Here is a 61,674-nt window from a genome sequence, read left to right as displayed (position 1 = left end):
GAGGCAATGGTGAGCCCGTAAATTGCTCATACAGAGCAATTTTTGCAGAATGGCTCACTACTGTTTTATGGTCAAAAATGTACTTTCTGCAGCTGCTCTCAGTCAATGCTTCTGAAAGCTTTAACAGGGTAGAGTCTAGTGTCTGACTATTGCCACATTGACATATTGACAGATTAATCAGGCCCTGTCTCCCCTGTTTTTTGTTCTGAAGTCCTTAAATATATTTTAGTTTTACTTTGGGGAAATCTGTTCTTGAGTTCGGTTTTTTGTTTCTTTTTGTTTCATTTTGTATCATTGAGCACTATTGAAATAATTCTTTCCCATGTTGTTCCTGTGCACTGTGCTTTTTAAATTCCATGTAGCTTCATATTTGTTCAAGCAGAAATGCTTAAAATCCCTGGCATGGGGTGGTGTTGTCAGGGGTAATCACCTCCCTGCAGAGATGAGAAGTGCAAGGTGTAAATGAGTACCTCTGCTCCCAGAGGCAGTGTCAGCCAGCAACAGCCACGCTCCAGGATGCGTCTTAGAGGAATTGTGGAATGTCTTGTTTTTCCACATAAATCATTTAAATAAATTATCATGGCTGGAAACTGCTGGCTGATACTAAAATGTCTCAAATGAAGACAGAAAGATAGATCTTTTAAGCACCTACCCTCGTGACATGTTCCATTAGTCCATTATTTAATTACCGGCAAGGGGCAGTGTCAGGGAGGGAAGCAGGGGGGTTGTGAAAGGATTTTCTCCTTTAGAAGGAGGGCAGCCAGGGCAAGCTGATTGATTGAGGGGCAAGGTGAAGTCAGTACTGTTTCAAAAGAGTGAAGCTTCCTGGCATGCCAGCCCTGTTGTGTAGGGGTACCTGAGCTGGCTTTAATTAGCCTGCTGGGGCAAGCTTGTCACCATGCAGGTTCCTGTGCAAGCCAGACTTGCTGCTGCTTTGCCAGCTCCTAGTGTCACTGTCACAGGAGATCTTCTAGCCTTGTTCCCCCTTCAGATCACAGAGAAGGTGTCAGCCCCATCTGCATGGATAAGATTTCATCTGGATCTGTCCCCTGAAGAGCACAATGACTTAAGTCTATCTAGGTCTGAGATGCAGTTTTATTTTTTGTACTTTTAAACTTTTACTTAATTTTTACTCAATTTTTTATTTAATGTACAGAAAAATAGCACTTCTCATCCTTCATTTTTGTGATGGGCAAAAGGCTGTTGAAAGGCATTGGGAAGGTTGGATACCACTAGCTCAGAAAGAGAATGGGGCACATGTAGGGAAGGAGATCTGCTGTGCTTTAGACAAACTCTTCAAGCAGGTTGCCAAGGGCAAAAGACCAAGTTATGGACAATATGGCTTAAAGACTCTGCTCAAAATGTTCCAAAGCCTGGGCCTTTCAGGTGTGGATCCTGTCTAGGGACTAGCACAGAACTCAATACTTGGCACACCTGGTTGTGACTTGTCATTTACAGCTGATAAAATCCCATGGGAAGACCTATTGTGCAATTCACATATGGGCTGCATGCACTGTACTCACTTTCACAAATCAGCCAAGGTGGTACACGAACAGAAGTGGTCTCAATGACAGCTGTGAACATGGGCTCTGCTGACACTGCTCCAGAGCCTCCTCTTCCATCCACAATCCCCTGCACAGGAGAAGGTGGTACTGTCAGCTCTCCATCACTCACAACTACTTTATCTGCAGTGAGCTGGACCTGCTGGACCTGCTGAGGTACCTCTGGCACAGTCTTCAGCAAGCTTTCCCCCTTTTCCCCAGCCTGTTTGGTCATCAGGGTCTCTGGATTAATCCCTTGAATACTTCTCACTGCACCAAACTTTGCATCCTGAGGTGTCACTCCTGCAGTGAGTTCATTGAAATAGTTTTTGTTCCCTTGTAATGGCAGTGTGAACAGGGATTGATCCCAGCTACCTTCCTGTTTGATGTGCAAAACAAAACAGGAGAGTTCAGGATTACGAACTTAAAAATGGCGTCTCCATGTATTTAAATGAAGTAGGGTGCATGAATTCATTATGATCTGAAAGCTCTTCAAACACTGCCAAAGTAGGTACAACAGCTTCAGATGAGCCTTAGGACTATTGATAATGCATATACTTGAAAAAGTTTTCTTGGTGTTTTTATCCCATGTCTACACTCAGCTGCGGAGCTCCAGCTTGAAAAGAGCATTCCTGCAAAAGGAGGTACACTAAATGAAGCCAAAAGCTGCAAAAATATCATCAAGCTAATTTACTTCTCAGTTGTACCTCTGCAGTTCTTGGGACTTCCCTTCTATGTAGAGAGGAAACAAACTCTGCCTTGGTTTAGGCATTACTAGTGATAAAATGAAAATAATAAGGCTTAGGAGACATTTTTGTATTGCACAGAAAATAATATCCTTTCTATGGTATCATAATTTTAAATCTTAAAAGGTTCACTATGATCACAAGATTGCTATGATCGTCTTCTCTGAATCCTTGCTACTATTTATTTTTATATTTTTTCAACCATTTAATAGAGAATCGTATCTTGCTGTAATTTTGATAAGCCTGCAAGCAACAATCCTTGCTATTTCCTGCAAGGAACTGGAATCAGACCCGCAGTTATATCTGTCAGATAGTTGTTTCTATTCAGATATGTAGGAAATTAAGAAAGAGCCCTGTAGCTGTGATTAAAACTCCATCTTCTTGTGGGTGTTTTAATCAACAACCCTCTTGCTCATTTGTACATGTTGTCTTTATAGGTCTGTGCAGGGAGATAGCTTATATCCTTAATTAATTTTTCATCCCTGCTAAGGAAGCATTTTCACTGCACCTCACACAGGGGTTCCTCATCTTGCTGTACCAATTGCAAAAGTTTGGTGGATCTACAAAACACGGTTTAAGTCTTCCAAACCTCGTGACCACTCAGGGGGTTTCAAATCCATTAGCAGGACAAGCTGCTGGCAGCACTAGCTCTCAAACCCTGTCAATGAGTGAGACAATTCCCACCACAAAATGACAGTACAAGACACACAGGAGGGTCAACAAGCTACATATTACTGTAATCTGGCTGGCATTGGGGCAGGTCCTGTCCTGTGTCCTGTGGTGGGACCTGCACTTGGGCTCTGGCATGTCTCCTGCAGCCAGCCAGCCCTACTGCCATCAGCAGCCTGAGATGCAGGATGCCCTGGCACTGGTCACAGCTGAGCAAGATGGAAAGTGAAACTGCTTACCCCTGATCCCCCGTGTAACTTCTTACTCTGAATGATGAACCCCCCAACTCATTTCCCTTTGCAGGACCAAGACCCTGGGAAGTGAAGTCCTTTCAAGTCCTGTTTTCAAGGGCAGGTAAGTTCACTGTATATCCCAAGATGCAGGCAGAGCATATTTTAAAGACAGTCCTTTACTTCTGAGATAAAAAGATCATGAATATCAGTCACTCTCAAATTCAAAAGGCTGCTTCATTCTAAGCAGGGAGGTGAAATGTCACAGGCTGTTCTCTGCAGCCAGTTCTTTGTTCTGAGAGTGTCAGAAATGCTCACAGTTATCACAGATTCCCCTACAATTAGTAGCTGAACAACAACCCCCACTACCTGGGATCAGGGCTCTTCCTGTAGGTTCTGCAGAGCTGGACATTAAACAAAGGTGTGCTCACGTCCACAGTGCAGTGCAGTGGAGTTGAAAGATCAAGAGATGGGGGAATATGGGACATACATCAGGCCCTGTCCCTACCTACAATGTGAACAGGAAATCCCTGCTGCCATGCTGGCAGGAGCTGAGCTGTCTCACTGGAGCAATACCAAGAAAGTGACAAAGAGACAGAGACAACTGACAAGGACACCAAGAGGGCCGAAGACTCTGCTTCCTTCCCGAACAGGCATGGTGACGCAGGCTGTACCTGGAGCCAGTCCCCACGGCGTGTGAGCAGCAGGAAGGGGCAGTAGTGCTGCTGGGACCTGGGCAAGGCTGGCAGCTCAGATACGTACAGTGTGTATGTACAGGGATGCAGATGCAAGCAGCATGGGCCGTGTTCTGCTTTCATTACTGTCCAGGAGCATCCTTGAGGTAACACTATTTCCCTGCACACCCCGAAACTTGAGAGACATGAGGATCCTGCTGCCCTGCTCCCCTGGGTGGTCCACAGTCCCAGGATGGACTGCACCATATCTATGACGCAGGAATAGGTAAGGATTGAAAATGGACCCTTGGGTCAGGGGCACAGAGGCATGAGGAAGAGATAAAGGTGCTCTAACAACTGTCCTCTGATGCTGACAGGTACTCCAAAATTGCAGCCACACACCAGTATGACTGCTGAGCACAACCAGGTAACTCAGCAGCTGGAGGGCTCTGGCAGAGGATTTTAAGAAGACAACTTCAGTCATGTCCTCAAGATGATCTTCACTGACCTTCAGTTTTATTTGTTATGAATTTTGGTTCCAAATCTGCACAGAAATAATCAATTTCTTCCCTTCATCTGGGAACAGGGAAGAAGTGAATCACAAGCCAGCAAATGTGGTCTTTCTAAACAGAGATTTTTGTTCTAGTTAAGCTTTGCAGCATCTTCAATGAAATGTTCTTGAACATGCATTTTCCAGGCATTTAAAGGCACCATGAATTACAATATAATTGAAAAATGGGCCTGTTTTTTAGAAATGAAGTGTAACCAATAGCCCCTGTCTGCTGACTTAATAGAGAAGCTTAACGTTATTATAACCATTTTAATAACAAGGCCAGCTAGCCATTAGCAAGAGGAGTTCATTCATTGCAGCTCTCTGACACTTTCCAGCTTGCTTTTTCATGGTAAATGAGTGTTGCTTGTGCTCATTTTCTACTCAGATAATTCCCAGTAGCAAGATAAACATATGGGTGTGATCCTACTTTTCTCTACATCTAAGAAAGAGCTGTTAGCAAAATGATGATGGAAATAATTTGAATCTATGATGGAAGAAAATACTAAGAGGAGAAGCTGAAGCTCAGCCTGGACAGAAGACTAAAGCAAAGGAAAATGAAGTCCTGTCATGTTAAGGTTTCTGTGTAGTACAGTTGCTGAAATAATGCTGAATGGTTGATGGGCATGCTTGTGCATTAAAATACAAAAACAGGTTTAGGAAAAAAACGTTCTGAATCAGTTCAGTTTTCAATTTTAACTTTGTTCTATTTGATTTTTTTTTTACTGTGGTTTTCTTTATTTTTGCTCCTCCCGCTTTTTTTTTTTTTTTTTTTTTTTTTTTTTTTTTTTTTTTTTTTTTTTTTTTTTTTTTTTTTTTTGTAACAGCTATCCTAGGAAGTGCATTCAGATAACAAAACCAGACTCAGTCTAGTGGTGACAACAGGCATTTAAAAGGTTTTAGAAAGTCACTGTTAAAAAAATCCAAACAAGCAGATGATACTGCTGATTATTTTGTAGGGCCAGTTAACTTATTTTCTTACAAAAAGTTTGTAAAAAGGAGATGTTTCATTCAAAGCACTGGGACCAGGTCTGCCATGACATTTTCAAACTCCACTTATTCTCTGTGCAGCTGACATTCTGCATTCACCCTGTGCTGGCTGGCTGCACTGGCCTGGATGTAATCATTTGGCCAGTCACACACAAACCTAAGAATGACTCTACTGTATGGACAAGCTATTCCTTACTTGTTCATTCCTTATATCCCATTTCAAAGGTTTAATTCACCCAATCAAGAAAGATGGCATGATGTGACACAGCTGAACTGACATAAAATGAATTAACCCATTAGATGAAACATGGGTAACCCAAATGGTCTAGGAAATAATGAATGGATAATTAATCATTAATTCTTGTTAAAAAAAAAAAAAAAAAAAAAAAAAAAAAAGCTTTATTTTTGTCCCGAGGAGTTTCTGACCAATGTGTTTCCATAAATATGAACTAAAGTAATAGCAAGAAGAGAAGAAAGAGCTAATGCATCTGCATCAAGCCAATGAGGCCACCATGCCAGAAACCCTTGTGGTATTGAACCAAACCTATCCTAAAATTGGCAAACAGAAATTAAACAAAACACATGTTTAGGGATAGTGCAGTTCCTAGATGTTGTGGGATCACATTGGGCCAGTTCAGCTCATATAAAAAGCCTTGCCAGTCTCTTGATAGACCAATTCTTCCTCAAAACACATTTACCAGCACCTCCGGTTTGGTGCTCCAAGTGCTTGTACTGACAGAGACGCTATGTAGAGAATAGGGTGTGGTCCAGGGTACGGCACAGTGGATGACCCCTATTTGAAGCAATCCTACCTGATGACAGAGAACACTCATGATTCTGTGCAGCTTTTCTTAGCTAGTGTCTGGATGCAAGGGCACAAAACACCAGGTGTGTTCAAAACCTTGGAACAGTCTTCCCTCTCAAAGGAAGTCTTTGGTCAGCTTTGCCTGTAGAGCGACATTACAGAATGACATGTTGATTCCTAAAACAAACCAGATTAATAATAGCAAATCCATATAAACTAGAAGTTAATCAAATTCCTGAAGATCATGAGCTATTCCATGGAAAATAAAGATTCTTCTGAAAGAATATTTCCACCTGCAGGCTGCTTTTTCCAAGCCATGGCGACTTATGCTAGTGAACAACTCTGGGCTCTTCTCAACACTTCCATGGCTGGAGGAATGGTTAATAAAATTCTCTTTGTCCTGATAGAGTTCTCCAAATTTTAAATTGTACAAAGAAATACACACTGTTTTCATTGATAGTATGTATTTCTACTTACTTTCTTTTCAGCAAAAGTTGCATAGCCATTTAACTGTCTTGAAACAATTGTTCTAGGACTGTTCCAAAGTCCAGCTGCAGAAAAAAATAAGTTTGTGAGAGAGGATGTGTATTTGGAAGGACATCTGACAGCTTGTGAGTTATTCAGGCTTAAGAAGTCGACAATTGGGTTCTAATATCTGAAATTAATATTGCTGGTTTAGTAACCAAGTACGTCTTTGGAAACATTCTGGGAACTGATGGGGTACTTTCTTTGGACACTATTCCTCCTGCTTTCCCTGCCTTTCTTTCTTTATACCTGCCTGATACTGCAACCATGATGTTATTGGTATTCATTTATTAGAAAACAGGAAAAGTTACTTTTCATAAAAGCTTTTTCAGCCTGCATAAGGTAGAGTGCAAAATGACTGCTTTTTGGCTGGGGAAAAGAAGAAAAAATTCTCTTTTGCCACAAATCACTGTCTGCATTTTACGATACTATATCTCTCTGAGCAGCTGCAGTCTAGTGTAGGGATTGCCCTCCTTCAGCAATACGTGTCCTTAAACAGCTGGAGATGAGCACATTCGGAGCCTTACTGAGAACACACCACCGCATTTCCATTGGTAATGAGCGAAACATCTGCAGCACTTTCCATCTGAAATGAGCTTTACTGTAAGCTAAAAATACCAGCAACCAAGAAAAAAATACCATGTCAGGTGGGCAGCAACCTCCTGAAAGCATGGTGCCTCTTGCCCTTACACATTAGTAATAAAAGTCATCCCTGTGATACTCCAATAAACACAAATGCTTACTTGTATCTACAAGGGATGTTTTTTCTCATTCTTAGAGTTACAACAGAGGCGATTTTGAAACAAAGAAAGGGGCAAGACTATAAACAGCAGGGGTACTACATGATAAGAAGATGTAAGAGTTAAACAGTTGCAGATACCTCTATGTTTATTTTTTCCTCTCCCATGCTCAGGCTGTGGTTCCTGTGTTTACATGGTACCTGCCAAGGACTACATGAGACAACATGCTGTGCAGCATGAGCACAAGCTGCCTTTGATGTTTTGGGGAAGGTTCATGGCAGAGCCTGGATCTGAACATTTCCCCAGATCAGTGGCTTTCTGAGCTGCTCCCTCAGGTCACGTACAGGCTCCTGTGGGCAGCTGTGTCATTGCTCAGGCTCGCAGAGCTCCTGCTTCGGGCACAGAGAGAAGAGCCCCCTCAGCCACAGCTGGGCTGTCAGCATGAATGAGGAAGGCTGGGTTTGAGCCTCCAGGGACAGAGAAAGGACCTCATCCTCACCTGCCCCAACTCTACCCTTTAAGCAGGAGTAAAGAAAAAGATGACTTAGCTGTTGTGGTGCTCTCCGTTTCCTGGGCCATTTTGCCATGAAAAGCTATTTAATTGGCTTGCTTCACACTGGCTATGGCAACATAGCAGCTGCCAAAAAGCCTGCTGAGCAAAAAATGATGGCTCTGAGCTGTTCCTTGCTCTGACAACCTCCCATGTGGAAACAGGGCTGGCTGGCTGCAGTAACAGCAACATTGCTGAGTCAAGACCCCGAAGTTATCCTTACTAAAGGATTTCTAACATGAGGACATCTATGATTTTCCGTGCTGAAGCGATATAAAACCACCCTCCACTCAGTCCCTTTTGTACATGTACCTGTTATGTTTGACTTACCAAGACAGATAAAGGGACATTACAGTCAAATTTTGGTGACCTTACAGTCAAATTTTGGGCTACACAACCAGTTCTCACAAACATTATTGGACATTTTTCCTTCGAGAGAGCTGCAGCACTGGGGCTGGGCTGGACTAACTATGGTCTTGGGGCTTTTCAGGTGAGATGATATAGGAATATGCACCATCAACTTCCTTCCTCAACAATAAAGTTCCCTATTGTCTCCATATGGGATCAGCCTCCAGAGGGGTGTGCAACAGGGGGAGTTGAAATGAGGAGTCTGGCTGAAGTCTGAGTTAAATTGTCCCTGGTGCCCCACTGCCCCAGGGTCTCCAGAGGCAGAGAGGCACCACACAGTGGAGATGAGGCAGGTTAATAGCACATTTTGTATTTGTGACTGTGTGAGTGAGGTATGTGGGAGGTAAAAAAGCTCTGTCTGGATTTATATGAACAAGACACCCATTGAAATGCTTTAGCATTTTCAAAAAATCCTGATTAAAAAGTTGGCTTCACTTCTAGCTCCAAGCAGGCAAGGACTGCAAATAAGACATCGCCTCTCTCCTCTCACTCTTCTATTGGGAGAATTTTGCATAAATTAAAATTAATGCATTTTTTCAACTAGGTCAGTGGAATGTAAATGTTCAGTTCCAGGGAGGATTATACATGTAACTCAGTTAAGGGATGCACAGCACAGATCAATCCTGCTGCATTTATCAAAGCAGAGCTGTTTGGAAGAGAAAGCAACCAAAGTTTTTCTACCAAACACTTCATTGCAGTATCTGAAGGCTCATGAGGCTGAGGATGGGTATTTGTCTCACTCTTGGGAAATCTTAAAGTCTTTGGCTTTTTTCTACGTGTCAAATATGTCTTCAAATGTGGTCATGAAATCTGTGTGATAAAGTGGGACAGCAGAAACAGCTCCATCCCAGTAGTTTTAGCTCCATCGGGAACATGCCTCCTGTGTTTGCAGACCAGGCGGTGCAACGTGAGACTCAGCAGCAAGTTGAACAAAATTGAATTTGTGCTGCCCCAGGAGCTTGTCTGTTCCTGCTGTCAGGCTGGCTGCTGGCAACTGTGTGGTGCCCTCAACAACGGCCTACTTTATGTCTTAGACCCCATATTCAGTCTGGATGCAGATACTGTGCTACTGAACTAGTGCATCTAAACCCCTGATGGGGCCTTCAAACAAGCAAATAAGAATGTAATTTTGTCTCTCTCTCTCTCTGGCTTGGATTTTCTCCGGTGCCACAAATCTGCAAGCACACACACACTCAAGTGTATGGAAATGAATGGCCATCCTGACTTCCAGCTGTGCTGGAGAAAGGCTTCAGAGGTAAGCAGGATGTTGCTGCTTTCAGAACTGGACTGGGTCTTTTGTTTTGATGGGCTTAGTACTGTATATTCTGGTGTAAGGAAAGATGCTGTGACTGAGAACATAATACAACAACAACTGAAACAAAATCTTCACAATTTTTTTTTTTTCATAATAGATGACACTTTGAATTATGTTAGCTCCCCTTAGAACAACCTAATCTTCTAAAGAAATAATAACTAAACCTTTCTGAGTTGCAGATGTCCTTTCATCAGGATTAAAAAAAAAAAAAAAAAAAACTGCAATCAATGCAGAATTTTCTCAAACAAACTTTTAAATAGTAGGTGGAGAGAAATGGAACCTTGTTTTTCATATGGTTCCAGTATACCGTTTCCTTGCCTCTCACTTCATAATATAACCAGGGTGTATTTTCCCATTCCTTCAAATGAAAATGGTCTAGTGATTGTGATTAAAGGTCTCTGTAGTCCAGAACCTGACCTCAGATGCCAGCACATGTGGATATTTAAGGAACTGCACAAGGACATGGGCAGTACACAGTGGTCTGTACTGTTCTGGCTTTTGATGACTGATAGTTTCAGGAGTCTCTGAGCTATAGGTTGAAAATGGATATTTCATCTTGATTATGGTCCTATCTAACATAATTTCGTCTAATATGTTTCTTTTAAAAACATATTCGTGCAAGTTGCTGTTTTGGCAACGTCCCATGGTTTAATGCATCATGTGAAAAATTCCTTCCTTATGGTTTAGATCTACTGTAGGATAATTCAATTTGTTACCCCTAATTCTTGCCTTGGAGAAACACAAATAAACCTTGTCCTGTTTACCTTCTCCATGCCATTGGTGATTTTATGCACTTACATCAAGTCCCCTTATGCAGGCTTCTTTCTAAGCTGAAAAGCCTTAATTTAGTCTTTCCTGAAAAATACACTGTTAACAAAACTCTGGCAATCCTTGCTACCTGTTCTATATCTTTTTGGAAGTTATTAGATCAGTGCTGTAATACTACTCTCTGTTCTACTTTATTGTATACCCTCATTCAGCAACTCCTACCATCCGATTTGCCTTTTGACTGTTGCGGGGCAATAACTGATGTTCTCAAAAACCTCATACCTTAATTTCAGTCACCCAAGATCTTTCTTAAGTGTTGCTATCTAGAGACTGTCACTGCATTTGTATAAGTAGAGTTATTTTTTCCCTAAGTGCCTTACTTTGTACTTGTCAATATTGGATTTCATCTGGCACTTCACTGTCAGTTGGTTTTATAAGCTCCTTCTGCAACAGTCAGCTTTAGCTTTGATTATTTTGAATAATTTTGTATCATCTGCAAACTTTGCCAGTATTCACACACTTCGACATGCCACACACAGAGGTGGTGAACAGCACCGATCCCAACATAAGCCCTTGGACGCTCCTTTGGTAAATTTCCCACCAGTCTAGAGAAAATGTTGCTTTATTTATTCTGTCACTCATACAACTAGCTATCACATTACTCACTTTTGTTCCTTGAGATGGTGATTGGTTTAAGGTCTGCTTTGGTAGCTCAGCAATTTCATATTTGAGCTCTTTTAGCACACTTAGTTGAATGGCATTTTGTCCTCACTGTTTGGTGCGGGTCGATTTATCCCAGAGAGTCTGCTTTACAGAGAGCTGTCATTCTCTGTGTCCACAGTTGCTCCACCTCATCATCAAAGCTTCAGCTCTGGGAACAATGCAGGTATATTACTTGTTTATCAGAAATGTCAACCTCTTGCATTTTCCAGCAAAGCTAAACCTTAAAAGAAGGATCCTGTACACCTAGATTGAGCTGTTAGACTGAGGGTGATTTCTCTACCAGCTCAGGCCTGGGGACTCCTTCAGTACCCAAGAATTAGCATTCTGTTGAGCGTGGGACTGCAGTGGAGTAGTCTTTTGTATTGTACCAAAGAAATGGGTTAGGGAGAACTGACTGCTGCTAATCAAAGGCTCATTTATTAGAGTCCACATGAAAAGTCTGTTTTGACATCTGTATAGTGCACAAGATCTGTGCTCATGTGTTCCCTTGAACTGGGATCTGAAGCAACATGCATAATATGCTTATACCTCCTCTTGTAAATGAGAAGGAGACTTCTAGCAGGACAGCAAGTTGCATTTTCACTCTTCCTTTTCCTATTTATTTTCAGTGCAGGCAGCTCTACAGTCTACAGGTGTTTCTGTGACACACAGGTGCAGAACTTGGCTTCAGTCAGGCTGGAAAACTGGTGAGTCTCTTCTAGTTTACTTTGTGTCATCCCTCTGTGCTAGAACAGACAGCAGACACTAAGCAGTGGATGGCCAAAGCTGTTGCTTATATCACTCCCTGTTGTCCTTGAGTGCAGCTCTCCAATATGCTTTCATGAAGAAAACAATACAAATTCTGGTAAGTATTTTAAGTATAAAAGCCTCCTCAGATATAAAAGCTTCATCAGATATAAAAGTCTATTACATTAAATTTTCAAGGTGCAAACCACACTGCAAGTAATAGACATTTAAGCTACTCTCAGAAACAGCTACAAATCTTTTCATTCACTGTGAGCTACTGATTATAGAATTTTGTGAGTGAAGCACTGCTTAAAAGCATCATCCACCTAGACTAATTTCCCTGGTCCCCACGGTGGATCAGACCAGGACCCCCAATATCACTGTCTCTCATGTGAAGCTCTGCTCATGCCTGGCAGTTGCATGCACAGACCTAGCTTGTGCAACAGTGACAGACTTCACTATGTACCAGGTTCATTGAGGGCAGAAAGAAAAAAGAAAAATAACAGACTTGAAAAAAAAAGATTTTAGACAATGTATTCTTGTTATTTGTCATAAAAAATGAAATACTTTTTTGTTGTTGTTGTTATTAGCATTGTCTCTGCAAAAGATGGTTGAAAAAATTATGTTAAGGTCAGTAAAAATAATTATTTTTTTGTTTTGGTGGTTTTAGTTTTTTTACTTGACCATATTAGTGTTCTAAGCCCTTTATGTTCTACGGAAGTACATATCAAACCCTGCTGCCACCCACCAACACCCACTATATGGTGGGATCCCAGTGGATGTAAACACTGTTATATCCCAGAAAAGCAGAGTGCTTATCTGCTCCAAGTACCCAGCCCTTTTCTTTTTAATGGAAAACTCATGATGGAACTTAATTTGGTACATGTAAAAATCCATTCTCATTTAAAATTCGGCTTCAGTGGTAGTAATGAGCCCAGAACACCTGGAGCAAATACTAATCTCCAGCTGAGACTGATTCTGATCACCAATATTTGATTAATATTGGCTTTGTGATTTGCTCAATTTCTTCAGCGCAATATGTTCTGCAGACCACGTACTCCTCTGACAATCTTCCTGATACTTTGTGCAGATTGGTTCCGAACAACTGGACTCAAGCACCTGGAAAGTGCCCAGGCACCATTGAATTGAGGGCGTTCTGAGGAGTCTGAGGCAAAGTCCAGGATTTTGCTCGACGTCTTTGGACCTTCTGCCCGACAAGAGACTCAAAAAGCTCGGACACAAAAGCTCGTTTGTTCGCCGCGGTGGCTTCTCCTACTTCCCTGGTGCATTTTAGCAGCAGCACCGTGCGAGGAGAGAACAACGCCCGACCGCACCCCGCATCGCCGTGTGAAAGGGGAGGAGAAGAGGGGAGGGGATTGGTTATAAATAACAGTTAGCCCCTGATACTGGCTTTTCTGGCCAGAGTAAAGGCTGCCGCTACCCAGGCCGAGACCAGCAGTGGGATGGAGGCAGGCAGGGAGGGAGGGGAGGAGGGAGAGAAGAAAGGAGGGAAGGAGGCAGGCAGGGAAGGAGAGAGGCAGGGAAGGAAGGAGGGAGGCAGGCAGGGAAGGAGGGAGGGAGGGAGGGAAGGAGGAAAGGAGGGAGAGAGGGAGGGAAGGAAGGAAGGAGGCCCTCGACGCGGGGCAGGAGCAGCGCGCACACTCGCGGCTGCGCGGCCGGGCCCAGCCGGGCTCCCGGAGCGCCCCCTCGCGGCAGCGCCGCCGCACGGCCCCGCCGGGGCTCTCGCGGCGCTGCCCGGACCGGGCACACGGGCGGGCGGTCCCCGCAGCAAAGGCGTGCGGCCGAGCGGCCTTTCCCCCAGGCGATGGCCACCTGCCTGTGCCAACACGGCCTAGGAACCAAATGCATCGCTCTGAGAGGCAGACCTGGCATACCCACTTAGCCTCGAGGTGCTCGGCTCAAGGGTGCGCGCTCGGAGACCATCAGAGCAGTGAGGGTGACAGCAGCTGGCACTGCAGAGAAGTGCCTGGTTCTTCAGTCTGTATGATGATCATTGGCTTTTCTGTGGAAGTTTCTCCACCTACCAAGCTGCAGTAAAGCAGGGCCTTTTCGCTCCTTGTGCCCAGGTTGCTTATCAAGTGCAGTGTACACTTCCTGGCACTTCTTCACATTTCCAGGCACTCACCTCCTGTGGATCCGTATGGCGTTCCCACGGTGACCCTCAGTAACAGCTGCAGCCCTTGACACCTTCGCATTTTCCTTTTTAGCATAAGGTCAGCTTTAGAGAAGAACACTCCCAAAACTGGGATGGAGGGACAACATTGAACTTGGAACGTGCTGGTTCTACTTCCTTGTGCAACGGCTGCCTACTGCAAAGGTGGCTGAATTCCCCAAACCGTGAATAGAGCAAAAGTTACCAGTCAAGACAACAGGTAGTATAGAGAAGACTTAGGGAGCTTTAGAGTTTTTTTCTAAGCCTTCTGCCTGGATAGTTCAGCCCAGCTAGGCTGGATACTGAGTCGTCATCCTAGCATCCCTCCAGTAGGACACTTGGGACTGCAAGAGCTCCCCCATAGGTTCTGTACTGCAGATCACCAAGAGAGTTTGAAGATTTGGTTCAAGAAGAGGGTTGTAAGTTCATCAGCTATTTCTGTCATTATAGGTAAGAAAGGATTTTTTTTTTGTTTGTTTGACAATAATGACCCTTGTTATTTCTAACTGTTTATCAGTGAAGAGAAACTAAAACAGTAGTTAGTGTTAGCTTTTATTATCTCTATCAATCCTGTGTCTGAAATACCTCAAATTAGTGTGAGTCCGAGTGCTGCACAGTCTGAGCTGAGACTGCTATGCCCCAGAAACACAGCTTGTTATGGCCTCAGTGGCTCATTAATGGAAGGAGGAGAAAGAGATCAAAGACACCCTCTTGCTCAGACACCTCCTGGCTCACCCATTAGAGGGGATGGCAAAGGCACTTTAAGCAAAGCCCATCCCCTCTGAAGTCCCCCTGTGCTGAGCCAGTGCCTGCACACATCTGTGGGTGATGCTCACACACCAGCCAAACCAAGGCTCTTGCCCACTCCATGGGGTGATTCACCAGTGCTGCTGGGCAGACACCATGTCTGGAAATACAACAAGGAGGGCAGCCAGAAGGAAATGTTAGTGATAGAACCACACACTGTGCCTTGCTAGATAGATTGCTCCCTGCCTGAAGCCTCATGGTCATCCTGACATGGGGGCCAGCCTGAGGCAGCACTGCCTGGGGCCGCCTGCACCTTGTCCAAGTGCCGAGGGCTGTAAGTGCAAGTGCAGCCCCAGCCCGGCTGCGGTACAGGGCTGTGCCCCGTGCTAAGGGAATGCAGGTGCAGGAGGGACAGGGGTGTGTTTCTGGGCTGAAGAGCCCAGCACTGATTTCAGTGCAGAAACACCCACGGGGAGAAGCCTTGCCAAAGAGAGTGGAGCAGGGAGCAGGGCTGTGAGCCTGGCTAAAATGAGGGCAGGAGGAACACACTACCCTTCTGGTCTGGCATGGCTCTCCTGGACCATGCACTCAAGATCCAGACTCTATCCCTGTCCAGAGCCTTTTGTGTATTTCTTATTTTGCAGCTTTTAAGAGAAGGTTGTCACCCTTTTGTATGTTCATATTAATATCTGTATTTTTAAAATTCTTTTTGCAGCACTGTTTCTCATCATCAGACACACCCTACAGCATTTGTCATGGAGTTCATCCTGCTCTTGAAATACTTTTTTACTCCAGAATTATGTAAAGAAACCTACATTTGGCCCTGTTGCTTTTTTTCAGTGCATACCTGCCATCTGGGGAGGGGGAATTTAAACCTTCAAAAGGACCAAACCAAGGCCACACTTTTTAAAAAAACATTAGCTTATTTACCAGAAAGAGGGGCAGAGAAAGGCAGGATGGGCTTTGATCCTGGCTAATTATGGAGCATAATATTGGATACATGGATACAATATTGTCATGGGCACTTTTTTCCTGCCCAGAAAAACAAAATTCTCCCTAAAGAAACAGCTGTGTCCTGCCTGCAGCCTGCAGAAGAATGGTATTAGTCACGTGCAGTCCAACACGTAGCACAATTGTAAAGTTCTCTCTATGAGACTGACAGGAGCTATTCACATTGGCCCCCTCCACCATCTGCCTGAATGGCAGGCTGTGGGGTAGCAGCAGCCCCCCCGTGCTGTCTGTGCACGGCCTCAGCACTTACTGCCTGCTCAAAGTCTGTCCCCAAGTGCAGAAAATCAGGGACTGAAAGCAAAGAGAGGATGTCACTCAGGTCAAAGCAGACTGTCAAGAGGGAAAAATAAATAAATAAATAAATAAAAATAGGGGAGTGGGGAAAGAGTCAAAGCTTCATCTGCTGGAGTGCCAGGCTGCTGTTTGCCTGGGAACAGAGGTGTTAATTTCAACAAGAAGATGTGGAAGGTGAGGAAAGTGGACAACTGGGTAGCATGAGAATGGGGAGAAATTCCATATTCTCTTTCCCTGAGCTTAGAGGACTCAGCTCTGGGGCAGGACCAGGCTGTGTGAGTGTCAGTGCCAGGGAGAGATGTCCCTGCTGATGTCTGCAGCAGCTGTGTGTGGAGGAAGGGATGCCAAGGCCTTTGGTTGCACCCCTATGCACACACTGTCAGGCATCCCTTTCAAAAGAACCTGCAGGTCCTGGAATGGACAAGCTTCCATCCCAGGCTGGGGCCAGGCTCTCAGCCAGTTGAGTGTCATCAGTACTGCATCATCTTTCTCCCACATCCCTCTCCCCTCCACACACTTTGAAGGTCACACTAGATGGAGGGAGATTCATTTTTATCCTCTGACCTGATTTCCTTTTTCATTTACAGACAATGACATTTTTCTTCATGATAGAAATTCCTGCTATCAGTTCCTGAGGTGTGTGGCTCAGAATTACTTCAAGCCTTTCCTCTCCCATTGCATTCATCTTTAAGGTCACCCAGTTCTTGCACTTGCAATATGATGTTAAATAACATCTTCCATTTTTATGCCATCAGTGCATCATTAACATCTTTCCACTTCAGTCACTGTCAACATGCAATCCAAAATCAGGGTCCCCAAGGAAAAGCTCTAGTGGTCTTCTGCCATCCCAACACTACTCCTCTCCAGGCCAATACTTCTGGTTTCCCCATGAATCATCACCATCTCCCCTCAGGTTCTTGGCTCTCCTTCTCAAGTGTGAAGATAAAGCAGAGGCTTAGAAGGCAGCAGGTGAATGAAAACAGATCATGCAACTGAATTATCTTTGCTTTTAACTGCCCGTAGTGGATTGGACAAAGAAAATGAATAATTCACATGTGGCCCATCTGAGATGCTCCAGCTGTCTAACAATCCAAAACAGTTGGAGCCCCATTTTCTCTTTGCTTCAAAGTCCACATCCATTAGGCTCAACAAGGAGTAACAGGACAGTTGCCCAAATGGGGAAAATGGTTAAAAAAATTATAAAACAATCGAAATTTATTTTTCACCTCTCCTCCTCTGTATCATCTTTGTACTGCTTAGTCATTCATTGAGCTGCCTTTTGCTTTACCAGTATGATTTAGGTGTTCCTCTATTTGAAATGCTCATGGCACTTACAGGGGAGGGACCTCTACTCCAGGTAATGGTGTGCATTTTGGTTAGTGGGTGTGCTCACATGGCCCAGGACAAATTAATGCTGTGTAACAGCTTTGCTGAATGGGCCCCTCAGCCTGGAAATAACCTTTGTCAGATTTTGGTGTAGAAGTGACTAAAAGCTGACATCATTTACAATTAGGGATATTGTTAAAAAAATTTGCAGATATTTTTGTGCAAGAAAACATTCTTTCCTCTCTTCTTCCTTTAGTCTCATAGGAAATACTTCATTTTAGGAGAAGCCTGGCTGCAGTTTTCAAGTGAATGGATTTATTCTTGTGCTTTACTTAAAAAAAAAGGCATTAGAAAACTTTACATACCAAAAATTCCCAAGAAGACAGCTGTCAGGAGGTGACATGTCGGATGTGAAGTAGCTCTCCAGCTGGTCCCTGTCTGCATGCTGGGAAGGCATGTGGAGACATTTTTTCAATTGCTGTACTAGTTTGACATGTTCACAGTGGAAAATGATGTATCATTCTTGAGCCTTTGCTTGGTGGACACTTCAAAGTGCATTGGATCCTCATAGAGGAGTGCCCTATTGTTAATTGTTCCTTTCACATGTACATTGGGATGAACATGGTGAGAGCAGCGAGGAACAAAAGGGCTCCGGTGGCCTCTTAGAGAAAACCCCGTGCAGCTCAACCTGAGTCTGACCTTGAAAGGGTGGGTTGCTCTGGTTTTTAAATCCTGCTTGCTGGTTCATTCTCCTCTGGCACCCCACTGTTACCAGCTGCAGGGCAGTGGGATGGTGGAGCAGTGAGCATAGCAAGGCGTGGGGACGTCCTCCACCCCTGGAGCCACATCCTGCACAAGCATCCTTCTGGAAGAGATGGGCAGTGGCTGTAGCACAGGAGCTTGGAAAGGGCTTCTGCAGTGAGTGTATTGGAGGTGTGCTTGTTGTTATCCCCCAATAAGCAGGCAAATCACATCCACCCTCCCCAATCCAACCAACCCTCAGGCCCAGAGCCCAGGATTCTGGAGCTCCCATGATTGGATGTAGGTCTCATAATACATAGCACACGTTTCCCAGGCCTCTGAGGACATAGTTCATTAATATCCTGAGATAATCTTTGACTCCCAGGCACCTGTCGCATATCTCTCTATCTCTCCCTTTCTCAGCCTCAGGAAACCAACTACCTCTAGTGGGAGACTTCACCAGGGAATGTGGTGTCCCAGGCTGCGTTTGAAAGCTCAAGCACAAGAGTCTGCAAAGAGAGACATGACCTCTTGGTGTGCACCTCTTTCAATAAGCTAGACAGAACCTCTCCCTGTAGCCTCAGCTGCACAGAAGTGTCTGTGCAGGCCACACAGACACTAGGAGGAGAGAGGCACACCTGCAAATCAGCCACCATGTTACAGCCCACCTTTGTGCCAACAGCTCTGCAGCACATTCTGTTGCAGGATGTCCTGATCCCAGGGTATCCCTAGACCAGAAACACCTCAGCCTGGGCACTGCTACATGTGGCTCAGGCCAGACTGAGAGAAAAGGTGTGAATAGGGATGAGTGCATGAATGCAGGGTTCCTGAAGAGTCATCCCTGAGGCCTCTGCCCAGACTGTCATATAGTGGCACAGTCTGGATCTTGGCTTCCTCTGATGAAAATTGGATAAATAAATATAAAGTATAATAACAATCAGTAAAATACTTGTAAAATGTGGCTGTTTTCATCCCTCAGTCCTCTGGCCTTTGATGCCTCATGTCCGTAAAATAGATTTTACTTCCAAAATGTCTTAGCCTTTCAGTCCCTGCTTTCCTCAGCACACATCTGTGTTTGGTTCAGAGCTGGCAGTATCTCCCTGATGATGGGTGCACAGGTCTTGTGTCCTATCCAGTCTTCCCATCCCCCAGGGTACTGGGAGCTGGAGAGCAGCAGCAAAGCTTCTTCAGCTCTGGGAGGCAGCAGGGGCTGGCTGGCATACAGGCTGCTGCAAGCTCTGTATCTTCAGTGCACACCAAGGGCAGCTCTTCTGCTCTCCTTTTCCTCCAGCTCTAGGTTTCACTGTGCTTTTAAGTAATTGTCACCCCTTAGGGACAAACCTTCGAGAAGGCAGAGGGCTCGCATAACTCTGGATCAGTAAAGGAAGCAGCTCAATTAGCATTTCACACGCCTTTTCTTCCCTCTCTTCTTACCTTCCCTGCAGCGGGCATGCTTTCCCCTTAAAGGATTGTCCTGTTTCTGCTCCTTGCCAGCGTTGGCAGGGTGACAGTAGTCGAGTGTGCAAACTTGTGCTATTGTCCCCAGGCCAGGGGGAGTCATGGAGACCCACTAATATGACACAGGAAAATGTTTGCTGATGGCAATTCTATGGGCTTTGTCTAACTCTTTCTCCATCATGACGACTCGATTTAAGTCTCTAACTGTTTGACTACAGATGCAAGAGTACTATCCAACTCCATCCTTTTGTTCGGGTAGTTTGAATGGGTAATTCAGCTTTTGTGTAACTCAATTGAGGGGGCAAACATAAAGACAAGATTCTTGAGCGCTCAAGCTCCCTTTCCATGGATATCTGCACATCTCTTTAGAGATTTGTTCCTTTCCTACCTTTTTCTGACATCATCCTCCCCTTAAAAAAAAAAAAAAAAAAAAAAAAAAAAAAAAAAAAAAAAAAAAGCAAGCTCTGATGGGGAACAGTTAAAAGTAGGCTAGTCCAGTCCCCCGTATTATATTGTCCTGTGCCAATGAAGCATGTTTAGTATCAGCCCCCAGACAGCTTTGGAGAATGCAGAGAAAAGGTTGTCTAAACTTTCCTAACTGATCTTCAGCATTTTTGCTTTGGATTGTGTAATTTTTAAAGGAAAGGTTTCCATCGGGGTGAAGAGGATAGGGAGAATGGTAGAAATCATGGGGAAATGATTGTATTTATTAGGTGTCTTTCTGCGGCTGTCCCCATGGAGACAATTTGTGATGGCAAAGAATGCAAGGAGGGGAGGCTGATGCCTGATTGGGATGCTTTGTATTTGGCAAAGTGGCTTCTGATTGGCCTGGGAGGGCCCCGAACTCGCTGGAGTCGATATTCATTCAGCTTGCTCAAGTGCTTGCTAAACTACATCCAAACAGTGGCGGGCCCAGGCCGCCTCCGCCGAGGTTGGCGGTGTGTAACCTGCCTAACGAGATTAGCGGGGAAGGGGCTCGCTCTCCTCCGCAGCGACGCAGCCGCCAGCACCGGTGAGAAAAGCTGCCGGGTGAGTGTCCGTGCTTGCTCACAGGGCGGCCACCCCGGCTTCTGTCCACCTCAGCGCTGTCTAACAAGATTAGGCGCGGAGCTGGCCGGCACTCGTGAGCCGCTCCCCGTGCCGGTGTGTGCTGGGGCGCAGTGCGGGGCGGTGGGCGGCGGGCACGCGTCCGCTCCGACAGCAGTTTTCCTGCCTGGAGGAGAGAGCTGACGAACAACTCGTTTGCGCGGCTGAGAAGTTTGGCATGTCCCCCAACCCTCCCTTCGTTTGCTTAATGCTATTTGAACCAAAGCTTCTTGCTCAAAAGTCTGCCTGTCGTGTTTCTCAGGTTTGCCGAGGTTTGTCCGAAGAAGGATTATAAACTTTTCATGGGAAACTCTGCGCGGTGCATTCACTGAGATGGCATCGGACAGCGAGGTGAAAACTCTGCTGAACTTCGTTAACCTGGCTTCGAGCGACATCAAAGCGGCTCTGGATAAATCAGCTCCTTGTCGCCGGTCAGTTGACCACAGAAAGTATTTGCAGAAGCAGCTCAAGCGGTTTTCTCAGAAGTACTCGCGGATCCCACGGTGTCACCCCAGCAAAGCCCCTGAGTGCGGGTGGCGCCGGGGGGCAGAGGAGCGGGCCCGCGGCCCCCAGCCCGAGGCACCTGACCCCAGCCCCCACGGCGGGGCTGCCGCTGAGAAGGTGGTGCGGACAGCCGAGGCAGAGGAGAGCCTCAGCGGGGAGATGGGTCTGCAGGAACAAAAACCCGAGGCTGCCCGACCGGACCAGGTGCCCATGAGGAAGCGCCAGCTGCCCGCGTCCTTCTGGGAAGAGCCACGGCCGGCGCGGAGCCTGACGGCCGGAGCCTTTCCTGCCAGCCCCGAGGGGCTCCAAGCACCCAGAGACCCTCCTCCCTATGAGGGGAAGAAAAACAAAAGGAGCCCAGACGCTGCTGGCCCGGAGAGCCCCCCTGACACTGTGCCACATGCCGGGGAGAAGGACCCCGCCGGGGCCCTCTCGGGCCGAGTGGGTGCTTGGACCTGCTGCCCCTTCCCCTGCCCCGGGCCGGGCGTGTACCAGCCCCCGGGCGCGCTGCCCCCGTCGCCCTTCCCGGGGCTGGGGCCGTGGAGAAAGAGTGCGGCCACGCTGCCGGCGGAGGTGCGGCACTTCTGCAAGGAGGCCGATGGCCCCGGGCAGAAACTCTACAGGCCCATGGTTCTGAAACCCATCCCCACCAAGCCCGCCATCCCTCCACCCATCTTCAATGTTTTTGGCTATCTTTAGCGGGGCGGGTGTGCGAGTCATGCCGATCACGACAGCTCCCGAGGGCGATTTGAAACGCCCGGTCAGGCTTCGGGCATGAGCTGCTGGCAGCGCGGAGCGCAGGCCAAGGAGGCCGGCGATCACACCCTCTGCCCGTGGGCGGGCTGGAGGGAACTAGTAACTGCGGGGAAGGTGCTTGGGCTGCGCCCTCCTCTCCCTACACGGGGGAAACTCGGGAATAAACCTTGCGGAGCCGGTGGCATGCAGCATGAGGAACGCCAGGTCTCTTTCGTGGATGGGCATTGTCCGAGCCGCGGCGAGCGGGGCTGCGGGCCGTTCATAGCTGCACTTGTAACACCTAGGAGGCCTCCAACACATGGGAACATCCTTTTGGGGCTGCCCTGCGGCGGCAGCGGTGAAACGGAATGAATTAAATGCATTCAAAGAGTTTTTGTACTTTAAAGTAATTCCAGGGAATTCAAGATATTCAGGTCATTTCGTTTTGCATGCAAGAGATGGGAAGGATGGTACTTTTTTATATAGAAACCACTTGTGATTGATTTAAGCTCTTGTTGTATGTAAATACTGAGAGAATTAAAAGAAAAAAAAAAAAAAAAAAGGGAAGAAATAAGGTAATTTTATTTTGATGATGCTGCAAATACAGTCTATTTCGTTTTGCCCCACTGGGTAGACACGGGTTTGATTTGCAACTGGTGGGGAGATATGAGGGCTGAAATACCTGCCTATTCAGATTGATACAAATCAGAAGTAATTCTTCTGGGACAAGGATATTAGCTAGTGCTAAGCTGGTGCAAATGGAAGTGGGGTGAATTTCCACATCAGGAATTGCCCCGCATCAAAAGAGTAAGTGAGGAACTGTATTAGTTTAATCCAAAACTGTTAGGTGTGACAGAAGAAGAAAGAATAGGCTGCCTTGGTTTCTCGTTGAGAGACATCTTTTATTTTGCCTGATTTAAAGATGTGATCACAAGACCCAATTGTAAGTGTTTTGCCTAGTATTTTCCTAATTTTTTTAACAAATTGGCATTGGAGAGTTTATTAGGAAGTGTTTTTAAGTTAGGTTTCTCTAAACCCCTGGAGAAAGTGGTACTAAGACACAGAATGTGAGATATGAGAGGTTAAATACTGCAGGCTTATGTATCTGTTTGGTTATACTGGAGTAAATCACTCAAGTCAAGAGAAATATATTTTGGGAAGAAAAGGAGCTGAAGAATGGACATCTGTGACCACCCAGGGCCTGAACCTGCTGTTGCTGAAGCTAATGGGAACTTCTCCCAGGACTCAGTAAAAAGTGGCTTTGATTGGTTTGGTCTCTGACTAGCATAGCTCTCTGTGACTCCTGGTATTTCTACAAAGGAAAAACCAGAAAACACTTCATTTGAGTTCATTGCAGTAATTTTAAAAAATATCATCTAAAGCAATTGTAGAGTATAATTTTGTGTCTTCTGATGGCCTTGATATTGTAAAACCAGGCTGCAACTTATATTAGGGTACGAACTACCACTGGGATGAGCTCAGCTGGTTAGAGCCTGGTGCTGATAATGCCAGGGTTGTGGATTTGATCCCTGTATGGGCCATTCACTTAAGAGTTGGATTTGATGATCCTTGTAGGTCCCTTCCAACTTAAAGTATTCTGTGATTCTACTCCCAGACTAAAAGTGGTTTACTCTTTCCCCAAATGACGCATATCCTACCAATGTTCACTTTTATGGAAACAAGGTCTGTAATGTGTTTGTAGTGCAGGCAAACAGTAGAAATAGACTATACCTGTGGGAGAGAGAGCAGGAAATGTCTTTGGTAGCTCATACCTGTAGCTGCATGCAAGGTATGAGGTGCTAAAGAGGTAATGTAGGGGTTAAAGGCATCAGGTTAGCTCTTGATCCAGAAGTGAAGATAGGAACATACTTAGATGCCTTTCCCTTTTTTGGAAAAAATTCCATGAGGAAACCCTGTCCCTTTCCAGAAGGAGAGTAACAGAAACCAGAGCCATTGAAGTTAAAGGTAGGAGAACAAGGGCTTTTAATTTACAGACCTTTAGGCAGGGATTTTTTTTACATGAAAATGGGGGGCTTTTCTCACATCAATAGCTCTGTGTCATGTAATCCAGATGCAGCCAGATGCTGAACTCGGTTTCAGTACTATCAATGTGGAGCAGCCTCCTTGGTATTGGTCTTGATTTCCATCTGGGTGGCCAGATCAGGTCATGGAATGAACTACTGGTATTGCAGTCGTTGCTGTGCTCAAGTGTTCCTCCTTGAGTTCATTAGGGAAATTTCAAAGTGCTGTGGATCACACCAGAATAAGGATTTCTATAAAAATTAAAATACTTGGCAAAGTGGATAGCCTCTGTATAAATTTTATTTCTGAAGAAATCCAGAGGAAGAAGAGAGTTAAAACCAAGTTTCTATCTTTTGAATACGAAACTCCTAGTTTTCTTTTTTCCTTCTTTTAAACTATTTTTCATTTGAATGTATACTGCTGCACATTTTCCATGTAGTAGAATAGTGTGTTTTAAAGTTATGATGAAGGATTGAAAAAAAGACCATTCTAAATGACCTCTGACTCAAATATTTATGCTCCTACACTCAGATTTAAACTAATGTTACCTTTTCAAAATGCTTTGTGACATGGAAATTCCCCCCCACCCCAGCCCAAGGCAGGCAGTGGCCCTTGCTGGGGCTTTGAACTGGGGCAGCAGTGAAGTAAAACACAAATGAACAGAAGACAATTGTTAAGTATATTCAAAATCCCTGAATGGGGATGTGTGAGACTTTCCAAAAGGTTTGCAAATAATAGCAACTCTGCCTCCTCTCTAGCAATACTTATTGTTCTCTGATCCCTGAGGTTAACAATGGAATTATTAATTGTTCAAGCTTGGATATATTCAGCATTTTCCTGGATATTTTTGTGTTTGGCTGGTCAATGGTTGATGTTGCTATTCAGGACAGCTGATAGTCCTTAAGAATCTGCTTGTTTATTCATACTTTGTTTGAAAGATGGAAACATAACATTTGAGAGCTGCTATTTACTAGAACAGTGTAGATTTAAATTTTTAAAAACACAATAGCTTTTATAAATAATGGGGAGGGGGAGGTAAATGAAAACACTTTCATACAAAATGAAATAAAAAAAATCAAAAGTGCACAAGAACATCAAGTGAATTGCACATGTTGCAGTAAAAAAAAGTACAGTAACCTGTTAAAGAAATATTCCTAGAACATTTCACATAAAGTCATTGTCTCTGGAGGAATCTAACTATCACACTCAGTGAAACAAGCCACTTTACCTTGCACTAGAATTACTGATCTGCTTACAAGCTTGGCTTGCCTGGGTTTTGGAGTATTTTTCTTTTCACAGTAACTTGTATATAGATGCATTAAAGGCACACTGAATTTGTGCAGATTCAGTATTGTGCACAAAATAGTATGTCAGTGACTGGAGTGGAGAGGTAGTAAATAGTTCACTGGCAGAACTGATATAGTGATTTCTTGCTCCCCATTCTTTTCTATCCACCCAATATTTTTCTAACCTGAACCAATTCCCTGTTCACACTGCAGGAGACAAGCAAATAGATCCTAAACTGGTAGTAAAGAAAATTACTGGATGAAACTTCACCAGTGGAGGAATCTCACCTAAATTTCCAAAGCTTTACAAGAAGATCAGTGTTCAGTGTGAATTGAAACTCAGTTGGTTTTTCAATTTTTGCATTTATAAAGGGGACAGCAATGGACAGTGTAAGCAATCCTTTTTCTACTCACATCCTGTCACACGAGTGATGAACACATTTCACACAAAGTCATCACAGTCTGTGTGCCCAGACAGATTGTATTACTTATATTTGTGCAACACACTTTAGTCCTGTGTTAAGGTATAAAACTCCACACAAATAAAACTTAGTGCAATGTATTTTCCCTACTTAGATTTCTATCATGGAAGCTATGCAGACAAACAAAACCAGATCTGTAAGGTCTCTGGTGGGGACTCCAAGCAGAGCATGGTGCACAGCTCCTCTGTCACCTAAGGTAAGGAGTGTGCTTCTAGCATAAGATCTTCAAAGATGTAGTTCCAAATTTAGTTTCTTCCATTCTTTCATAGGTGCCTAGTGGGGAATAAAGCACTCATCAAAGCAGTTCAGCCAGTCACACCTGTGAAGTGATCTGTAGTCACTGCCAATAACTGTTCATGGTCTCCTTGGCCTCCCCAGCTGTGAGGGAATGCGACTTGTTAAAAACGTCAATAAAAGAATTTCACGGACAATTATAGTGGTTCAGCAGATAGATGGTGACTTGTTAAGCTGCCATAAATCAGTTGTGGATCTGAGCTGTAAATAGGTGACCTAATTTTCAAAGAAGCTGAGATAATAACTTTCATCAGTGTCAAAGGAAGCTAATAGATACTTCAGACTTCCAAAGTCAGAAAATTCAGAGCTAAATTCTGAGATATTTATTCTGCCTCAGTAATATCTGATACTGAATATGATTCCTTTGGTTTAAGTGGAACAACACCTGCAAGCAACTTGGCATTGTTTAGGCACCTGAATAAGGATTTGGAAACCTAATTTTGGGTATTCACTCCATAAATTTTGCAGTTTGAATTCAATAATTTTGAAATGATTTCTCTTACTTTCAATCATGGTATTGTTACAGCCACGGAGGTTCAAGGAGGTTGGAGAGGGTTTTGGAGAGACAAGATCTTCTGGGAGAGGAAGAGAATAAGTTGGTTCAGCAGTGTTGCCTCTCTCCTTCACATCACTCTCTGTTCCTACTCCTCTAGGGCTTTGTTCTTTTCTGACACTAGCTTCATGAAAGCATAAACCTACTGTTTACAGTGCAGCCACTTCTAATTTACACACACACACACACGCCCAAAAAAAAAAAAAAAAAAAAAAAACAAACAAGAGCTTAGGGGCTTAGGGTTCCTTTCAAATCTCCAGTCTAGGAAATTCTCTCAAGCAAAATTTCACTTACTTCCTATTGCAAATATAATACAAAATGAACTGTATTCACTATGTGCAAATATAATTCTTCCTCCTCCTTAAATAAAACTTTCCTTGACTTTTAAAAGGTTCAGCATTTCTGGATTTTAGTCTATTAAAGAGTTCTGAGATTTGAATGTTCAGAAGTCAAGTACTCAATAAGGAAGGTATAGAAAATGAAGTAAAAATGTTAGCAAGGTGGTGTCAAAATATCAGAGAATTAACAACCAACACACTTAGCAGAAATCCAAACAATAGAATAGAAACTACAATATAAATCTCAGTCAGTGAAGGTAATGTGATTGTTTTCCCAAATACATTGATTCTTGATAAGTTCTGAGCTGTGACCATGGCAAGGATGCTACACTCCACCGCAGCTTCCTGACACTTTTGTGTTCCTCACTGATATTTGTTTCAGCACTACTCATTTGTCAGTGTTGGCTTTCATTTCTTCTTCTTTGCAGACTAAGGTCTGAGGTGAATTGTGTGTGTTTTCTCTTGAAGAACTTAACAGCAGTCTCCAATGTTAGCTGTCTCCTCCATTTCCTTCTCACTCACGCTTCAAAAGCACATTTCTCTTAGACTAGTCATGTGAGGGTGCTTGACCAAGCCAGCAGCAACTCCTCCCCAGTGTGCACCTGTGCCACGGTGGTGACGCCGGGTGCCACGCCGGGAAGCTGCTGCATATCCAGCGTGCTTGGGGTCACTGTGAGTAATCGTGCTGTAAGTACCGGATCAGTCTGTCTGGCAGAGGCAGTGTGTCAAGGAGTTTAATGCGGTTTCTTCCAACCAGGCTCCGAACCTTGATGCGGCAAAGATGGGAAAGAGGTCGTGGAGGTTCTGAAAGACAGGCGGGTCAGAAACATGAGCAGAACAGGTTTTAACTTGAGGGACTTGAGCTCAGCTTGGGCAGGACAGTGTCAAGAGGAAAATGGGAGAAGAAAGAATGAGAAAAGGGTTTTTTTTCTGTAATGAAGGGATAATGTGTCTGGGATTGGTGGCAGATCATCTATTCTGAGGCATGACATAGGGAAGGATGTAGAGCTGGAGGATGGGGTGCTGTACCCATCTCAGCCATAGCAATGGGCTTTCTAGGAGGATTTGAACAAGCCACTTCAAAATGTTCAGCCCTCCCACTGAAAATAAATACAATAGGTACCAAATCCAGCTTGGTGCCAGAAAACGGATTCTGATAATACCTATGAAAGACTTTTTCCTGAGGGAAAGGATATTAGGAGAGTGGAATATTAATAAAGGCTTTAAAGGCCGCTGATGCCTGCTAGGCTGCTGTGGAGATAGCTCCGCTGCCCACCCATCTTGATCTGACTGAACCCCAGCTACATCCAAATGGACCTTTCTGCACTGCTGTGCTCATTCCCAGTGGGTCAGATCGATGTCTGGTGTGCATTTCACACCACAGGGCCAGTGACACCCCAGAAATTTCTGACTCTAATACCTCGTCAGTCACAGCAGGGAAGTCCTTTCAAGTTTATGGGATGACTACTAAGGAGATGGTGACTGAGGTTTTGAATCCAACAGTGGGACTATTTGTGCCAGATTCTTTTCTGGGAAACCATACCTGCTTTTTCTTTAATGACAGCCCAGTCCTCATAGCTGTCAATATGCTCCTTGAGCCGGGAACAGAGCTGCACATTACCCACATAATCCAGAAGAACATCGATGATCGGCCCAGCCCAACGACTTATCTCTGGAGTAGACACCATTTCACAAAACTTCAAGGAAAAAGATTGGCTACCATCAGTGGGACATAAATGCACTTGTGGAAACAGCAATTGCAATAGCCCTGACAGCTTTGATGGTACCCCCCTTCTACCAGCTGTGAAGGTAATGACCATTTTCCCTTCAGAAAACTTCAACTAAAGCCTGTTCTTTTCCAGCTGAGGGTAGAACCTCCACTTTGCAATCACAGGATGACAAATCCCTGGTAAAGTCCTAGCTCTGGAGCATGGAATAATGCTGAATTGTTTACAAGTCATAAGATCCTACTTCCACAGAAGTGCAAGGGCAGAGGAACTTTGCCCCAAGCTAGTCAGGAGCTGCAGAAAGGTCCATGCAGTCTAGGGCCCTGTGACCCAGCATGCTGGGTCCTTTCCCTTCTTGTGTGGGGCTCTGTGGGGCAAAAAGGAATCTTAGGGAAAAGGGGAAATTCAGAAAAGTGCAGCACCTCCTGCTTCTTGTGAATCTGCTAGTATCTGCAGCTTTGGAGGACCAAAGATCTTACTAGAAACAAGTCTGGAGAAATCTCTGCACAGATGAATGCCAGACCATTATATTCGTGTGAACTATCCTTGCTCAGTTCAGGATCATGCAAATTTTCCATTGTCCCCAGTGTAAGCTGCAAAGTACCCACATCCATTGCATGGAGGGCTTCTTATGGACATACTAAAGAACAGACTTTAAGCAGTCTCATTTTAAAAAAAAAAAAAAAAAAAAAAATCTGCCCACTTTAATCTAAATATGTATATTATACCAGTCAGTTTCATCTGTCTCTCTTAGGGTTCTGCATACGATGAAGATATCTGTGGACTTATACTGCATACAAGCAGTCAGGAGGTTTAACATGAATTGAATCATGCTGTGTGAATAAGTAGCAAGGCACATGGCTGAACCCTATTCAATGATGGTGGCTGAAGCACCGTCCATCAACTTAGGTGCTCAGACTGTCTGCAAACACCTTCTAAGCCCACACCAAACAGGAAAGAAATACACCAGCTTAAAGCTCTCTCTCTTTAAATTCCTGTAACTAGATCAAATTTGATAATTCATGCACGAGTTTTAACTCAAAATCATTAAACTCTTGTGCGGATACTCATATTCAGAAGTAAAATTATATTAGTTCACCAAGTAAAATAGAGCTGTGGAACATAAGGTTATTTTGTTGAAGGTGACAGCATCCACAGAGGTGTCTACTACTCTTCTGATTCTTATTTTTCACTGAACATCACCATGTAATGTTTTTCAGGACAACTGGAGACAGTGATGTCAGAAGGATCACGGTGGATAACCCCCAGTTTCCCACCTGGGCTTATAGGAAGTGCAGTTTTGTATAACTGGCTGTCACTCTCCAGTGTGTGTCACTGCCATGCAGTTACCCGTGGGAGGCACAGACTGGGCACTGCACTACCACCTCCTTGCAGTGACTGCTTTATTAGAGTGAAATGAAGATGTGTATGGCATGAAACACTGGATCTTACTTGGCCTCTTCTCCATCAGAGACCTTGTCTGCCTTTTTCTCCCTTCCCTGTTCAAAACTTGGCTTACAAAAACATCTTCTGGAATAAACACGTGTCAAAAGACATTGCGGGAAAACAAGAATAGCAAAACAAAGAAAAATAATGCAAAACTGCAACACCAGGCAGTGGGATTGACTCAGGGACAAAGTGGCTCTGAGCCTGCCATCTCGGCAGAAACCCGAATGCCCTCTCGTGGCAGTACAGTACTGCTGTCCATCCCACCTTCCCGGGATCAACAGAGGTTCTGGAAATGTGGAGGGAGTCAGCAACCATTTTTCCGCGTCCACTTTCTCCAGGACACATTAATTTAGTAGCATCAGTGATGATTTATATTTGTGCATTTTCCAAATCCAGTTACAGTAGTTCACAGTCTTTATAAAGACAAATAATTCAGATTTATTAACCTTATGTAATCTTACAGAAGAAAATAGAAAAAGAACATCTTTTGTGTGGAGAAGGTTGTAGTTTCATAAGATCCTCTGTATGTCAGAATATAAACCATATCATAACTAAATATCATAAAGCTACCACACAAGCCTCACTTTTATTAACCAAAATCCTAGCAATAAAAGCAAATTAAAAACAGTATTACAGGGAAGGAATTACTTTTTGTGCATCTGTCCTCATTGCTTTCTCTCTGGGTAGAGATAAAATTTTATACAGTTTTTGCTGTCTTTGCCTTCATGTGATGTGACTCTTTGTGAGTGATGTAATATTTTCTCTAGGCAATAGTTCCAGAAGAAACTGATTTTGAGTGGCTGGGATACCACACAGGGCTACAGACAAACCCTCTCTACTTGTCAGAATCCCATATCTCTGTTCACTCAATGTGCTACCATATCACAAATCAAGAAGTAGAGATGATATATTTTATAAATTTTCTTTGACCAAAAATATGGTATCCTGGAGGAATTTTATTGTGACAAAGACCCTTGAGGGTAAAGCCCTGTTTAGAATAAGAGATTATTGTGACGGTCTACTAAAATTCTCTCTATAAGATTTTCTCTTTGGTTGTTTTTTTTCCACCAGATATGTTACTGGAGAGTAAAGTCTTTTGGAAGACAGGACTGATATAAAGATTGAGATTTCCTAGGATATTTTAATGTTTTCCTTTATTCTTTCCACCACCAAAGAACATATATTGGTAACCATACCTTTGGGATTCTTCTAAATCCCTCAAAGCTGCACTTAAACTAGATAGAAGCTGATTGATTTTCCTCCTGATTCTTTGTAAAATAGAAAAACTGCCATGTAGATATTTCATTTTTGTGTAGCATGTTAAAAGACATGAAAGAAGCAAATTTTGAATGGAGCATTAGGTTTTGAGATACATTGAAAGGAGAGAACATACAGAAATCAGAAAAAGAATATAATCTGGAAATCAGAAAAAGAATATAATCTGAGGTAGTGCAAAGTCATTTAAGGGATTGAGAGTCCCATTCCAGCCCAATGAAAGCTGAGCCCAGCCACATTTTAGAAAGGACTGCAAAGATACATGTATAAAATGTAGATATCCAAAGCCTATAAGTGGCTTTGAAAATATGAAATCATGGACCTAAATCTCCTAATCTCTTGTGAAAACATCAAATATAACTCAGTCACATAAGTAATGTATGCTCTCTCTCCATGACTGCTTATTCAGTGGACTCAGAAATTGCAGTTTCACTAGTTTACCCTCACAGAGTGAAGCGCTGGACTGTTTTCAGGTAGCTGGTAGCTAACATTCTGTATCAGACAAAACAAATCCTACAGGGCGAGTTAAAAAAGAAAGTTTCTATCGCCCATATGCTATCATCCATGTGTTTGTCAGGAAAAATATGCCTCATTCCCAGCACCTCAGGTCCAGAGGAAAAGAGCATTGTAGAACTGTTGGTAAGACTGTCAAGATGCCTACAATTCATTGTAAATTCAAGCTATGGCCACAGTGGCTGTTGCCTACCTTCCTGCAATCATTGGACACAAACTTGGAAATTTTTTTTCTGTAAATGAGGTGGGATAGTGGCATTTTGTCTCACAAAGAAGCTGGAAGAAAAAATACACTAAAATTGTCAAAACCCACTGGTAGATGTCCTCAGAAGTCCTGTAGGTAGAGTAGGCAGTGCTTACCTGTACTACAGTTGGCTCCCTGGTCACCTGAGGATCATTAAGTCTTTCCCGCCTGTAATTTAATGCAGGGTGTGGGCCATTTCCGTACTGACACTCAAAACAGGAACCTGCGTCACAGCCCAGATCCAGGAGATATTTCAGCACAGAAAGGTACTTCATTGAAAACATGATGGTAGCTGGAAATGTGGTGGGATGACTTGATATGTAGGCATCAATGTTTGCCCCATGGTCAAGAAGCAGTTTCATGGTCTTCAGGCAGCCATGGCGGATGGAGATGAGTAATGGGTTAATGAGGTCAACATTGGGGTTGGCTCCGGCTTGCAGCAGCAGCTCTGTGGCGTAGATATTGTTGTTAAAAACAGCAAAATAGAGTGGGGTGGTGCGTCTGTCCTCATAAAGGCAGGACCGTTCCTCGGAGAGGGCAGTGTTGACCTCGTAGCCAGCATCTATCAGCTCTTCCAAGATATCGTCATTGTTGCGTTCAGCCGCTAAGTGCAAGGGGCTGATGCCACTACGCTTGACACGGGTGCGGCTGGTCACAGGGATCAACATGGAGACAATCCTGCCAGGAGGAGACTCAGTGAGCAGGAGTGAACTCTAGGGGATCTACAACCCCTAGCAAGTCATAGCTTTATGAATGTACCCATAAGGCAGAGACCGCTAACTCGGTCACAGGAGCCACACAGAGAAACCAGAGTGCAAATCTCAAACCTGTCATCAACTCCTTGTGCACATACCTTGCCAAAAAAGTGGGTTGAGTGACCTTCCCTTTCATGGAGGAACACATTGTCTTGAGATTATCACCCAGTTTCTGTAACGTAATGGCAACTACAGGGGCAGTTACAAGGAAGAGATGACATGCTGGCACTCACCCACCCTGTTGTAACTTCTCTTGGGGTCCACAGCCCAAATGGGAGTCGACCAGCCAGGGACTACCTGTTATTCTGCACCTTCATCATCATGCTGTGTAGGACTGCAGGAAACAGGACACAACCTGCAGCCTGAGGTGCCAGCAGAATGTATCTCCCCTTCACAGGGTTTGCTTTACTGCTGAGTGGAGAAGGGTGCCAACACAAAGTACTGGCAGGTCTTGTGGTTCACAGCCACAGTAATAGGCTTGACACCAGACAGGAGGTGAAACCCCATGCCTACAGGACTGAGCTAGGATAAACTAGAGATTTGGTTCCCAGGCCTTCCCGATTAGATTTTGCAATTCAGTTATTACCCTGTATTGATCCCTATCCTGTAGCTTTTGGCTATGGCAAATTCATGCGGCTATCGATGTCCATCCCAGATCACAGGGAGCCAAAAAGACAATTAGAAAAAGAGAAAAAGAAGTAAAAATAGGCTGGTTTCCATGTTTCAGCTGAGGGAGAAAAAATGTACAGCCAAGTCCTAAACCCTGGTAATGAGGGATTGCTATTGGAAAGCGTGACATGGCCTTAAACACAACATAAATCAAGCTGCTCTAATATGTAATATTAGTTTCAAATATATGATGAACAGGAGCCCTGCAGTCACAAATCCATGATCATTTTTATGTCTGCACAGGTGTCAGTGGAGCTGCATGACCAATCCTATGGGTTGAACCTTCATTTCCTGCTCATAAAGTTGGGTGATATAGCCAAGGCCCTAGGCTGATTCCGTAGATACAGACAAGTCACCTCAAGTGACTTTCAGAAAGAGCCTAGGGATCTAGCCTGAGTCTGCCGGCTGTGTCAGGAGGTGCCCACATTCCCTTTGTAGCATGTGTGCAGAGAGGGATATCTTAAATAGGAACTTGTGTGCACTGGGAAGCCAAGCACACCTTCTCTGCCTCTTTTCCTCCCTTGCAGACAACTCCACCTAGCAGTCAACAGCACTGGTGACACACAAACATGCAAAGCTCAGCTTCCTACCATGTAGTGAGTTTCCTTTGAAATGTTGCATATCTTCAGCTTGACTGCAATGGCTAGTCCCAACACTGGGCCCTCAAATATATGTTTACACAATGAACTAAGCCAGTAAAACCTTTGTCTGTGATGATCTTGTGATCCTGTGAAAGACTGAGCCTCCAACACTCCCAGGAGCTGAAATAAGGGTTGAAGATGCATAGCATTTTACAGGATTATGTTCCTATTTACACGATGGACTGTTGATGTCTCCAAGTTACTTCTACATCTCATTTTTAAACAAAAAGGCTTTTTAAATTATGTAAATATCTTGGGAAAATAAGCATTTTTTTTTTTTCTCCAAGCAGTCACACTAATTTTCCAGCACTGTGACACTTGCCAGGGAGCAGGAGGTTTGGGTGCTGGTGAGCTGGCAACTTCCCACCCTCAGCAAATGTTCTGTAAGAGCCTAATAACAAAAAGGGCACAGAGCACAGTGAGGACACTATGCCAAGTACCAGCATTACTCATCCCATGATCAAATGTTTTGAAGATTTAAGGGTCTGTTTTGTTCTTTCCCTCCAGCATGTGTGCTTCAGCCAGCTCTTCACATCTGAGTTAAAGAGGCACTGCATCATTTCTGTCTGCAAGGGCAATCTGAACCTCACTGCAAAGGTGCCACACTGAGGCTCTGCATCCAAATGCTGCAGTGTCCTAGAGCTCAGTGCGGTCCCTGTACCCCACATTTATTTTGGTATGACAAGCAGGTAGCATCAAATTTTTATAAATTTAATTGTGTAGCTTAAACCCGTGTCTGTTTCTCACCCTCCAAAGTGGGTCAGTTGAGTGATATGGTACCTCTGGAGCATTTCCTAGAGGCAGAATGCAACTCAAGTGAAGGCAGCCAAGGCCAGACAAGTCAGACCACATCCCATGGCTGTCACAGGGATGAGCTTCGTGTACAGTTTTTAAATAGCACCAAGATTTCCCTAATCCCTGACACCTGCTTTTGTGCTTTCTATTCGTTAGGGGTTATATGGAGGAGGAGGAGGCAGAGCATCCTTAGTGTGAGCATGCCAAGAATTTACTGACTTGTATTTACTTAATAAATCTGCCCACGCTTCACGCTGTCTTCCCTTCTCACCATCTCAGTTCCTCAAGGGGGAAAGAGTTAAATGACTGCCTGTGATTGTACTACAGCTTATGAGATGACCCTTACGAATTTCAGGTCAGTATTGACAAGGTGTCATTTAAAATAAACAAACACCAAGCAACAAGAGTTGACAGTTGAGCCTTGGGACCACATTCTTGGCTTTTTGATGGTAGAGAGACTTCGTGTTCTGGCAAAAAGTTGAAGAGTGGAATTCCTGTAGAATTACGTACTAAATCTGCAGGAATACAGAGGTCACCATGAAGGGTGTTATTTTACTGAATACCAGAGGGATTAAGAATGATAAGCCAAATGGGCTGAAGTTTTGTCATTTAGATAAATATTTATAAGATAATATATTTTCCTTTTGTCTTTCTTTTCTACTTAGTTTGCAACAGTTTTGCACAAAATTTGTGCTCAGTCTTTTACAAGTGAAGGAATACAGAGTTTGAACTAAATTCTGGTCTCATTTGTGCTGCTGATTGTTGGGAATAATAGATATGAGCCCTGAATCAGGCCCTTGCTTTCATAACCGAGGAGTGACCTCAGGTTGTGGAGTTTCCATATAAATTTCTTTTCAGGTCAGAGCATGAGACTACTGAGGGGAGGAAAAGATTCTGAGACATGGCCCTTACTCTATATACAAATTGGATTCAGATCAACTTACTGTACTTTCAGGTAAACATTTTAGAAAGTGAATATCTGAAACTGAGTTCTGTCTCTCACACAAGAAAATGACTTTATAATTCAAACCCTGGAGAAAATCTTGGATCATACCTATGTTAGTCAGTGCAGGGTATTCATGTACATGATGTAAGTGTATCAACCTGTTACATAAGTTGACACTGAGCTGCCCGCTAGAATACACAGCTTGCACAAGGAACCAGGTCTACTCCAGCCACAGAAAACTAATATTCTGAGGTCTATCAAAGTGATTTGAGAACCTTAATTGGCATTCCCAAGCAAATCTAAATGCTAGAATGAAGAACATTATGGGGAGATATAGTGATGTTAAAAGCTTTTATTCCTGAGATCCTGAGAAATATATAGGAATCCACTCGAGCCGTTCTCGGCAAAGATAGCTGACCTGTCCAGAAACAGTCACTGCAGTTGGACAGACACTCTCATCTGCCTGTCACAGAAATATTTTGGTAGAAACTGTGATAGTCAGAACAGTCTCCTACAGTCACCCAAGGGGTCTGTTACTGCAGTGAAAAAATTAGCTGTGGGTCACTCACTCTTCCAGCAATGAGGGATTAAAAGCAGGAACTAAAACTTGCTCTAGGATCAGAAGTAAATGTTACGGAGTTCAGGCTCAGAAGCACACTGCAGTGTCCCAGGTTACTACTTACATGACAGTGCAACATCCCATCCCCAGACCCCAGCATCTTCTAAATTGATATTCTTTATCACAGACTATAGTTTGTCACTTTCCTAGAAAAGTCTCTGTTTCAAAGGACTGGTAATTCTACCTCATTTCTTCTTATTTTTTCCAACAGTTACTTTCCTCCCTGTTTAAAAAATATGCTCAGCTCTATCCCAAACACATTTAATTTCAGAAAGAAAGCAGTGGGTCTTTTAATGAATTTGTCTTTTACAATTAAGAGTTATTTAATTACTTACTAATAATATATATTTTCCAGACCATGAGAAATTTTTGTCCTTCTTTTCAGAAGCCTTTACAATTTCCTGAAAGTTTTCTGAAAGGAAGGATATCAGAACACCATATTCTAGCAACAATCTCACTAATGCCCTAGAGATCCACTTAACCACTTCCTCCTGTCAGGAACTGAATTATTGTTTAAAAACCTGAGCACACCAGAGACAAATCCAGCATCTTTTGCTTGTGCAGAAGAATCACAATGGGCCCATGTAGGAAAATGGTTGCAAACCATGCTGCAAAAGCTATTAATGGCTAACACTCCCCACCAATACTTTTTCTATTATATTTCAGGAATGTTTTGAGGACTTCAGTTTAATCGACTTCCAAGATACATGATGTTATTTAGCTGCAGTAGGTGATGTCTTGGTGAAATTAAAAGACTCTTTTACCCCACATTCCTGCTCACCACCTCCCATCCCACCCTCCAAACACACTCTCCAGTGTATTGTTTCTAGCCTGAGCTCTGCAAGCAGAAAGCCCACTTCTCAGCTGGTATTTGCCTTGCTCGCATTGCTCAGAATTAGTTCTGGGACATTACATTCTCCTTTTTCTAAAGACATTGGATTCTTGTCTAAAAGATGAAACCATGAAATTAACTAAAACTTACTCGCAAATGCCTTTTTTTGCTGCTATGTGAAGAGGTAACAGGCCATCCTTATTGGCTTTGTTAGCATCTGCTCCTTGGGACAAAAGAAACTCCACAATAGGCACATGTCCATTTTTACAGGCTTCATAAAGAGCAGAAGCATTATCACTGGCTTGTGTATTTATATCAGCACCTAGGAAGGAAGAAAACCTTTTAGCATCAAAAGGTTAAAATGGGATGGGAGGAACATACTTTGAATTTAACACTTATATTTCCATGACACTGGAGGTACAAAATGTGCTGGATGGGGATGTGAACATGGTCATATCAGAGGTGGCACAGTCATATCAGATATACACCTTTATATCATAGATTTACATTGGTTTATAATATGATGGGAATTTTATGTGGTACAGTTTATCACGGGTGGCAACTCTTAGGTCCCAATCATGAGTCCAGGCTCCATCAGCTATAGCTCAAAGGCAAAAAAAAAAAAATTAAATGGGCTGTTCTTCATATGGCATGGCCTTTTTTTCAAGCACAGTAATTCCATTAATATTCACGTGTTTACACTATGTATATACACTATTCCTGAGCAGGAGTTTGAACTAGATTATTTCAATAGGTGCTCTCCAAAATTCTATTAATATCTACTTATGCTATGTATTTATTTATATTTATCATTTATACTCTACATAGTAACACTGTAAGTATTACACTCATTTATAGTATTTATACTCCTTTTTAATTTTTGTATGTATCCACATTAAAATAATACTCTTTGAAATGATATCTGGATGGTCCTGTTCAACAATTCCAAACAGGTTTTATTTGAGAGTGCCTTAATCAATGAATATTGCATCTCAAAACTCAGCACCTGAGGCCATATCCCTTCACTTCATCAGGACTGGAATTAGGCTCAAATTGTAAGTTTTACTACAAAAAAGTGAAATATTGTCAATGAACTAATAGATTATTTGCCATTTCTTTCTTGAGCTCTAATGTGTACTTTGCTTAATAAATAACGTGCAAATATAAACCAAGACAATACTTCTTTGCCATAAACAATACAGAATCTGGCATTTTCTGTTGTCGATATTTAAGACCCTTAAGCTGGGGTTTTGGCTGTCATGTACTGTATCATGGTGTTCTCAGGAAGGCTGCTCTATGTGTATCCTAAATGGGAATGACAGTTCACTGGAACTTTGCTTCTAAACTCCAATAAAGAAAGCGATCAGTCTTCTGTTTGATCATGAAAACTCCCTGCCAATGAGAACATTTCCCTGGGCTCTCACCCTAAGCTGAAACATCTGTGTTGTGTTTGGCCCTTTGAAGATGTTGTAGCTGGAAACATCAGGAGAATTACAGTGACAAAACATTACACAGGACTGCGTTCTTAATGAGAAAGAAACCCTTTTTGTGATGAAAATTGCTCATTATAAACAATGAATGATATCATTCCTGGGATGTTGAGAAGAGCTTTTCAGGGCTTGAAACAATTGGACAGTTCTATTGGATTTTTTTCTTGTGTATTTTTCTCAAAATTGAACTTTAAGGAAATCTTAATATCTATCTAATTTGAAACAAAAATCACATTCTGGCTTAGTTTCTTAAGTCATAGGCAGCACAATGGACTAACTGGTCATACAAAACTCTCTTGACAAGATTAACTAGGCAGCAGAACACATTTTTTGTTTCCCAACTCTCATATCTTTCTTAATCATACTAATTCTTTCAAATATTTTTCTTACTTTCATCACTGGTAAGCTCTTATTTTGCAAGTGCAGGACCCAAGTCTTACCTTCATTGAAGGTATTAGTCCACTGTGAAAAAAAAATATGCCTCAGAATAGTAGTGAAGCATATTGTGCTTGTTGTAAAGCTGTTTTACATGAATGGGGCAGTAAAAGATAGGTTTAGTGTAAATTAGATTCAGATTCACTCTGTTTATATGTTTGAACACTTACACGTAGGGAGACTGATTCTGCTTCTGTTTGATATAAACTCTACAGTAGCACTTTGTCTATTTTCAGAGGATACGTTATGAGGACAGCTAACCTTGCCCATGTTCGTGAGCAGGTGGGGATGGCTGAAGTTCAGCTTCTGCCATCTATTACCACCTGCAGCTGTCTTTTATGGCTACATGTGTGCAGCAGTGTGGATTTAGAAAGCTGCTAGGAAATGCAGTCAGACAGCACCACATTACTACCCAGAGCAGGTAACCATGAATGAAGGCTGAAGAAGCACATGTGTCTAGACCATGTATTTCATGCTCTGTGAAAGAACCTACCTAGTTCCACCATCAGGTGCAACAGGGTTTTAGTGCCTCTGCAGGCTAGGCCTTGCCTCCAGAGACAGAAAAACTGAGCCAGAGTGAATTACTGGGAAACTCTGAATTATGAAGAATTAAGTGAATAGGTGCATGTAAACCATACTCACCACATCGTGCAAGGTATCTCAAAGCTTCCAGCTGCCCGCTCTCAGCTGCCACAAATAAAGAAGTGATCCCATAGGCATTTGCTGACTCAATCTTGGCACCCCCTTTCACAAGGATATCAATGATCTCCAGGTCATTTCGGGAGACAGCCTCATGGAGAGCAGTCCAGCCTCGATTGCAGCGATGGTTGGTATCTGCATTGTACTGCACCAGGAGTCTTGCAGCCTCTGCATTCTTGCGCTCACAAGCTGTTTTAGAAAAAAGGGAAGAGACTAGGACAGGCTTTTGAAAATATTCTGAGTGTTGTGCATCTGTTTCATGTAGCCCAAGGCAATACAAATAGACCATAGTAAGATCAAAGATCCACTTGGGTCTCTATGAGAGCAAAGGCTGCTGCTGAGTGACGCTGTCTGAGACTCATAAAGGATGTGGCAGTGAAGCCAGTCTTCAGCTGGACCTGGCTAAATGTCCTGTGCAGGGGTTGTGCCAAATCTGGTACTGGGGGGAGTCTGGGCCAGCACATATCTACCAACAGGAAACCACAGGAACACAGGGAGGTGATAAGATGCAGGAAGTAACTTATGAAGAACAAATATGTTACAGAAATCACGTGACCGGAACACTTTCTTTTCAAATTCTGTGCAAACTGATTCTTTATCTTACTGCCATGGACTGCAGATAAAGCTCCATGTAGACAAGAAAATTATAAAAAAGCTCAAACCAACAGCTGTGTGAGTCAGGAGCACTTTCTTGATTTGCAGTTCAATTTATAGTTCAGAACCATCTAAGGATAGTTTCTTAATAATTAATAGGATTTTGTTGATTTTTATTCTACCAATTTGTCCCATAGGTTTTTGAATCCCAAATCATGAGGCTTCCAATGCACCTTAATGGTGGGACTCCAACATAAAGGTACATAGGATGAGTAGATACATTGAAAAACCCCGATTAGCATCTGTTGTCCGATGCACAGAAGGGAAGCACATTTCATAGCAATTCTTTTTTTCCTTGAAATAAGTGTCTTTTTCTCACAGAGGTCTCACATTTTAGTTCTGATTCTTCCCTTGCAATAGCTCCATGTTATTCTCCTCCATAAACAGGTGTCACTCATATACTGAAAGCAACTATGTAATAAGACATTTCCGTAATTATCTACCCATAGCTCTGCAGAGTTTAATTTGCTTACATATGAGGGATGAGTATTTTGTTATGATGGGTCTTTTAACTCTTTTGCTGTTGTTGTTGTTGGAGGATGGTGTAGAAGATACAGCATCAAGGCTAGCCCATTCTTTCTAACAGTTCTTCTCTGGCTAAAGGGTGTTTTCTTATAATTGTTGTTGTGATTATTATTGCTACGAGCACTATTACTGCTACAACCACTACTGTGTGCTTAATGCACAGCTGGACAGCTTTTCCCTGGTCAATAAATGCCAAAATTTTAAAACAAAAGCATTTTAAATGTAGCTGTAATGCTAGGCATTCAAAGTTGGAGGCAAGATTGTTGTTTTAACCTGTAATACGTGTTTTTAAAGTTTAGAGTGCTAAAATTTGTCATGGCAGAAGCAAAGGAGGTTGCATACAAAGGTGTGAGAGGTCTCCTCTGAATGTTTGTGATATCATGGATATATTGCTAGTGTGCTAAAAGAAGAAAGTATTCTCTCCAAGCAGCAGCAAAGGGATATGTCTGTGTTAAATACTTTCTCTGCCTCACTGAATTGTTTATAATTGTAAGACTGTGCACAGCCTGGCCTGACCCACACAGTATATGAATCTCTGGCATATCTACAATTACTGTCCTTACACATCTAACAGCTACTTAGGTCCTACTGTTTAGCAAAGCATACATAGTCCTTCACTGCCCAGCTTTCTGTAAATCTGGGACATTGTGCAGACAGCCTGTGCTTAGGGCCCCACTGAGAATCTCACCTCTCACCCTGAGCACCCCATCACAGCCTGCACCCTGCAGGACAGCTGCTATTCCTGTCGCTGCTGAGGATGAGATAAAAGGCCATGGCATGGCAGGTCAGGCATGTGAGATAGAGAGCTGCCACAGGGAAGTCAAAAACAAGAGCTAATCACTGACTTTCAGCACCTCATCACAAGTGAGCCTGCAGTTCTGCCTCGGTGATGCCAGAAGAGCTCGGCATCCCTGTAAAAGCAGCCACTCACCTTTGTAGAGCGGCGTTTCTCTGGCCTTGTTGGAGATGTCGGGCTCAGCCCCAGCCTGCAGCAGGGTGAGCAGGCAGTCCAGGTTGCCCCGGCTGGTGGCCAGGTAGAGAGCTGTCTCCTCATTGAGGGTGCGCTGGTCGATGGTGCCTGGGTATGCTGTGAAGGGAGGGCGAGCCCAAAGTCACTGTGGCATGTAGTGCACAAGTTATCTGCAGCGCCACCACCCTTTTAAATCCTTGAGGGTTTAAGTTTTTTGTTGTTTATTCATTTCCATGAGCAACATAAGCTAGGAATACACTACAAAGTTACTATAACTCAGGTTGAGTATTGAAACCTGTCTCCAGTTTAGATTAAAATGTTCAGCTTTGGCCACTAGTGATACAGAAAGTTGTTGAGCAGCTGTTCTTTGGCCGCAGTTTGAAAACAAACTACGGTAATTAACTTCAAGCACCAGCAAAGAGATGCTGGGTTGGATCTCCCCCCACGGGAAAGTGGGGTTATTCCTGTCAGCTTGCAGCAGCCAAGCAGCTCATAACAGGAGAGAGCTCCGCTTCAAGGCCTGTGCATGAGAAATCCAGGGCTTGGCAGAATCTATCCCGTATCACTTTCTCCTAAACATCCTAGCTTTTAGAGGCTTCAGTCTGGAAACCTGCTTTCCAAGAGAAGGTGAAATTAATATACAGACAGGGAGTTTGTAAAGAAACTTCATACACAGCCCTAGGTTAGGATTTAAATGCTGTCAATTTGCCCTTTTAGTTTATTCATGTTCTTCTTCTCCCTTTAGTAATTAGTTAGTTTTAACTTCACTGACCTTTTTGCAACAGGCTCAGGCAGCCCACTTGGCCATAGTATGCAGCTTCGTGGAGGGGTATCCAGCCATCCTTATTAGGTACAGAAAGGTTTTTTCCTGATTTCATCATGTTGCATACTGCTTTTTCATCTCCATCCCTAATTGCCGCCACTACAGGGTCAGTTTCTCTTTAAAACAAGATTAATACTTGGTTATTGTTTACTTCATTACTGAGAAACTTCTCGCAGCAACATCACTGTTTTATTTGCCCAAAACAGTGGACCCCTGTAGCCTATACAGAACATATTTGTACAGTGAGACACCAAAGGTAAAATTTGTCTTTAATTTTGTCACTGTCAGCAGATCAGAAGAATCACTGTCTAGGGACACTGGTTGCTCTCCTCAGAATGCAAGGAAACGAGGTAGGTGTAACTAATGTCTGACATAAACACTTATATTTTAGATGTTGGGAGTTGTGGAAGATTGGCTCTGACATTGCTCTATACACTGCGGAGTGTCCGTGACTGTGGTAATTGCATCACCTTGCTGTCTCATGTGGCATGGTTCTTCCATATGAGATCTTTTAAATAAGATCAACTTTGAAGAGAATTACCCATGTTCATCCTTAAAGAAATTTTTAGATTTAATTTGCAGGTGGCTATAACAGAACTCTTGTATTTTTAAGATACTTCTTATTTCCTCACAAAATCTCGTTCTCAGAATTTAGCCAGTCCACTTATGAAGAAGGGAGAGCTCTAGTTAGAGCATGTAAACATTGGGGTGTTAGTCTTGGCTCTCCTTTCTTCATCCAGGGAGGACTGAAACAAATCCACCTACCCAAATCCCTCTGCCAAGCATGCATTCCACACACTCTGGGCAGCAACCCATTTCTCCGAGCTCTCTGAGTGTTTGCAGAGCAGGGCTGGCCTGGGCACACCAATCCTACTGCAGAGCAACAGTGACAGCTCCTGTGAGTCTCCCCACACAGTGGGAGTCCCAACACTGCCTGACAGCCACTTTTCCCCAGGTCAGCAGCACCTGAACAGGACCTGTCCCTCTCCTTCCACCTCTCGGAGGCTGCTGGTAGCATGGCAGAGGCTGGGAGCTGGGGAGCTCGTACCCTGCAGCCAAGGCAGGCAGGACCCTTGCCCGTGTGGGCAGCAGCTCTGTGCATGCTGGTGGGCTGTGACTTCCAGCGTTGGCATCTGCTTGGACTCCAGCTGAGCTGTGCTGGGACAGGGCAGCCACAGCTTTGTTCTTGTGATGCACTAAATGACTAAGATTCAGCATGGCCAACACCGCGGAGGATGAAGCACTTTCCCACGTTTACTGGGGACTTGCAAAAAATGAATATGGGCTATAGTTTCAGAGACAGAGAACAAGAAACAAGACAGAAAACAGAAAGCACTGGAGCATTTCTGATTTGAGCTAGCTCTACAGAAAAAAACCTTGTGGTCCTGAAGACAGATGTGGAAGAGAGGTGCGTACCTCAGATTAACATTGCTAGAGCAGGAATACAGCATATGGTGGAGGTCATGCAGGCTAGTGATGATGGGAACAACCAGAAACTCCAGTTATGACAAGAAGAAGGTCTAAAATACCACAACAGAGTGAGATCAGAGACAGAAAAATATGGGCAGGTCAGCACAGGAGTCCTCCCAAAGCAGTGTACTGGAGCAAATTCTGCACTTTGTGGGAGTTGCAGGAACAGCACTGAACTCCATTGCCTTGTAGGGCTGGACAGACCAACAGTCTGAAACTCACACAGGCCTCACTGATTTCAGTTGGCCCAAAGGCACACTATTTATGCCATAAACACTGATAATAGCATTGAAAGAAGTCACCAAGATGGTTTTCTGAGGATAAATTCAGGGCCTGGAGTGGAACAGGTGATCTCAACGCTTGTGCCAGAGAATGGGGAAAGACACCATTTCTCAGATGAAATAGTACTTGGTGCCACTTGCTCCTTCTCTATAGCTGGAAGCAGTGATTTCAAGACAGTAGAGTCACAAAAATAGCAACAATGGAATGAGGAGAGATATGGGACACAAGGCCAGGCATTTTTCCTGAGAAGATAACAGCTAGAACAGGCAGCTGCTGTCCTGGCCACAGCCCTCCCAGGAGGAATCGACTGACCTTCTGATAACTGCTGGCCGGATGTCCCAGGGACACTGCTGTATCTCCATACTGCTTACAGTGCCCTGAGGACTAAACCTGAGACTCCTAATTGTGTACATAAAAGAGATTTTTATACAGGTGTTTCAAATTGAGCATTTTGTTGAAGTCTGCTGACAGCAACTTGGCGTTCTTGGCTGGGAGAGGAGGTGGAGGTGGGGGATCTTCATCTTTCAACACCTCTGGTACAAGGCTGCTGGAACCATCTGTTGTTCTGTGCAAAGGCTCATGTTACACACGTAGGGCTGTGACCTCAGGATTTGGGCACATGATATAATTACTGGTGCTTAATGAATTACTGCATGCCAGGTGGGCCATGGCAGGAGTCTGCACATGGGCTGGCTCACAGCAAATGCAAGGTAAATCACATTATCTGAGACGTCAGGGAAAGCAGGAGGGTACCTTGGATCTGTGCTGGGGTTAAAAATGTGTGAAGAATCAGTTACTACTCTGCTTAAGCCCTCAGATGTCGAATGAAGCAAACTTCTGTTGGGTTCCTTGACCTTAAATGATTCCTGAGTACGATGAGGGGGTTTGCTGGACCAGGCTGCAGACGCTTTAGCCAAGAAAATTCCAGATCAGAACAGAAGGTTTAATGAATCTCCATGTGAAATCCTTGTTTTCTGCCTGACTTATAGTTGGCTGTTATAAAAACCCACTACATTCTGCTGCCTGGATTTCATCAGATATAGAAAATACAAGTATTAAAACTATGAAGGAAGTCTGAAGAGATGATGAAATCTTAACCTTATAGGAAACTCAAAAGAATTACTGCATTTCAAAGACCAGTAGGCAAGATAATAAATGCCCCTTTCAGATGAGATGTATGGTGAGGTCAATTCTGAGTGCTCAAGAAGAATTTCAAGTGAAGCATGGAAAGGTTCAAGAAGCTCTTTTTTTTCCTGACAGCCTGGAGAGATGCAGACAGGATGAAGGAACACCACTTCTCCAGGTGAAGCCAAATATTATCCCTGCCTAGTTCTGATTCTAGGGCTATATAAATGCCAGTCATGCTATCATGCTCTCCTAGGACTTCCCAGCTATATTTTTGCTCTGCCTGGGACCAGAGGAAGGATAGTTTATCAGCCTTCTTGTATATTGAACTCTATGCAGCTACCTGGTGGAGAAGAACAGCCTGCCCTCAAGTCTTCTACTGCATCGAAGAGGCGTGCAAGGAGTGCAAAGCACCAAGTGAGTGGATGTGATTCAGTGTGACCAAGGGGAGCTGGCAGGTGACAGGGATAAGGCAGGCTTCATGGAGCAGGAAGAGGTTATCACAGTGTCAGGGACTGCAGTGCCAGTGGAGGGCCAGAAGCAGAGTCTGAATCAGCCAGGATGCAGGGGGAGGTGGGGAGATTGTAAAGCTGCTTGAGAGGTGGAAAGAAGAAGAGTGGTGGAAAGGTCGTCACTGTGCCTCTGCATCCAGGGAGGGGCTTGTAAGATGGATTAAACAAAATTTGAACTGAGTAGATAGAACAGGTGGGGAGTTCCTTTTCTGCAGGACGGAGGGAAGTGCTAACTGTAACACTTTACTCCTGTCATCTGATAGCTAAGAGCAGGTGCATATATCTATTCTGCACTACAGAAAGCTGTAATAAACCTGTCATGGTCCATACATTTCCACTACACACAGGCACTGGGACAGAGCTTGGGCCACTGTCTGCTTTTCTCATCCATGACTGTGTTCAACTAAGCTTAGCTGCAACTTCTGCCAACAGCAAAACACAGCCGGGAGGATCAGTCAGTCAAGACAGTTCCCTCCTGGAACAAGTAAACCCTCCTCAGTGTGACTGGACAGCACAGGTATGGCTGGGAAGAGGCATGGCATCCTGGGAGCATTTATAAAATACTTATTTGAAGGATTGGACTTTCTCACCTTGTTTATATACTGTGGTACGTTTTCCCTCTACTTTTCCCATTGCTGAACCCTGAACTTAATACCAATGCAGTTACTATCAGCACCTGCCTGCCTTATCTATCCTGTTGATAAGTGAGCAGCCTATATAAATGAACCACAGTGCAGTCATCCCTGCCTTGTTTTCCTTGTCACCTCAGAGCTTCCGACTGACCCAGAGTCCCCAGGACACGAGCGCTGGGGGATGGAGAGAGACGAAGAGGGAGAAGAGAAGGATACTCGAGGTGGGCCACTTGCAAGAGCACAGGCATGGCCTGGGACAGTGGGGAGGTTGGAAGGAAGAACAGGAGTGCAGCCAGGGTGAGGGGCAGGTGTCGGTGAGACCTCCTCCAGATGAGCAGCACCTTTCCCCCCACCAGGCACCATCACCACCCAGAAGACATCTCAGGGAGAGAGTGGGTAGCAAGGCTTGCTTTGACCGCAGGGGGAAGCAGGAGAGGGAGAGGGAGACACTTACACGGGCTGGGATGTGCTGCACGGGCTGCTGTCGTACCTTCGCCTGACCCCCCAGGCTGCCCCCGAGCTGGATGGCTGAGCACGGCCTGTCTGCTGGGCCGCCAGGCTGGAGTGGCGATGACATGAATGAAATAAGGAGAAATACTCCGAATAGGAGAAACAGGTCATGCTGAGGCGGGAGCAGAGACACACATCCACAGAGACGGAGCGAGCGAGCCTGCCGGTCAGGGCTTTGAATAAAAGCAGATGGCCACGGCTTGCTCTGCACTGGATTCAGCTGCTCACTCGGCTCGAGTTTATTTTTGGCCCTCTGAGGAAGCGTCAGGGGATTCAAATGACCATATAAGACAACAGTGTGGTTAACCCTACCACCACCACACAGGAAGCAGGCACAAAGCGAGGTGAGGTGACGTTCATCACCTCCAAAGGGCCATGCAAACAGGTCAGAGGTGGGGGCAGAGAAGGACCCAGAGCCACTGGATGCCAGCTCCATTTCCATCTCTGCTCTCCCAGGTGGCAGAAGAGTTCAGCAATGCTACAGATTTGGTGCTACAAGCTCCAAAGTTTTTTCCTCTGGTGGGAGGTCAGACACTGCTGGGCTGAGGCAGGAGAGGTTAATGCACAGAACTGCTATCGCTGCTTTTTCCCAAAATAGCAGGTGTCGAAGGCCCTTCAACAAGTACAGGACCAAGTGGCCAGGGAAGCCCTTATTGTCCCCTGCATCGGGTCTCTACAGGAGAGCTGACTGTACAGGTGCACAGTAACCACACTGAGAAACCACAGCCTTTGGTGGGAGCAGAACTGCTGGCCACTCAGCATCCTGATTCCACAGCTATGCACATCTTGCTGCTTGTCTAATTGCCCCCAGTTTCCCAGCCTTGGAAACCAAACAACCACAAGTGGTAATGAGCAAGGCATCAGAGGGTGGTGGAGTTATGAAAAAAGAGGAAGAAGAGAACTTCAGTTATCTCTCAGTTTATTAAAAAAAGGAAAACTAAAGTAATTTAAAAGATTAAAATGATATTTTTCCTTGCTTTGGAGGTGGCTTTGGAATCTATTCCCATCCCCCTGAGAAATCTGACTTTTATAAAATGAAAGGGGAACAACATCTGGGTTTGAAACTGTCAGCAGGTCTCTGTGACCGCAGCTCAGAATTGCAGGGATGGGGATGTCTGGAATTACTCTGTTAAGAGTGGTGTACTTGAAGTCAGACATCTGAAATAACCACATCCTTTAAAAACTGAAGTATTTAACAAGTAGTCAGGTCTCACTGTTTTATATACCTGTTTTTTGTGCCTCTGTTATCCCATAACAAATGCTTTGTTCCCTCTCTGGCAAAACCTGAGCTTGGCATACAGAGGGGGGAAAGGAGAAGCTGGCCTTGGGAGTGCTTCTGTTGTTCAGGAAAGCTTGTGGCTGGGCTCCTTCTTCTTGTTTTATCTGTTGCTTGGAACAGACAACACCAAGCAAATCCTGCTCTCGCTGCGAGCATGTCAATTGTTGACCTCATTGGGCTTATTGCAGACTCCGGCTTTGACACTAATGGCAGACTCGCAGAGGAGCCTCCTGGCAGAGCTAATTAGAGAGCACGTGCCCTGGCAGGGAGCTGTTTTCCCCTCCTGGGCAGGGCTCTCTGGGGGGAGCAGCTCGGGCTGGCACAGGCTTACCTTTGCCAGGGGTAGATGCGGTAGGGAGGGTTGTGTGGGCTGGCACGGCTTGGGGCGGCCACCTCCCCAGCACGGGCCACCAGCGACTTCTGGGGGCTCTGGGCCGCTGGCTGACCCGCTGAGTCCTCTTCCAAGCTCTGCTGGATGGCCATCTTTATAAGCTCATCTTCACTCAGGCTACTGTACAGACTGTACTCCTCACAGCCTATCGTTTGTCTTTGAGTGTTTGCTGCCGTCGCAGCCATATTTATAATTCTTTGCTTTCCTGCAAAAGGAAATTGTGCTCATCAGAATCTGGAAAATGAAAAAAACTCAACTATCTTGTGCTGTCGTTCGGGTCTGCCTCTTAATTAGGCTGACCAGAAAACCCTTCAGAAATCCTTCCCCAGGGAGAGAATATCATGAGCTAAAATCTGCATGCAAACTTAATCAACTAACTACTTTCAGTTACAAAGAAATAACTGGTTTAGCTGGCGTTTAAAAAAGAGAGAGCTGTTGCAAGCAAGGCAAGTTTTTATCTGCTTATTCTGGTTACCACATTTCAAGAGAAATATAGGTAAAGGAAATCCCCTTAAGATTAAAAAGACAATTTTTTGAATTTTTTTTAGGAGAAGACCAATGGATGTCTCTTTTTGTTCATTTTATTTCTGGCTGTAATGGCAGGAAATAAAGGGAAGAGGTCTGTCTCTTTGCTGGTTTTCTCTGAGGACAGGTTTTCTGCCATGAAATGCAAAGAAGCTTTGTAATTTTTTCCACCTTATCTGGAGATCTCTCAAGCAACATGCAAAGCTATGCTTTGAAGTGACTTTGTTTCACTCAGCGAGGAGAACAACACCACACTGCTCTGTTTCACTTCTTAATTTTTGCTTTTTCACAGACCAAAGTTCAAGGTCATGGGTGAGATGGAAATGAGAGAAGGGGGAAGCATTGGGCACACTCAGCAATCACAGAATGACTGTGAACCATCACTGCAGGACTCTAAAAGACAAAGACAATTCAAAATACTGCAGAATTTCCAGTAGTGATAGGGAAGTACTGATACCGTGGATGGTACCACGCTCCTGCAGGATCTCATTCGGATGCCAGAGAGCACTCTGGCCATCAGTGTTCAAGACCCAAGGGTTTATTGTATGGGAGGAGGTGGAAAAGCTTGCCTCTTTTATGAAGATAACAGCCAATGTGGAACAGATTTGATTTTATAAGCGCTGAGCGAGAGCTGTGTAAAATCGCAGGGAGCACTGGGGTGAGGAGCAATGGGAACAAGCTGCTCAGGAGGACATGGAGGTGACAGGGGAGGACAGGGACCCAGCAGGAGAGGCCTGTGGGGAGATGTCCCCTAGGTGCAGAGAGGTGAGGGGCTCCCTGTGAGTGTACCAGCGGAGCTACCGAGAAAGCTGCCTGCCCCACCCTGTGGCTGCCAGTCCCTGTCCCATCAGTGCCACAGCAGCGTTGGTCTCCTGCTCCACAAACCCTGCTCTGCCCAGGATCAGGTCCTACTGATCAATCACCTTCCCAGTGCTCAGGAGCTGCCTCAGCAGGAGCCTCAGAGGGGCTGTCAGCTCCCTTTCCCTGTACAGCTGCTTTCTTCACCAAGTACCCAGCTCAGCCTGGTTTCCTGGGCACTCACACTGGCACTGGTGGCAGAAGGGTCCAGCAGGCCACAAGCCTCACACCAGGAAAGTGCCCTGCTGCAGCAGCCCTCCATGCTGTGTGCACACCCAAGAGACAGCCCTGACCTGAAGGAAATGGCAACTTCCCAAATACAGTTTGCAGAAATCACAAGAGCCTGCATCAATCAAGTAACTTAAAATCTTGGAATTAGGCTTTTCCCTTCAGACATGGTGATATCTCCCACATCAACAGCCATCTCAGGCCCTAAGCCCACTCCAGAAAAGTGGGAAGACTTTAGGGTAAAGGAAAGCCCAGCAGATTTCAGATTGACATTATGACTTTTAACAACAAAAGATGTATTTTACAGCCATGAAAAATGCCAAAATAAAAACCTTCAATTGCTGTAAATATTATTTTTTTTCCTCCTTTATTTTCAGCCAGATCTCTCATGGCTGCTGTTGCTTCCCCCCTCCAGTCAGTGCCTCAGCTCTGCTGTGACCCTTGCTGTCCCGAAGATCCAAGCCCAGGTGTCACACCACCGATATCCTCCCTGCGCCCCCGCCGCTCCGGCACCTGCCCTTGGCTGCTCTCCAGCCAGCAGCTGGCTATGGAACCAGCTGGAACCATGGCACAGCTCCTGCTGCTGTTTGTCTGGCTCAGGCCCTGGCATGCTGGGCAGTACTTACACAGCGGCTCAGCCTAGGAACTCTCGTAGTGACCGGTGAGCTGCGGGTGTGCGGAACCACCGGCTGCACTTGGAAGGAGCAGCCAGCATCATCTGCAGCATGCAGCACTGCAGTGCCTGAATGTAGGGACCCGGCCCCAGCGGTGACTCAGAGACCTAAACAAAGCTGTCAGCAGGGAGGGCAGGATCTTAAGCTCCGAATGGAGGTGGTGCACAATGAATCCTTGGAGAAGGCAGGAATGGAGATGAAACTGCTCCTCTCTGAGGGCAACCTGCACCTGTGCAGGCTGGGACAAAGATCTCTCGTCTGTATCCTCCTCAGTCGCATTGCCAGCATCCTTGTGGCACTGAATCCATTGCTGCTGTGCTTCTGAGCTGTTGCAGTGCCTTCTGTGGGAGCCTGGGCTTTAATGAATGTTCAGGAGACCTCTGCCAACATGACTCCACACCCTGGCACAGAGAAGCTAACTGATATAGCTGCTTCACCATATCTCAGATGTATCTAGATATAAAGACCTCTTCTGGACCTTCTTCCCCTCCCTCCTTTTGTTTCGTACATTCTTAAAGCAAAGGGAGCAAAAGGGAAGATTTTAAACTTGTGGGGTTCACTCCTATTTCATTCTCTTACCTTTTGTAGGGGTTAACTGGGTCCAACCCACTCGCAGAGAAAAGGGAGAACCTCTCCTGAATGTTGGTGAGTCTCACTAATCTAAATATTTTGACAAGAGTTCCATAGAGTGCAGAAACAACAGTGTTGGCTACAGCTCCCATCACTGACTCATCCTGCAGGGAGAAACTTCATAGGGCTCAAAACAGAGAAAGCTTTCGGTTCTGCTCATCACACTGCACAAACACAACGAAGGTGTGGGGGTCACATCCTGGGCTGCAGGAGGTTTTGGGTCCTTACTGAGAGCCAGGGACAACCTTGGCTGCCCTGAACTCCTGCGGAGAGTGTTCTAGTTGGGCTTGAAGCTGCCCCTGCATCCCCCGGCTGTCTCCTCTTGCTCAGACAAGTGTGTGTGTGCAGTTTGCCTGTGTGCTGGGACTGATTTGGCAGGAGGCAGGGCGCACGCCTTCTTCCCTACAGCTCCCTGCAGAGTGGAGCACAGCAGAGCCACCACCCTCCCTTTCCACCTGAGGATGCTTTTGTTTGAAGCTGCAGGACCGCAGGACAGGGGCACTGGTCTGAGTTATGCGTAAGAAGCCGCAGTGAGACACCTGAGCTGCAATAACAAGCCGAGAACATGCCCTTGTCTGGAGGCTGATGCACCACAGCCTGATTCAGTTTACCCTCTTTCCCTGAGGCCAAACTCAGTGGCATCATCTATCTGGCAGTGCCCTGGCTCAGCTGACACAGCAGGGCTAAGTTTACTCCATCTGAGGCCATCAGCGAACTGCCAACCACAGGCTTATGAAAGCTCACTAGGCTAATGTGCTATAAGCTAAATATTTTCCACCTTCTGTAATGAAGGTGTGAAAAAAAATCAATCTTTGTTGCTAGAAATATTTGAAAAAGTCTGGATAATAAGATCTGGCCGAAGTGGTCTTTCTAAATGCAGCTTGAATCTATTTTCTTGCTATAAGCCTGCTTACTGTAGGTTTAAAGTACTAGAATTAGATTTAAAAGTTAAATGCTGTGTTTATTCTTCATCCTAACTCAAGGCTTTGGGGAAATGTTCTAACATTTGGCTGTACTCTGCATTACTCTGGCAGCCCAAGAGCCCATCCTCACATGCAGGTAGAACACAGCATCTGCTGGTACAGCAAAACCTGATTTTTAAAGCTGTGGGTATAGGGCCCATATTATTTCTTAGAGAGTGCTTTGCTTTCAGGTCTGACGGCTTCACTAGTGATCTCTTTTGGCAGAAATATGTCTTGGGATTCTGCTGTCAGTGCTGCCGTTTGGTAGGTAAGTCTGACAAGATCTGGAATCTAAACTTACCACCATTTCCACACAGAGTCTGATCCTGATTCTAATTTTGCCATCCTGATTTCGGCGAGAGTTTGTAAATTCAGGTGTGTAATCAGGCCTGTGCCATACAGAGGCAACTTAGATGCATCCAGTGACCAGAAGGTAAAGCTGGAAATAAAATACTTGTGCAAGGACCATGCTGCGATCTTCTAACCTGTGCTGATGAACAGCTGTACCTGGTAGATCTCTGAAACCAAAGGTACTACTCAGGAGGGGGACTACTAGTAATCACCTACATGATGGCAAAAGCCAGAGACAAACACAATTAGGTCGCTATTATGTTCAGACTCCAAACTCTGTCAACACAGCGCTTAGGAGAATGGGCCTTGATCCCTGATGCAACATAAACAAGGATTACAGCTGGCTTTGAACATGCCGAACCGTGCAATTCAATACCATTAGCATCTGAAACAACTGGTCCCTGTTGATTGCACTTCTTTAAAGAAAAGCTTAGCGAGGCTGCCTGTCCCCACTCCATGGATCCCAGGCAGCAGAATTAGCTGAATTACTTATTTCTGTCAGAGAAGGATGGCAGATGAGTGACAAGGTCATTAAGGGAACAGAGCCAGACTTTCCCTGCCTTTGCGCTGGGTTTATTCCAGTCAGCTCGTAACTGAATATAGAACCTTGTTATTTATGGCTCAGGGTGCAATAAACCACATTCGTGAAAACATAACCAAGTCTTTGGAGGCTGCAAAGGAGAGAGAAGAGGAGCAGCTTCATCATTTTGCCTTTTGCAAGGAATAGTTGAGCTCCTGCTTCTGCAGATCCGTGCTTGCCTTTCCACGTGTTTGTCTTTACTTCTGAAAGCAGCAGGAGCACACGCGGGGAAGGCAAACACGGCTGGATGTCCTACAGCAAGCTGAGCCTCTACTTCAGTTCTTACTGTGGTGCCTTTCGGGACAGAGCCTCCGTGGGCAATGGAAACCGGACCAACGCACAGCACTTACAGTACTTAGATTTTTCCTGCATTTTAGTTCACTTTCCTGGTAAATCTTTGCAGTTTTCCAAGGGTATAATACTGAATAACTATTACAAGGAAGCAAATGATTTTTTTTCTTTTTTAAACAGAAAGATTTCAGTGCCCATCAGATCTACCAGAGCTGAGAGATCAGAAGGATGACACCTCATGCTGTCCTGCTGTGGCAAGGCAGGGATTCTTTGTAGTGATAGCTTATGCAAACCACTCAAGTTCTGGCCCGGTGCTAGAGGAGCAAAGACAAGCTTCCCAAAGGAATCCTCTGAGCAAACAAATCCCCTTGTTCAGCCCCAGCTGTCAAAACAGGTCACCTCTCAGCATGTTATATGCCCTGATGTCACCAAATCATGATTCTGCACAAATTCTTTACTGGAAATCATACACCTGCAAGCTTTTATTTCTTTTCAGAACATATTAATTCACATAAAAGTCAGTGTAATATTAGCTTCATGTCAAACCAACTAGAAATTTAGGAATTAAAGGAATGATTTGCTGATGTAATTTTTCTCCTTCACAGTGTGCCTTGCATGCTACATTCTACCTTAGTATGTTGTAGCTACAGCATTGATTTCTGAGCAAGATATTCTAGGGACAAAGATACAGGCACTACCTGTGAGTAAAACAAAAATAAGGAATGACAGAGCTACTGTTTTGTTTAACATCTGACAGTGTTTATGGCATTTTAAACAAAAACAAACAAACAAAAAAACCACCAACACCGCCCCCCCCCCAAAAAAAACCAAAAAACCCACAACCCCCCCAAAAAACCCCAAAAAACACAAAGCCCCCAAAAAACCAAAAGCAAATCACAAAGCTCCCAAGACTGTTAGGGTTTTAGATTACAAACTGCTGTAGGAGTAAATATTTGCATAGACATAATGAACTGAGAGATTGAAAGTACTGAATAAGTTCAAAACATGCATATTTGCATTACCTTTTTGTTCTGAAATAAAAGGGTAATAAAAGTGTTGAAATGGGTTATCTCCTTGGTTAAGTCTTAATTCAGAAAATCCTCGCTGGTATTTGTCTCCCTGCTTTGCCTGGATGTTTCGATCAACTGCAGGACAGCTTTGAAACACGCTCGCTTTGAAGCCTGGAGTTTATTTCTGGATCACCCCATGATCAGCGAATACAAGCCAAAATATAAGTTGTTCCCAATCTCAGATTTCCTGTTTGAAGATGCACAGCAGAAACTTGTACCAATCCTAAAGTTCTTCTTTGTTGCATTATCTGAAGAACTTCACTTCATCAACATCCTGTAGCTAAATGACACAAATCTGACCTTTCTGTTACATCATTATTTACTGTCCCTGACAAGTAGACCATATATGGATATGTTTCTGGAACCTAAAGAAGAAAAAAACCTGCCATATAATTTTGAAGTAAAATATGCTGTCCTGGAGAGTTTTATTTCCTTGGGGAGAAGTGACCTCCATTTACTTTTGTTTTAGCTGATGCTTATTAAACAAAACAACCAAAGGTTCCATGGGTATTTACTGATGTCTTGGAGTTGTTCATACATTTTTAAGGCTGCAAGTTGGACACGCCAGGATTCCAAAAGATGACAACAGCACTTGTGAACCCATTCCGAGTAGTATTTGTAAGAGCTTACTAGTGGAAAAGGACTGCTCTCATACAACTTAAATGTGAACAAGACTCTCTCAGACTCCTCCAGGCCACAAATGTGAAGTGGTATCCATCATGTGGGGACACCTGGAAGAGGGCAAGCTGACCAAGGAGAAGATAGCACTGATCTAGGGATGAGTTAGAAGAAAAGAGTCAGGCACATATAGGAGAACTGACACATGGATCACCTGGATCATGGGAATAACAGCACTCACTTTGGGAAGGTTGCCATGTGTTTGTCCAGCTAATACAATGAATGAAGGGAAGCCATAATAGGTTATCAAACATAGGCCTATGCATTTTCCTTCAGCTCCTCTTTTACTCATTCCCATAGCAAAGCATTGCATATACTGAGAATAAAGCCTAGATGGAAGTGGGTCTGGAGTCCTTTCTGAGTACCTTGTGGATGCTCAGGTTCACTGTAGGCACCCCAATCTAAGGCTTAGCAAGGGCAATCCTGGAGGGAAAAAATGTAGCAAGACCATATCATCCACTAATATATGATTCCTTTCAACTCATCTGCTTTGTTTTTAGAGTCTTTCAGGACCAGCATAATCCCTCTCCATGCTTGCTCCTGAATCCATCTTGCTCCAGCATGACATCATGGTGAGTACATGGCACATCTTCCTTCCCTGCTGTGTGAAAAACTATCTTCCCCTCGTAACTAGTGCTGGGACTTGTTTTGTACAAAGCTAAAGTCATTCAGCAGTTACTGTGACAAAGGAGCCCTGGATGTCATCACCGAGAGTGTGAGAAACTCTTACACCTTTGACAAGATGCCAGCCGAACCTCTGTGACTTTTAAACAACACCCAGTCCTTTCTTCCTTGATACTATTTCAAGATTGTAACTAGCCTTGGCTTAAAACCAAGACTATCTCTCGCATTTAACCTTCCTGCTTGTTTTTCGGCAATCTCTCACCCTTGCTCACTGAACTCAAGAAAAATTGCTGATACTGTGATGCAGGTTCATGCTTTGCGAAGGCAAAAGTGTCAGAGTGTTGCAGGATGGCCTGTTCGATTACAAAAAGACATTGGGGCTCAAGGTCCCATGGACTATGAACATTGCAGGTGGCTCCCCATGCCAATCACAGCAAGCACACTGCAGTTCCCTTCCCTCCCACGTTTCTGGGCTTCCTTGCAAAACTCTGCACGCTCTTGATGTAGTTGAAGCTGTTATGAATGCTGATGCACCATTTTCCAATAAAAGCATGCGACTGTGCTTCAGATCTATTTTCAGATACCATTAACTCTCCCTTTTGTCTCGAGTAAATCATTTAACTCCTCTGTGTATCATCTTCTACGTTAGTGAAGTGGAAATAATCAAATGCATTAACTTCAGAGAACAGGCCAAAATTCCTTGCAGATGGGAAGCCAATGGGACTACTTATATGGATAGAGACTGCTGAATAAGACCTTATTTAATTAGTATCTCTGAAATCCTCAGAGGACAACCTCATATAAGTTTGAATTTTAATTACAGAAATAATACTATACAGAAATGAAATCATACATTTGGGAGTTAATTTTTTTTTCCCCATAAAACAATATTGTGGCTTTATTACAACACATCCAAAGCACAATAATAACAACTATGATTTATTAGCATTACATTAGATTGTCTAATATTTCCCCTGGGATGTGCAAAGTTACAGATCTGCATTTTCAGCTTGACCCTTAGACATTTCAATAGATTACAAATATCACCTGCAAAAATAAATACCATTTACATACCATTTTCTGGGACAGATTTCAAACTCAGACACTGCATATTAGATCTGTTTACTTCCTTTAAATAGAAGTGATGGAAATGGCCAACTCGTGCTGCTGGGGTTGAGTCAGCTAGGGTCTCACAAACAAAGCACAGTAGAGGAGATTTGAATCTGGGAGGAGAAAAGGAGGACCATGTGAAAACAAATGGCCAAATAATTGGCAAGATTGTTTTTTTTCCTTATTTTCTCAAAATAACCAGAAGAAGACAGGTTAGGAAGGCACATTTAAAATTTCTTTCCTTTGTCTCTACTTCCATTGTTGAATTAATTAGCCTGTCATCACTATTAAGCCCTTCAGCTCTACTAAGCTACACAGCTGGATCTGGCAGCTGAGGATGGAGGAGAAAACAAAGTTCTTTTGTGCTTCCCATGAGACCAGTGAGCTTGTTACTGGCTCATTCTGTGTGCAGAGCTGCCACAGATGTGCCTTCGCATGAGGAAGGGCAGGTGAGAATGGACAAAAGCACAAACTCTTCCACAGCCTATGTCTACCAAAGGTGACTAACTACTGCATTCAAACACATTAAGTGTTGCCATACTGTGCTTCTGTCAGACAGTCCCAAAGATTAAATGCAAATACCAGAACCACAAACACCTCTCCTGTGCCTCTTTCTACACAACCCATGTTCAAATAGTTAGAATATAGAAACTCCCACAAGACAAGATGGTTTCAATTTCCTTTGCAAGAACTGATGATTGCTTTGGCCACAATATCCTGAGAGAGGCGAGGAGCCAGAGGAACTTCTATGGGAAAACACGCAGGATGTCACGCATGCCCAGGGGTAATGAATATGATATACATTATTCCTTACTAACTTTGCTGCCTAAATACTTCTTTGCTGGAAAGATGTAGCTGTTTTTGAGATCACTCTACCAAGATTATAATCCTCCTTTCAGGAGGAATTTATCCAACTTCAGTGGTTGCTGACACACACCCCGAATCAGTGTGGACTTTGGTTCAGTGCATGACTTCAACCTCTACACAGTGGCTCCTCACAGAAAATTTTTCGTTTTCAAACCTAATCAAAATGAAGTCCTCACTCCTCTGGAAATGTGGCATGAACATAAAGGGGAACACCCAGTATCCAGGTCCTAAGACCACTTTCAGGTATCCGATGACTCAGCCCTGCCAGTGAGCTCTGTAAGATGTACAGCTACTACTGTCAATGCCGCTCTGCAAATGTCACCAGAAGGTCACATCCGCTGACTCAGCCTGAAAGAAGAATCAGTCAGAGGGAACATGAAAATCTAATATGAAGTGAACACAACCCAAAGACTGTATAAACAAATATATGTTCCTTGGAGGAAGAGGGAAATCACAAACATTATCATTTAGTTCTCTTTGCTGTGCAAATATCATTTATCTTATGTTATAATGTATGTTAGTAAGAATTCTAATGAAAGAACTTGCCTTTACCTTGACCTTTACAAAATCCACAAAATTCAGAGATGTTGCTGCAATCCCAGGGCTCTGAGGCTCCTGCAGGAGAGCAGGAGGATGGGAATGGCAACCTGAAACACAAGCTGCTGTGAATAGCAAAGGTCCTGGGAAAAACAATGTCTCCAAATTGATGGAAAGATGAAACCAATTTTTATGGAAAACAACATTTTCGTAGGTTTCTAAAATAAATCCTTGGATATATGCAATGGCTGTTTACCTCTCCATTCAGTCTCTTAGGATAGTTTATTAACAAAGTATCTTTCGAAGCTTTTCTGTGATACCCTCTAATTTCTTTCAGACTGATTTGTGCCTGCTGTATGCAATAAGACCTACTTCTTTGCTCTCCTTCCCTTCCTGCAATAACATGAGAGGCTTTCTGCATATGGATCTGTCTTTGCTTTACTCTTGCCACAGATAAACAGACCTCAAAAACCAAAAAATGTCCCTACCTAGATTCAGCAGCTTGCAGTAACGTCCATAACTTTTACCACGATGAAGTCCAAGGAGTTATGGCTCCCTGTATGCTTGGAGCGAAGCTAAGGCAGGTACTAGCCGGACAGCTCGGCAGAGCAGGACCCTCCTGTGCACAGCCCCATGGGAGAGGGGCATGGCTTGGGCTCCAGAAGGATGGGCTCCAGCCTGGCTTGGGATGGATGCTGGAGCTTGCTTCTGACCAACATGACTGGCAGTGACTCTGCTGCCATGGCACTCAGAGACTGGAAGCAAGGGGACAGGTTGTCCTCCACATTGATCCTGCTATGCTGGCCCACTCCCCCAATGAGGTGGCCAGGCCTGGGACACGAGGGACAACACATGCAAACAAGAGCAGCAGAGGCTCCAGAATAGGCTGTGCGAAAGGACACTGCACCTCTCCCTCTATTTACCCACTGCTGGTTTTGTGTGCTGTCAAATTTGTATTTAATAACTACAATCCCTGAAGCCCTCATCAAATTAACTTTTCTTTATATTGCCATGGAGAAAGCTTCCTTGTCCTGCACTGAGCATGCAAACAGAGAGGAGCAGAAGTTTATGCCTCCTCTAAGTTCAAATCACAAAGAAACAGGTTTGATTCAGAAGGCTGACATTTAATTATTTGCCCTCCATCTCAGGTTAAATTTAGAGCTAAATTTAGACCAAGTGTCTGGACAGAATGTCATGACACCAGTGTATATCTGTTGCACAACATGCCATATGAACATGTAATGTTCAACTCAGTTAAAAATAACTGTACACTTACCTAACTCAGCAGACTCCTGTGCTCTGTCTACTGAGCTGGTAAACAGTGCAATAGTAAGAGTCACAAGCATATTTTGGAAACAGATATTACTAAAATCAAGAAAACAGTAAAAATATTTTTTTTTGTTTCTGTTCTTGCTTATCTTTTTTTGTACCAAGTAGTAAATGTTGTTTCATTGTAATATAAGTGTGACAGTCCAGATAATCTTAAAAATTGATGTGAATAAGTGAATTAGAGTGAAATTATGAAGAGTTTTTTCCATGACTGAAGTGAGAGATCACTCATTCCTTAAGAGGAGGGTTAAATGGCTGTTAAAACTCCCACCTTAAGCCTAAAAAAGAACAGATTCTTTCACAGTAAAAAACTGCCTTACAAGCTACAACAGGGCTATGCAACACCAATAGATGTGGCCAAGTCAGGTAGACTCAGATCTCCAAACTAAGCACCATTATCTTCCTTGAGCTGTTTTTGGAGATCGTAGCTCCAGCAAAATCCATGCCTGTTTTACAAGAGTCAAAACCACCAAGTGAGACGGAAAATCCATTTAACACCTTTATAGACGAGATGAGAACAGCACAAAAGCACAGAGGAGGGCTGGAGTAAAGAGCTGAGCTTCAGCCAAGCTGCTTTGATGTCACTGAGAGCTGTAACAGTAAGCAGAATGTATTTTCTGTACTTGAGCTGCGCTTCTGTTCTTTGACATTTATCTAGACCCGCCCTGCTGATAAGGACAGGTTAGAGTGTTTTCACCAGGCCTTGTTTGGTGGGGCTGAGGTGCCCCAGCCACGCGCAGTGGTGGCCATCACTGCCACCACTGTTCTCTGGTTACAGGAGCTGGCAGTCCCCGTGGCTCCCTGCTGAGGAAACATCCTTTTAGGGCCCCAGCTCCTCCCTGGAGCTACAGCCTGGCAGAGGGCAGGTCACCAGGGTGAGACAAAACGCTGGATGCTGCTGACCATCAGCTGGAGAGGCCAAGAGCTGTGCGAATCAGCGGGTGTCAGGGTGCACTGAGAGCACCCGGGCAGCGCGCAGGGCTGCTGAGCAAGCGCTGGGGGAGTGCCTGTGGCAGCTGAGAAGGGAGAGAGTTTTGTTTCAAGGTGCTGCAGGTGGTATACAGACAGTTCCCTGGGTCACAAGGCTA

General features: G+C 44.2%; 2 protein-coding genes across 4 annotated transcripts; one reads left to right on the top strand and one right to left on the bottom strand.

The window, feature by feature from the left end:
- Positions 1-20,614: 20,614 nt before the first annotated feature.
- Positions 20,615-22,517, top strand: FAM181A (family with sequence similarity 181 member A). The gene is made up of 2 exons (XM_040068117.2): positions 20,615-20,739; positions 21,059-22,517. Exon 2 carries the CDS (start codon positions 21,130-21,132, stop codon positions 21,997-21,999), a length of 870 nt encoding a protein of 289 aa, XP_039924051.1. The 5' UTR covers positions 20,615-20,739; positions 21,059-21,129; the 3' UTR covers positions 22,000-22,517.
- Positions 22,518-23,994: 1,477 nt separating this feature from the next.
- On the bottom strand, positions 23,995-56,550 carry ASB2 (ankyrin repeat and SOCS box containing 2). 3 transcript variants are annotated; one of them, XM_040068191.1, is made up of 10 exons: positions 55,394-56,550; positions 51,510-51,958; positions 49,213-49,477; positions 43,021-43,187; positions 42,210-42,365; positions 40,043-40,288; positions 37,626-37,797; positions 32,335-32,896; positions 28,554-28,707; positions 23,995-27,814 (listed from the first exon to the last, which is right to left on the bottom strand). In XM_040068191.1, exons 3-10 carry the CDS (start codon positions 49,455-49,457, stop codon positions 27,678-27,680), a joined length of 1,839 nt encoding a protein of 612 aa, XP_039924125.1. In that variant the 5' UTR covers positions 49,458-49,477; positions 51,510-51,958; positions 55,394-56,550; the 3' UTR covers positions 23,995-27,677. The 3 variants fall into 3 exon arrangements, with proteins under 3 accessions (XP_039924125.1, XP_039924126.1, XP_039924124.1); XM_040068192.1 differs by lacking the exon at positions 51,510-51,958 and adding an exon at positions 47,547-47,651; XM_040068190.1 differs by lacking the exon at positions 51,510-51,958.
- Positions 56,551-61,674: the final 5,124 nt, after the last annotated feature.

The sequence above is a fragment of the Hirundo rustica genome, chromosome 6, assembly GCF_015227805.2.
Source record: "Hirundo rustica isolate bHirRus1 chromosome 6, bHirRus1.pri.v3, whole genome shotgun sequence".
Classification (NCBI taxonomy): domain Eukaryota; kingdom Metazoa; phylum Chordata; class Aves; order Passeriformes; family Hirundinidae; genus Hirundo; species Hirundo rustica.
This window is presented reverse-complemented; position numbering and strand designations above follow the sequence as displayed.

Coding starts and splice junctions, on each gene's coding strand:
- FAM181A (XM_040068117.2), top strand. CDS start 21,130: ATGGCATCGGACAGCGAGGTGAAAACTCTGCTGAACTTCGTTAACCTG.
- ASB2 (XM_040068192.1), bottom strand. CDS start 49,457: ATGGCTGCGACGGCAGCAAACACTCAAAGACAAACGATAGGCTGTGAG. Junction 42,366..43,020: donor CCTGAGCCTGTTGCAAAAAG/GTCAGTGAAGTT, acceptor CTCCCTTCACAG/CATACCCAGGCACCATCGAC. Junction 27,815..28,553: donor TGTCATTAAAGAAAAAGCAG/GTATGGTTTCCC, acceptor CCTGTCTTTCAG/AACCTCCACGACCTCTTTCC.